Source organism: Pinus tabuliformis, chromosome 4_2, assembly GCF_031772625.1.
Source record: "Pinus tabuliformis cultivar Carrire ecotype Pingquan chromosome 4_2, CPIR1, whole genome shotgun sequence".
NCBI lineage: Eukaryota > Viridiplantae > Streptophyta > Pinopsida > Pinales > Pinaceae > Pinus > Pinus tabuliformis.
In genome coordinates this window covers 977,949,712-978,021,800 of record NC_142304.1, presented here as the reverse complement: position 1 = coordinate 978,021,800, position 72,089 = coordinate 977,949,712, and the positions used below count along the sequence as shown (strand labels likewise).

The window sequence follows — 72,089 nt, the reverse complement described above, 5'->3', positions numbered from 1 at the left end:
GCTATTTATGAGAAGGAAATGTTGGCAATACTCCATGCACTTAAGAAATGGCGACCCTACCTAATGGGAAGACACTTCAAGGTAAAAACGGATCATGATAGCCTTAAATACTTTTTAGAACAAAGATTATCCTCTGAAGAGCAACAAAAGTGGGTCACAAAGATGTTGGGTTATGACTTTGAAATCATCTACAAAAAAGGGAAGCAAAATGTGGTGGCAGATGCACTCTCAAGAAAGGATGAGGATGTGGAAGCATTGTTGTGTGCCATTTCTATTATCCAACCAGATTGGATAAACGAAGCAAGGGAGGAATGGAAGAATGACGAAGAAGTGTGGGCACTTATTCGAAAGTTACAACAAGATTCCAGTACTTCTGATACATTTAGCTGGAAAAATGATTCGTTATGGTACAAAGATCGCTTATACCTCTGTAAGAATTCCCAGCTAAAACAAAAGATTCTTATGGAATTGCACACTTCTCCCTTAGGAGGGCACTCAGGATTTTTAAAAACTTACCACAGGGTTAAGAAGGAATTTTTTTGGGATGGCCTTAAATCAGATATTCAAAAGTTTGTGGCGGAATGTTTGGTTTGCCAGCAAAATAAAGTTGAAACAATTAAGACACCGGGTCTATTACAACCTTTATCCATTCCAAGCCAACGTTGGGAGGAGGTTTCAATGGATTTTATCACAGGTTTACCCAAGTCTGAGGGAAAGAGTGTCATCATGGTGGTAGTTGACAGACTTACCAAGTATGCACACTTTTGTGCATTATCACATCCATTTAAAGCCAGTACAGTTTCTACTGCATTTATGGAAACAGTTCAAAAGCTACATGGAAACCCAAAGATTATTGTAAGTGACAGAGATCCCATTTTCACTGGAAATTTTTGGACAGAATTATTTTCTTGTCTTGGTACTCAGTTAGCTCATAGCTCATCTTATCATCCTCAATCTGATGGGAAAACTGAGATAGTAAACAAATGTTTATAAGCAGACACAATGGGTCAAATGGTTGCCTCTGGCTGAATGGTGGTATAACACTTCCTTCCATACAGCAACAAAAATGACCCCATTTATGGCACTTTATGGGTATCAACCACCATCCATCACATCATATTTAAGAGAAAATTCTAAGGTTCAGGCAGTGGAACATCACATCGAACATCAACAACAAGTCCTCCAACTCTTAAAGGATAACCTCGTGTTGGCACAAAATAGAATGAAACAACAGGCAGATCAACATCGCAGTGAAAGAAGTTTTGATGTAGGTGATTGGGTATTCCTACGGCTACAACCATATAAGCAAATGTCCCTAAAGCAAGCTAAGAAGGATAATAAATTATCACCAAAGTATTATGGTCCGTACAAGGTGTTGCAAAAGATTGGTACTATGGCATACAAATTGGAGCTTCCTGCAGCTTCTCGATTGCACCCAGTTTTCCATGTTTCATGTTTAAAGAAGGTTATAGGTGACAAGCTCCCAATTCAAACAATATTGCCAGAACTTGACGAGGAAGGAAAAATTATATTGGAACCGGAAGCAGTCACAGAAACAAGAACTCGACAGCTACGAAATCGATCAATTTCAGAGTATCTTATCAAGTGGAAGAACTTATCCGCTGAAGATTCCACATGGGAGGATGAGAATTTTATGCAGAAGTATCCAGAACTACTCAAGCGTTGAGGACAACACTTTTTTGAAGGAGAGGGGCATGTTGGGTCCCTATAATACTAGTGATTACCCCATTACTATTGTAGTTATACCCCTTATTTATATTGTTGTGCCCCTATTACCCCCATATTGTTATTTCTGTGCCCCATAGAATCCCTCTATTGTTATTTTTGTGGCTTTATATTATTATTGTTAGGTCGGCTGGATTATATTGTGACTCCTAGACTCCTATATATAGAAAGGAGGTTTTGTCATTTGTATCATCCAAGAATTGTTCATTTATTTAATGTAAACGAGGTTGCCCCCTCGAAGAGGCTGAATTCTAAGGCGTGGATCTCTCTTTTCTATCTTTTTGTGAGCTGGTTTCATAACAGACAACTTGTATCATCAACTAATTTGCACATTTTAAAATCACGGAAATTCACAGAAAATATTGATAGATTATAATTACTAAAATTTCAAGACAAGTTTTCATTCAGACTTCTATATTAATTTCTCAATGTTTTAATAATAATTATTAAAAAAATATTAGTACTCTTTCTTTATAGTATACTTAACATTTTGATCATAGTTCACTGGTCTCCACAGTGTTCACTTAATTTCAAATTTGGTTAATCCCTACTCAATATCTAAAAATGATGCATTGTCCATGATAGTTTTGGATGTTGTCAACCTTCATTCATAATAAAAATGCATGCTTGGGAAAGAAAACTATTTATTAACATTTTCAACAAATTTTTAAGCTTTGGAAAATTGTTTTATTTTAATTATAGTTAATTTAATAAAAAAATAAAACAAAGTAGCAATGACATTTTATATTAAAGAAATATACCTATCTTTTGGAAATCATTTGGTTATGGATTAGTTTGCAAAATATATTTATATTTAAATAAGAATGAGGTTATTAAAGAAATATACTTATCTCTTGGAAATCATTTTGGTTATGGATTATTTTGCAAAATATATTTATATTTAAATAAGAATGAGATTATTAAAGAAATATACTTATCTCTTGGAAGTCATTTTGGTTATGGATTATTTTGCAAAATATATTTATATTTAAATAAGAATGAGATTAATTTTGTTTTATAAAATTATATTCAAAATGTGTTGGATTGATTAACATTATTGGTATGACAACTAATTTATACTAGTTTTTTTTTACTGTATTCAAAAAAATGTTGGATTGATTATGTTTCATTAAAAATAGTGCAAAAATGAAGTTAAAATTTTGACTTCACCCATATGTGTCAAAATTCTAAAATATTCTAAATTCTAGAATAAATATAAAAATGATGGTAGGGAAAAAATCATCTTCCCATTAAAAATTATCGATACACACATTTAAAGAGTAAAATAACTTTCCTTTGAATCTTGAATGATTAAGGCAATCCCTGAATTTGCTTATTTGATAGAACAAATTTTCCAGCATAAGATATTTTAATTTTATAAAGCAAAGAAGCCAATTAAGATGCAAAGAAAAAGAGGACATAAAAAGATTACAGGTATCACGATGTATTAAGCCCCACTAAAGAAAATTTGCATTGCAGTAGATCGAGGTGAGGTGAAGCCACATGTAATGTGTCATAGACTCTGTAAAGTTCAGTGATGTGATGTTACATGGTCGATTTTACCCCAAAATAAACATCAAACCTTTTACATGGACATCAGTTTTCAGGGGACTACACCTTGAATCCCTGTTGATATAAAGATATATGGAATTGATAAAACTATCTCTATGTCATCTATGCTTCTAGAAGCAAATTCACTCATTTTTTTTCTAATTTTGTATGATATGGCCTTCAAAACTAATATTACAAAGGAATATTACCAACATTGATATATTTCCTAACTTCACACCACACATCCATTAGTCTCTTTACTTTATCTCTCTAGGCAGTGAGGCCCCGTACCTGACTTGAAAGCTGGAAGTCATATTGAGCAAGTCATGGTCATGTGGATTTGAAAGAGTGGCATAAGCATTGTGCATCCTCAAAAACAACTTGGTGTTCATTTTTTTCTTGGTAAAAGTCTCCTAATACAGATGAAACTTATGTGCCATCTTTCTCTCACCCCCTCTCTGTATACTTTATAGTCCCAATGAAAGTTGTCTCCAACACATCATACAAATTCTTAAATTCATTATGAATGGTCTCTGAAATTACCACCAATGCACCTACAGAGGCATGTATTGCTCTCACCTTGAAACATTGTAGAGATATAACATTTCTGACGGGAACATGGAAATTTACTGGATGAGAAAAAATATGAGACAGGCAAGCATCATTGATATATAATTTTTGTTCTTCCAAAAATCAAAGTGGATATTGCTTCTATAAGATTGCTATAGGGAATAATGCTTGTTGAATATAATTTTTATACTTCGGAAAATGAAAGTGGGTATTGCTTTTATAAGATTGATATAATGAATAATGCTGACAAACACTAAGGGTAACAGAAGGATGGTCGATATCAAAAATATTAGTAAATATAGAAGATTTTAAAATGAAAATGATAGCAAGAGGAGGAATATAAGTCTTTCAACCAGGGGAAGATTTTAATTAAAAAAGATGTAAAGAAGAAGAAGAGATGAAAAGCTTTCAAGGATCATGTTGTTTTTAGCCCCAAATACAAAATATTTTCTTTATAGTAGATTTTACCGCTAAGGGTTATGTGTAACAACCTTTATATAGTTCATTGATCTTGGTTGATTGTACTGAAAGAAACATAAAACGTTTTAAGCATAGAATAGTTTGGAGGGGATGGCACATTGAATTGTTGTCAAAGAGTGTTCTCTTTGATACTCATGTCCATGAATTAAAGACACTCCTAACCATGAATTATGAATCAGATAACTCACAAATTGAACACAACACACACTTGAACATTTGATTTCCAAATAGGGGTATTTACACATAGTGAAGAAGCTTCTCGAGTTTGTGAAAATGGCTTCTTCAAGAAGCTATCTGAACTCTTGGAACTTCCTCCTGAACTCTCTAGACTTCCTACCTAGCACATTTAATGCAGACGGTGGTTGGAATTAATGTTTTCCAACACTCCCCCTTAATTCCAACCATAAGATAAACACACAAAATACCCTATAGCACTATACATAAGATACATACATCCTCTTAATTGACATGCCTACTAGTCTAAGTCACAGCTAGGCTTACAAGATAATCTGGATTTTCTACAACACATAAATTACTTCTACAAAACTCAAATTTTGTCTTCCCAAGAGGCTTAGTGAATATGTCAGCTACATTCTCATTTGTATTACAATATATTAAGTCAATTTCCTTTGATTGGACCTTTTCTCTTACAAAATGATATTGTGTGTCTATATGCTTTGACCTTAAATGACATACATGATTATTCACCAATTTGATGGTGATTATCACATCTCTTCACTATAGGTTCTTCTTGACCTTCACCAACATCTTCAAGTATTCTTCTAATCCATATTGCTTCGCAGGTGGCACTGCATAATGCTTTATACTCTGCTTCAGTTGATGACAAGGAAATTGTTGGTTGTTTCTTACTGCTCCATGATATAGCTCCTGATCATATATTGAATATGTATCCAGTGGTGGATTTCATGTCATCTAGATTTACAGCCCAATCAGAATCAGAATGACCTATCAATTCAACATTACAATCATTAGTATATTCAATACCAAAATTGATAGTTCCCTTTAAATATCGAAGGACCCTTTTTGCAGCTATCAAATGGATTTCATGAGGCTTAACCATGAATTGACTAAGTATGCTTACTGCGTATGCAATGTCTGGTCTAGTGGTAGTGAGGTAATTCAGACTTCCCACTAATTGTCGATACAATGTTCCATTCACCTCTTTTGTTCCATCATAACTTCTCAATTTGATATTTTGTTCCAATGGATTACTTACCGCTTTACATCCTTTTGTATGAAATCTCTTTAGTAACTCATTTGTATATTTTCTTTGTGTGATTAAAGTCCTTCCATCATCTCTCCATACTTCAAGACCTAGAGAATAGTGCATTTGTCCAAGATCCTTCATCTCAAATTCCTGTGATAATTTCCTTTTTATATCCTTAATCAATTTATCAGCACTCCTTGTTATTATTAGATCATCAACATATATAGAGATTAATACTATATCTCCATTTGTATATGTCTTGACATACAAATTAGGATCATTTTTTCTTTTGTTAAATCCTTGCTGAAAGAAGAATTTATCGATCTTTTCATACAAAGATCTGGGTGCCTGTTTTAGACCATATAAGGCCCTTTTTAACTTGCATACAAGATATTCTTGTCCCTTCTTTACAAATCCTTCTAGTTGAACAAGATAAATCTCCTCTTTCAAGTCACCATTTAGAAACGCTGACTTCACATCTAATTGATGTAGCTTCCAATGCTATCATTATTCTGATTGTGTTCATTTTTGCAACCGAAGCAAAGGTATCATCATAATCTATACCTTCCTATTGTGAATAACCTTTTGCAACCAATCTTGCCTTATATTTTTCTATGCTACCATCAACATTAAATTTTGTCTTGTACAACCATTTTGATCCTATAGGGACTTTATTTTCACGTAATTCTGTTAGTTCCCAAGATTCATTTTTCATTATAGAGTCATATTATTCTTTCATAGCGTCCATCCATTCTTTATCATTTTTAGCTTGTTCATAATTTAAAGGCTCAAAAATAGTCATTACTTGAGACATTAAAGCATAATATTTATACCTGATAGGGGTTTGAATATGTCGTGTTCATTAGACTGTGGAGTACCTTCTCCTCTTCTTCTTCTCTGTGGAGTGCCTTCATCACTTCTTTGTGGACTTTGACTTCTTGACATGCCTTCTGGAATGTCCATGCTTTCTTGAGTTTGAGATGATTCCACAACATCTTCTTCTTCTTTAAAGTTGTCATAAGGAGGCTACCATACATTATGTTCATCTTCTTTTATTTGTTTATCTTCATGCTCATGAAGTATAAAATCTCTACCTGAAAAGACCTTGTGAGTACTTGGATCATACATTTTATATGTTTTTTTATCAGTGAATATCTAATAAAAATGCATTTGATGGTTTTGGCATCTAATTTTCTCCTATACTCTTTAGGAATATGAGCAAAGGCCTTGCATCCAAATATCCTTAAATGCTGAACTTTAGGTTTAAAACCATAAAATGCTTTGAATGGTGTTTTGTGCTCTAGATACTTTGTAGGGATTCTATTTTTGAGGTATACAATTGTATTAATGGCTTCAGCCCAAAAACTATTAGAAATTCCTTTAATTTTTAACATACTATGAGCATATTCAACTGATGTTCTATTCTTTCTCCCAGCTACTCCATTTTGCTAAGGTGTATGTGGTACTGTAACTTGTTGCATAATTTCATTTTGCTTGCAGTATTTGACAAAAGCTCCTGAAGCGTACTCACCACCTTTATCTGATCGAAGAATTTTAATGCTCTTTCATGTTTTCTTTTTAACCATACTCTTGAATTATTTGAAGTATTCAAACACATCACTTTTGTTTCTTATAAAGTACACCCAGGACTTAGTTTGCATTGGACCACATACATCAATATGCACTAGTTCAAGTATTTCATGTTTTCTTCTATTTTCATGCATGTGAAATTCTTCCCTATGTTGTTTTCCTAGTGCACAACCTTCACATTCAAAGTGTCCACCCTTAATATTTGCAAGGCCTTCTACAATAAATTTCTTTTGTTGTAACATTAGGTCATTATGATTTAAGTGTCCATATCTTTGATGCCAAAGCTCTAGATTTGAAATGCTTGTTGATGCCAAATCTTGATGCCCATTCTTCATTACATCCAACTTGTATAATCCTCCAACTCTCATTCCTTTTGCAACAACCTTGTAGTTTTCCTGCACATCCTTTACCAAACAATGTGATTTCACAAATTCAACTTTTAAATGTTGATCTGTAATAGTAGAAACTGAAATTAAGTTATTCTTTAATGTTGGAACATACACCACATTTCGAATTTGTTTTTCTTATCCATTAGACATCGTAACACTTATATCACCATATCCTTTAATTTCATGTGATCTATTATTTCCTAAATATATGTGTGCACCATTATTAACCTCATGATAAGTATCAAACCAATCTCTTTTGCATGACATGTGGATTGATGCACCAAAATCTATAAACCAAGCATTATCATCATCAATTTCTGCTGATAAAACAACATTGGACACAAATAATTTAAGATGGCTAAAATCATGACTGATTGCTTCATCTCTATCAACATAATTTCATGAATTCTTTCTTTGTTTAAATTGATTAGACCTTCATTTCATTCAATTCTTAGCAAAATGACCAGGTTTTCCACAGTAATAACACACGTTATCTCTACTTGATTTGGTATTCGTCCTTGGTAAAGGTGTACCTTGAAATGAATTTACCTGTGGCTTTTTGCCTTTATTTTTGTCCCATTGTTTTCCTTTGAAGCACTGCTTCCCTTTTAGCCATCAATGCTAAATCGAAAATGGGGAGATTCATGTTTAAGACTTCTTCTTTGCTCTTCTTCCTGCATAAGTATATCTGCCAACTCATCAAACATAGGAGCCTTCTCTCTAGCTGAAAGACCAGTGATAAACATTTGATATTCATCAAGCATTCCATTTAATGTCACAGTAACCAAGTCTATACTAGCTATTGTTTCACCAATGTCACCTAATTTATCCTTTAGATCCTTAATACTAGAAATAAAATTATTGACACTTTCATTTTTTTCGATCTTAATTGAAAGAAGCTTACTCTTTAAATACAATATTCAATTTGTAGCCTTCGTCTCATACAAATTTTTGAGAGTGTCCCATGTCTCCTTGGATGTTTTGCACTCTCTAATGTGCGGAATAATGTTGACCTTAACGGACATCCGTAAAAGCACCTTCACTTTGCTTTCCCGTCGCTCCCAATCTTGAATTGCAACATCTGAGGTTTGAGGGGACACTAGCTTGACTTCAGCTTCAGACACAATCATCCATATTCATCTGTGGTTTGAGGGGACACTAGCTCGACTTCAACTTCAGACACAATCATCCATATATTGTAGCCTTCCATCAAAGTCTGCAACTTAAACTTTCAATTGACATAGTTTTCATTGTCTAACTTGTTAGAGTCAGATAAATAAGATTCTACCAATACATTAGCCATTTTCAATAAGCTTATGAATCCTTAAGTACCAACCACCAAGATTCAAATTTTCACAAATAATTCCCTCGCACATATAAACCCTCAAGCATACGTCATAAAATTTTATCCAATATCATTAGATAATATGGTTGCCCTACCTTTTTTTTAAGACGTTTTTTATTGTTTTCTTTTAATTCTCCTTTTTAAATTATATATATAATTTTTTATTCGTCAATCACAAAAAACACAAAGCATGATATAACCATAAGTTACTTCAATCTTTGAAAAAAGTCTTCTAAAAACAATGAATTGTTCCTTCCAAAATTGCCTTAGAGAAGTAGTCCAAAATGAACATGTTTATAACCAAAACGTTGGTTCTCAGAAAATGTTCTCATTTTCTAACCATAGGCTATCCTTTTCTTTTAAAAAATATACAACAATGTTTGCTATCTTTACAAAATATATGCCACAATAAAAAAAATATGCTGCAAAATTTTTCTATCTTCACAAAATATATGCCACGAAATTTGATACCGGCAGAAACAAAGGCCTCATTTTCTTAGTCGAACATAAACTTCGCCCTCCGGCCAACACGTCCTCTCTTACCAGTGCCTCGCAACTCCTTCTTGAAATCCTTAGCTCTTTTTCTTGACAGCAAACGACTTCCTCCAACGAGCCTCATGAACGAGTCCTCCGCACCAACACAGCTCCCTCCAACAAGCCTCATGAAACAGTCCTCTGCACCAACACACTCTTTCTGCAATAATGTGATTTCTCAAACTCACACACATACACTCGGCACATACCCTTAGCGATCTCTCACTCTCACTCTGATCGCTCACACAAAACCTCAAGCTCTCGAGACTTAACCTTGCTCTGATACCAAATCAGAGAACACACAAGCTGAACACAACACACACTTGGACATTTTATTGCCAAATAGGGGTATTTATACACAGTGAAGAAGCTTCTCGAGTTGTTGACAGTGACTTGTTCGGGAAGCTATCTGAACTCTTGAAACTTCCTCCTGAACTCTCTAGACTTCCTACCTAGTGCATTTAATGCAAATGGTGGTTGGAATTAATGTTTTCCAACATTATGTACACTTGGAATTATGCTTTTGCTATATGTGAAATATATGTGAATGGTAGGTGGGATAGGAAAAATATTTGGAAGGTTGCAATGTATTCCCCATTGTATTTTTCCAATGTGTCCATGAAAATTTATAGAGAGTTCTTTAGACATTGCACTTATTCATTAAAATTAAAATAGTTAAAATGCCATGTGGAACTTGTATGGAGTTTGATAGAGCTCAAAGAGCATGGCGCTGACATTAGGAATGGAAGATCTCGTACCTCAGCCTTGGCAGAACACTCCTTGAAGACTAAGCACCACATCTGTCTGGAAAACGCATCTATTATCGCAAGGGAAGAGCAGCATCAGAGGCGAAAGATCAGAGAAGCACTTGAGATTATTAAGCATCCTCATAATCTGAACAGAGACAATGGTATGGAGATTAGCGGGAGCTGGCTTCCCTTGATCAGTGAAATCAAAAAGCGCCAACCCATCCCCAGGTAAGGCCTTCAGCAGGTATGTTATCCCTACCCTATTCTATTATCAGTGGTCAGTAACTTTTTATCATAGAATTATTATCATTAAAATTCTTTAATATATCAATTTCTATATAGCTATTAATTATCATATTAATTAATTATAAATATTAACTATTTATAATTGTTAATATGATTTGGTTAAATATATTAATTTAATTTATATATAGAAATTGATATATTATCCTAGTATTTCTATATGAATTAAAATTTTTTATCCCTTTATATTCTAGTATTAACTATTTATCATATTAATTAACATTTTAATGTTATAATATTTTCTATATAACTATTAATTAATATATTAATTATCATATTAATCAATTATAAATATTTATAATTGTTAATATGAATTAATTTAATATATTAAATTAATTTATATAGAAATTAAATTAATTAAATAAAAAAATTTAGTTCAATCTTTTAAACTAAATCTATTTCTAATACCTGATATTATCTCCTCAAAAATTTTAATTAAAATAAAAGTAATTATAAAAATAATAATAAAAATAAAAAGTAAAAATAAAATTAAAATTAATTTAAGATTCTAGCCGACAGTGTGTTCCTAAAAATTTTCCCTCATAAGTATTTATTCTGTCTTGATTGCTCTTCTTTTATCATCATTCTTAACCCTGATGATGGATCCCATTTGGGATTTGAAACGTTGGTATAAAAATGTTCATACTGTGGATTCTCCGGTCAATAATTCGAAAAATTTAAATCAATCTGTATTCAATTAAGATAATTTATTTTATAATTTAATCAAATACTTATTTAAAAATACCAATTTAATTGTGTTAGTTGATTACTAAAATTTAAGTATTAACTTCAACTAAATTACTTAATTCTAATTTTAGATAGAATAATTTTGAATATTGATATTTTTTATAATATTTATCAAAATATTTCAAAACTAAAAATGATACTAACTTTCAACTAAAACTTTTCTTTCTTACCATAAATATCATGATAAATGATACAACAAATATCAAGATAAATGATAATTAAATGATATCCTATCCTAGATCAAAACTTCTCCTTCTCATATGTAAAGATAGGTTTTAATTTTCTTTCAAATCTTTCAAATACATAGACTCAAGAGTTTCACCTTTCCATATGGCAAGATGGAAATACATAGACTCAAGAGTTTCACCTTTCCATATGGCAAGATGGAGGTAACTTCTCCTTTCCTTATGGCAAGATGGAGTTTAACTTGCTCTAATGCCTTTCAAATACTTAGAGTACCTTCAACCTTTAAATAAATCGAAGTAACAATAATAACCCTACTAACCTTACTCTTTGATAGTACCCATAGTAATATATCGCTTTAATTTGGTAGCTACTATATAGCTCAAAGATTGGTTAATCTGATGGTTCATAAATAGAGAGAAATAAACATAGAACTTTAAATTCTTCAATTTTATTTTTTTCCACCTCTTTTTAAAAATAGTTTTACTAACTAAACATATTCAACCACCCTATGACTAAGAATTTAAAGAGGGCATCAATAATTTGGATAGACATTAAATCTAGTTGTTGTCACTATAACACCAATAGTATATGGAACAACCCATAAACCAGATATACCAGAAATTTATGACTAAAATGAGTTGAGACTCCATTTTGAATAAATGCATATCCTACTTGCACTTTAATCAGAAATAAGGAGATTAAATGGTGTTAACCATTTTCCCACACTATGAAATGGACACATTATAAGAAAACCATTATTTCCTTTAAAAATAACTCATCTAATATGAAGTCAACCATCAATATAAATTTGCATTGTTTAATTATTATAAGTTGGGAAATTTTGCTCAGAGTATAGCTAAATAATTTTAGTTAGATGGTGAGTTTTTGTTATTTAAAATGCATTTTTAATGTAAAAATTGTTTCAAAGCCCTGGAAAATCCCAAAACACTTAGATTGTAGAGAATTCACAGTTCAAGCTCAAGCTAATAATTCCTACCAATCTTTACCAGATTCTCTTAAACATAAAACAAATAAACTACAACATATAAATTAACCCACCAACACTGATTAAAAATAAAAATTAAAAAATAAAATAAAATAAAATAATATAATTGTGAACGAGACTCCCATAATGTTGTTCAATAATAGACTACTTCAACACTAACTATTAAAAATAAAATAAAAAAAACTTTATAGTTGTCAACTGGACTCCCATAATGTTGTAAAAAATTAAAAAAGACCTGGACTCCTATAATGTCGTTCAATAACAGACTACTGCAGTAGTCATATAACATAGTTTTGAAATAATTTATGCATTTTAAAAAATGTATGCACATTGTGGACTGCAGTTTTTTTTCCTTTATACAAAATCGCTTTCAAAAACTCTTATCACAAAGGAAGATTCTGCCTTCAAAACTCATATTACAGAGGGAGATCACCAGCATTGATCTTTCTCCCAGTTTCGCCCCACGTGACCATACGCGGGAGCTCGTCCATTGGTCGCTTTCATCCACGTCGGGCCAGCCAAGGCCCTCTTTTGGCCCAAAAGCTGTCGGTCATATTGAGCACGGTCACGTGGATCCGAAAGAGTCACATACGAAGTGTGTATCTTTAAAAACATCTGGGTGCGCTCATTTTTTCCCTCGGGCGAAGTCGCCTGATCCGGATGATACTCCCGTGCCAGCTTTCTGTAAGCCCTTTTTATATCTTTCGCAGTAGCTGCGGGGCTTACCTCCAGTAGTTCGTACAAATTCTTTGACCCTACGTGACCAGGTTCTGATTACCGCTTCTGCGGGCATTCCTCTCACCAGGAAATGCCGCCGAAATCTAATATTTCTGCTAATGGTGTTCGATCCCACAGGCAGTGTCTGGCGGACCATATGACCAGAGCACGACAATTCACTAGAGGAGAAAGCATTAGAGGAAAATAGAAGGGAAAATGGATTACTGATATCTATTTTTCTTCCTCTAAAAACCAAAGGGTCGGACACTGATACACTGAGTAATCGCTTGCGGAAACTATGGATATTAAGAGAAGGATGCACGACCGATCTTCAAAACTGTCAGTAAAGAGAGGTGATTTACAAAGGGCATGCGATAAGAGGAGGAGAAATACGTAAGTCTTTCAGCAAGGGGAAGGTTTTACTTATATAGCAAACGAAGGCGGGGAAGATGCAATGAAGAGAAAAATTCACTCTCGAAAAGAAAAATATGTGTTACCGTACATCTGGCCACCACGTGTGACGTGTCATAGCCTCCGCATAATTGAGCGATGTCACATGGTCGGTTGTAGCCATAAAAAAAGATAAAACCTTTTATGCAGACAACGGCGTTTGCCCATCGAATTGCTGTAAAAACAAATTGCCAACGTGGTATTGGGAAAGCATCTCCCATGTTGCTGGTTGCTTTTTTGTAAGTAAGAAAAAAACACTGATATTTGTATTAGAAAAGCAAATATCAGTACATATTCTATCATATCAGATGCCTATTGCATTTACGAGATATGTCTTGCAGTCCTAACACATTATAATCCAAAATATATCTCTTGCACTTACAAAGAAACATGAATATGAAGTAATTTTAAAATAAGTAAACATCCATATTTAAACTACACTATGAACAAAAATTGATTTTACCACGAAATAAGCAAAAACAAAATTGGCACGAAAACAGGGGAACAATAATACTAAAGGGTTCGTGAGCCAAATTATCTATATCAGGAAAAGGGAAGAAAGCCAGCGTCCAGTGTAGTGTCCCCCACCAAAATCTCAATATGCGTCCTGTCCCGCTGAGCATGAATGCCCATTTTGGACGTCTTGTCTGCGTTGCAGTTGTACTCCCTCCCCATGCGGTGAATGGAAATGTGCTTGAATGTCCTCCATAAGAGCATAATTTACCTGAGCCAACCTTGTAGATGTGGATGTCGGATGCACGCGATGCCTCGAGCGTGGTTGATGATGGACTGTGAATCCCCATATATGTGAATGGAGGGAATGCTCAGGAAATAAGTAAACCAAAGAAGACCCCACAGTGCCATGGCCTCCGCTTTCATATTTGTTCCATTGCCCACCCCCCAGTGTACCCAATATTGTTGTTCTAAAGAGAGAATGATCCAGAAACCACGTCTGCCTCTGCCCCCTTGTGCAGCGCCATAAAAAAACTCTTCGGATAGTTAATCCCGGCACCAGTATCCGAAAGAGAAAACCGATTAGGCCAGAGTGGAGTAGACAGAATTGGAGTTGTCCATCCCAGAATCTGGTTAACCACTGGTGCCAAGTCCATCTTCGATCCTTCAAATATAATATGATTCTGACATCTCCAGATTTCCCAAAAGAAAGCGAGGGGAATAAATCGCCACTGGGACGGTTTGTGACTCCACCAAGACAAACAAGAAGTGATAGAGTCGAATGGAGCTAAGGGGAATTTTAACCTGCCTGATAGCTCCAGCCAGATCTGATATGCAACCAGATATTTAAGGAATAAATGTAGATTATCTTCTGCCTCCTCCCTGCACAAAACACATATACTAGGTCCCTGCCAATTCCTCTTCTATAAATTGTCCCAAGTTAAATTTTTGTTTTTCCAAACAAGCCAGACAAAAAGTATGATTTTGATGGGAATATTAATTTTCCAGAATGTTATGAACCAACTTACCTCATTTGTATTGTAATAGCTATTGCAGATGGCTTTGTAGGTGTCAGACACCAATATATCCCCACGCTTCATCTCCCCATTCCATCCCATCTGGTCTCCATCCTCCCCCCTACATATACCAGACAGGCGCATGTCTCTTCTGATTTGTTCCCATTCCAAAGCTTCAGTACCCCTTAGGCCCATCTCCCCCACCTCCTTCTAGATTGGGATATTACCATTCCAAGTTTTAATGGCCTGGATCCAAAAAAAGAATCCTGAGTTGTTTATACAATGAATGAGCCTATCTGAAATGTGATATTCCGGTCTCACTCCTAATATGTGATCCGAACCAATGAGAATCTCATTGCCCAGTCCAAAAGACCAACAAGTCCCCCGCAGGAACCAATGTTTGATTTTGTTCAGGTTGAGCCAAATGGCAGATCCCATCTTAACACCAACTAGATCCCTGCGCATTCGCTATGAATTTTTTTTACCCCATAGATATTTTGATTTAATAATGTCTGCCTAGATACATTTATGAAAATGCCACGCAATAGTGCTTTGATCAGCAGAGCTCATCCGAACCGCTGCAAATCCAGAATGCCCATCCTCCCATGCATTTAGGAATAGTGATAGAATCCAGTCTAGTTAAGTGATATTTTTTCCCGGCCCCCGATCCAGACCATATGAAGTTAGCCATGATCCTGTTTAATTTCTTGATGATGGTGCTAGACAGACAATATAAATGAGCCCAGTAAACCGCCAACTAGGTGATGATAGACTATGTGAGAGTGATGCGACCACCAAGAGATAAACATCTATGCTCCCACCCTGTGATCTTGTTGTAGAAACGATCCACCAACCACATTCAATCACTAACCCTGTAGTTGTTGGGTTTGATATGAAAACCCAGATATTTCATTTCCTCCTCTATACTCTTAGATTCCACTTTGAATTGGATTTAATGTATTCAATGTCCTCCGCGTCACCCTGGCCATACATAAGTGTAGATTTATGTTTATTTATTAGAAGTCCTGTAGCATTCCCAAACTTGAAAAATATATGGTAAAGCGCGAGCCACGTGAACCTTGTGATCATGCCCATGATAAGAAAATCATCAACAAAAAAGTTGTGTGAGATCTTGATGCCCCTCCCCAGGTTGAGGGCCTGAAATTCTCCCATCCCAACATTCTATTTAATGCGCAGACTGAGACCATCCATGGCCAGGATAAATAACAATGGAGATAGAGAACATCCTTGTCTTAAACCTCGACCTACTCCAAAATACTATGTGGGATAACCATTTATTAAAACAACGAATCTTACATTGGAAACACAAGCCATTATCTATTTTGTGTTCCTCGAATGGAGCCCAATTTTATGCAAAACCATCTGCAGATAACTCCAGTTGAGACAGTCATAAGCCTTCCTTAAGTCAACCTTCATGACTGCTGCATTTAATTTTTTGGAATGTATGGAGTGGAGGCACTCTTGTGCAGTAGCAACTGCATCATGTATCTGCCTATCTTGCAGAAAACCAAATTGCTCGGGTGATATATGCTTTGACAAAATATGCTTAATTTGAAGAATAATGATTTTGGAAATTAACTAATATATCAAATTGCACAATGATATGGGCCTATAGTCAATAAAAGACCTAGTGAGTTGTCGCTTTGGGATGATAGAGATATAGGTTGAATTGATGTGGGGATGAATGTATCCCTTCAGTTGAGATTCCTCGACCATCTCCAGGAAATCACCATACATGACATCATAGAAATGTATAAATAGCTCCATAGTTCACCCATCAGGGCCAGGCATTTGTCCCTTTTAAAATATTTAAGGACCTCCTGTATTTCCTCCTTCGTGACACACTTGTATAGTGCTTCATTTGAGTCCTCATCAAACATAGTCAGGTATAACTCTGCCCCATAGATATGATCCTCTATGTAATCCGCCTCCTTGCACCTGTATGCCTTTCAAAAAATGTGACCACTTCCTCTTGAATTTCCAGGAGAGTCTGAATCAGGTTACCGCTTGAGTCCTTAATTTCCAAAATGGTATTAATCTTCCTTTTGTGGCTTGCATAACGGTGAAAAAAAATTGTATTCATGTCCCCCTCTATAATCCATAGTGCCCTGCGTTTTAAGCAACACCTGACCTATTGGACGTGAAGCAATTTTTGTTTCTTATCTTCCATCATCCTGATGGAAGACAACAGGTCCCAAGATGGGTTCCCCTTTTGCATTTGTAAGCCCAGGATGTCCTATTCATCCAAAATAACCTAGAGGTCTTTGTGCATTAAATTTTTCTTCTTCCTCTCCATCTTTTCACCACTGATTTTAGAATAGGTAGCTTCTCAATGATCATCCCCATGGGAGATGCCTCCTTAGCCGAATATTGTGACCAAAAATCCCTGACAAGTGAGTTAAATTTCGGGTCCTCCAGCCACACCCTATTGAATTTAAAAGGCATGCTCGTTCTATGGTCATCCCTATTCCATTTTAAATAAATGGGTCGGTGATCAAATATAAAAGAATTTATGATCCTCAAGTGAATCAAATCCAACCTGTCAATTAAATTCTCAGGCAATATAAATCTATCAAGCCTCTTTGTAATATGTTATGCACCTAACCTGCCATTATCCTAGGTACGTGCCAGTTTGGGAGGGCGGATGTCCACTAGATTATAGTCACTGATGATGGCTTTCAGACGATCAGCCATAGGATCCAGCCTGCTAGTCTGCCCCCATATTTCATCCAGCCCAATAGTGGAGTTGAGATCCCCAGCCATCATGAGAGAGTCCAGGCCAAAAATCTAAGTATCCACCAATTTATCCTAGAAAATGGATTTGTCTTGATATGGGCATAAATGTTGAGAATGTGGATACGCCCTAGGAGTCCTCTAATTTTTCCTGCTAATAAAATACTATCAAAAAAGGAGTAAGCCTTAAAATTTTCCCATCTCGGTTTCCATAGTGCAGCCAATCCCTCGAATAGGCCAATTGAGTCCATAGCAGCAATGTGCCATTCGCGAAACATTTTCCTAAAATATGCCACCGTCTGCTGAGCAGGATGCATAGATTCTTGAAGTAGTATAATATAAGGATTAATTGTTAGGAAGAGATCTTTGAGGGCAAGAAATTTGTGAGCAGCCCCTAATCTGCGAATATTTAGAGATGGGATAAGATTCATGTCACCCCAGAAAAGGCTCGTTTGCTCTAAGAGCCCTTAGATTAGAAGAAGACACAATCAAAATGTCAATAAGAAAATGGGTGTCTAAAGGACATTCAATGGTTGCAGTTTCCTTTCCAAAGCCTAACTTTATCTTAGTTTATATTTGAAAAAATACCAAAATTTCCCCTCCAAAACCTTACCTTATCCAATAGTTTATCTGTGAAAATTTAATGAGAGGATAAGCGCTTTGCACACTGTGCTGACAGCTCGTTGAGGATAAAACACATCATTTGGAGTGCTCGAGTAAACATTAATTTGAGTGTGACATTTCAACTAAAACTGTCTTGGCTACGGTTAAGAACTTATGCTTGATGATTTATCCTTATCTTATGTGTGTAATGCTACTATTGATATCCAAATGTATTGATAGCGTGGGTTGTTAATGTTTTTAATGGATATAAATAGGTTTTAATGATGCAAAGTTACATGGTTAAGATGTGTACGGGTATGTCATGTTTTCAAATAGATATAAGGGAGTATTATAAAAATTGGAAATAGATATAAGGCAGTGTTATAAAATTTGGAATAAGTTTTAATAGTGAAAAACTATATTGTTAAGATGTTTTTGGGATTTTATATGTTTTGGGGATTTTATAAGATTATGGGTTAAAATTAAGTGGTTGAGATTTTAGGCTTTTGCATGAACTTAGGGTTTATTTGCTCAAGTGACTGATTTTTAATATTACAAAAAGATTTCAAATTTATTAATGGTATGTTATTTATTTGAGTAATTATTACACTCATCCTATTGGGAATCAATTAAGTGGATTAACAACTCACTTAAGGTAATGGTAAGATTTTGGAAGTTTACTAAACCTGCAGGTTTTGTTGTAGCCAAAAACCTCAATATGCATCAAAGCATTGGCCCATGTTCAATTCTCCAAGTTGTGTTTGAAGAGGGGTGTTGGAGTAATTGTCACACTCACCTAATTTATAATCAATTACAAAGACTAATCACCTACTCAAAAAAAAAAAAGATTTAAAAGTTTACTAATAAATAATAACTAAATACACACCACATACCAAATTATAAAACTATATTTGATCAAATATTCACATTTAAAATACATAATTAACCTATAATTAATAAGAACTTAAAATATATTTTCATCTAAATTTCTTACTAAAATCTCAATATCTTAACAATAGTATCACATAAATAACATAAAATTGATAAAATATTTATCCATAGTAATATATTCCACCAGTGACCATTAATCCCTATTTAATATCTAGAAATGGTGATTTGTTCATGGCAATTTTTGAAGCAATAAGTCCAATTCCAATTTAAAATTTTGAAGCAATAAGTCCAATTCCAATTTAAATTTTTGAAGCAATAAGTCCAATTCCAATTTAAATTTTTGAAGCAATAAGTCCAATTCCAATTTAAATTTTTGAAACAATAAGTCCAATTTATTAACATTCTCTACAGAATTTTAATTCTTGAAAAATAGTTTTATCCTTGATTAGTTTTTAATGTAATAAAAAGTTAAAACAAAGTAGACATACCATTTTATAGTGAAGAAGTATATGTGACACTTCCATTAATTTTGGTTATTGATTATTTTGTAAAATACTTTTATAGTTGAATTATAAGAGGATTAATTTTTTATAAAATTATATTTAAAATATGTTGGATTAGCTAAGTTTTGTAAAAAATAGTACAATATGAACTTGATATTCTAGAAATATTAAATAAATAGTCTACTATAATAATATATTTTAGAGTAAAAGTGGAGTACTAGTACACTACCCATTAAAATTAACCAAATTAAATATTAAATAACTTTAAATTTATAAATATCCCACAGAGAATCAAATGGTATTAACAATTTTCCCACACTCTGATATGGAAGTATTAAAAGAAAACCCTTATTTCTTTAAAAACATGACCACTTTCATTATGAATTCAACTACAAGTATAAATTAGTCCAATTAGCTCATCAATACTAATTGTAAAAAATTGAAGAAAACTTTATAATTGTGAATTGCATTGTTATTATGTTGTTCAATAATAAATTGCATGATTAATATACAAGAGGGAACAAATCTTTTGATGTGCAAATTTCTTTAGAGTTTTTTTAGAGTGCAAAACAAGAAAATAAAATTTATACATCCAAAAATTTGATTTCTTTAAGTGTGTAATAAATCTGTGGTTAAGATGGATATATATATATATATATATATATATATATATATATATATATATATATATAATTTTTTACGCATCCAAAAATTTACATATAAACACATACTATGTGTAAATTTTTATTGTTTAAATTACATTTTAAATACATAAATGGATCAACACGCTAGAAATCTCCATACACTTGTATTGTAGACAATATACAACATGAATAATTCATTGTTCATTTCATATGAAAGTGACCAAAAATTATACCTTAAAAAAATCAAAATATAATATAATGAAATTACTTAAAATATTTTATTATTTCTTTTCAATTTCTTTATATAATAGGTATATAACTATCTTCTACCATTCAATCAAACAGTCAGATCAGATCTTATAGGAGTCTAGAGTATTGTAATCTACAACTTGATACCCGAAGATGAAAATCATCAAAACCCACCCAACATCATTGCTGAGACTATTGATCGTTCAATTCCATTGGCATCAGCAAGGCAGATGTGGAGGTGGTGTGGCCTTTTATCCTAATGAAAACCATCATTTCAAATTAAAAATGGGTTTAGGCTTGGGGATAAATAATTTCGCAGAGCTTAATAGTCTTAAGGCCACTTCTCTTCTTTGCTATATATTCTGAGATTCTATAATAATCATTAATTGGCTCAATCATCTGCCACGTGCACATACTCATAAATCTTTACAATCTGCTGTAAGAAGTTTTTTTTATTTAAATCACAATTTGATTATGTTTTCTGTTAACAGGGAAATCAATACTCTTTCCAATGGTTTATGCAAGGAAGGCACGCAGCAGGTTGGTCCTGGGTTGATTTCAGAACAGAGCGGTATGGACCACTAGCAATATTGTCCTTGGCCTTTCATCAACCACCCTCCATAGGATAGAGACATCTTTATGATCTTATATGATTTTTGGACAATTATTTTTTGTGCACCGTATATATAAGATAGAGAGGTATATAATGCTTCTTCTCAGAGGAATATCCCTGAGAATATCCCCTTATTATGTAATATAATGCTTCATCCCAGGGAATATCCCTTTTCTAAAAAAGATAGAGAGGTATATAGGTAATGGATGTGACTTTTGGAACATCTGTGAATGATTTATGGACATTCTCTATTATATTTATAAAAGGGTATATTTTGGTAGGCGGTCTATTATATTATTATTTTTAAATATGTTTTTAAAATATTTAAAATATGTAATTTTTAATATTTTTTTAGAAAAATTATATATTTTTTTAAAATTTTATATAATATATAGATAGATGACATGTAGTTATTTTATCTATATCTACATTAGAATTTATTATTGTTATTAATATCTTTTAAATGTTACATGTTAATTTTATATTAAAAATTAAATGAATTACACATATCTCTCTTATTATTCTTATTATCACTCTTATTAGGAAGTAAAAGAATTTCTTTAAACCAGTAATCAGTTATATAATTTCAATAATAGCAGTTTGCAGAAAAAATTCAATGATACAATTTGTTGTTTTAAAATGCCCAAGCAGTGAGTTATAACATTTACTCACTCACTTAAAAATTTGGAACTGGTTTGATTTTGATCTTCTCAATGATTAAAGTATTTTGTCTGATGTCAGAGTAGTTCTTTCAATTTGGTTGGCTGTATATTTATTAGTTCTTTCAATTTGGTTGGCTGTATATTTATTATTTTGAAAGATGTACTTCTTTCGGGACTATTATGGGAGGCAACCATTAGCTTATGAAACTAATTCTATATTCAAACTAACCCAAAGCTTAATCCTATGTTCATCCGCCTCTCTTTGCACCTTTTAGAGAAATTATCACAATTTAATACCTTTTGGAAAAATTATTACAATTTAATCTTTACAACTTTTAATACTTTTAGAAAAATTATCACAATTTAATAATCTTATCGACATCTTTTTACACATTTTGAAACCATTGCTCGTATATATTTACATGGTAAAATGCGGTTGTTTTCTTTTGCCTCGTTGAGCCTGTACAAAATCGACTTCAAAACTCATATTACACTGGAAGATCACCAGCATTGATCTGTTTCCCAGTTCCGACCCACGTGACCACAATATCCATACGCGGGAGCTCGTCGATTGCTCGCTTTAATCCACGTCCGGCCAGCCAAGGCTCTCTTTTGGCCCAAAAGCTGTCTGTCATATTGAGCACGCTCACTTGGATCCGAAAGAGTGACATAGGCACCCCGTATCCTCAAAAACATCTGGGTTCTCTCATTTTTTGCCTCAGGAGAAGTCGCCTGATCCGGATGATAATCCCGTGCCAGCTTTCTGTAAGCCCTCTTTATATCTTTTGCAGTAGCTGCAGGGCTTATCTGCAGTACTTCGTACAAATTCTTTGACTCTATGTGACCAGGTTCTGAGATTACCGCCTCTGCTCCCGCAGAAGCTTGCATTCCTCTCACCTGCAAACACCGCCGAAATCTAACATTTCTGCTAATGGTCTTCGATCCCACAGGTAGTGTCTGGCAGCCCATATGACCAGCGCACAGCGATTCACTGGAGGTGAAAACATCAGAGGAACATAAGAGGGAAAATGCCATTACTGATATCTAATTTTTCTTCTTCTAAAAACCAAAGGGACTGACACTGATCTACTGAGTAATCGCTTGCGGAAACTATGGATCAGAGAAGGAAGAGAAATACGTTTAGTCTTTCACAAGGGGAAGGTTTTACTTATACAGCAAACGTAGGCGGGGAAGATGCAATGAAGAGAAAAAGCTTTAAGGTAGCACGCTGTCTTCACACTCCGAAAAGAAAATCTGTGTTGCCGTACATGTGGCCACCGCGTGTGACGTGTCATAGCCCTGCATAATTGAGTGATGTCACATGGTCGGTTGCAGCCCTGACAAAAACACAAAACCTTTTGCTCAGACAACAGTTTTGAGGGGCTTGCCCATCGAATTGTTATCAAAACAAATTGCCAACGTGGTTGCTTGTGCTTCTAGAAGAACATTCGATGGCTGCAATTTCATCTCCAAAAGCTTACCTTGTCCTGGATCCAAAAAAAGATTCCTGAATTGTTTATACAATGAATGAGCCTATCTGAAATGTGATATTCCGGTCTCACTCCTAATATGTGATCCGAACAAATGAGAATCTCATTGCCCAGTCCAAAAGACCAACAAATCCACCGCAGGAACCGATGTTTGATTTTGTTTAGGTTGAGCCAAATGGTAGATCCCATCTTAACACCAACTAGATCCCTGCGCATCCACTATGAATTTTTTTTACCCCATAGATATTTTGATTTAATAATGTCTGCCTAGATACCATTTCTGAAAATGCCACGCAACAGTGCTTTGATCAGCAGAGCTCATCCGAACCGCTGCAAATCTAGAATGCCCATCCTCCCATGCATTTAGGAATAGTGATAGAATTCAGTGTAGTTAAGGGATTTTTTTTCCCGGCCCCCGATCCAGACCATATGAAGTTAGCCATGATCCTGTTTAATTTCTTGATGTTGGTGCTAGACAGAAAATATAAATGAGCCCAGTAAACCGCCAATTAGGTGATGATAGACTATGTGAGAGTGATGCAACCACCAAGAGATAAACATCTATGCTCCCACCCTGTGATCTTGTTGTAGAAACGATCCACCAACCACATTCAATCACTAACCCTGTAGTTGTTGGGTTTGATATGAAAACCTAGATATTTCATTTCCTCCTCAATACTCTTAGATTCCACTCTGAATATGGATTTAATGTATTCAATGTCCTCCGCGTCACCCTGGCCATAAATAAATATAGATTTATGTTGATTTATTAGAAGTCCTGTAGCATTCCCAAACTTGAAAAATATATGGTAAAGCGCGAGCCACGCGAACCTTGTGATCATGCCCATGATGAGAACATCATCAATGAAAAAGTTGTGTGAGATCATGATGCCCCTCCCTAGGTTGAGGGCCTGAAATTCTCCCATCCCAACAGTCTTTTTAATGCGCAGACTGAGGCCATCCATGGCCAGGATAAATAATAGTGGAGATAGAGAACATCCTTGTCTTAAACCTCGACCTACCCCAAAATACTGTGTGGGATAACCATTTATGATAACAACGAATCTTACATTGGAAACACAAGCCATAATCCATTTTGTGTTCCTGGGATGGAGCCCAATTTTATGCAAAACCATCCGCAGATAACCCTAGTTGAGACAGTCATAAGCCTTCCGCAAGTCAACCTTCATGACTGCTGCATTTAATTTTTTGGAATGGATGGAGTGGAGGCACTCTTGTGCAGTAGCAACTGCATCATGTATCTGCCTATCTTGCAGAAAACCAAATTGCTCGGGTGAGATATGCTTTGACAAAATATGCTTAATTTGAAGAATAATGATTTTGGAAATTAACTGATATATCAAATTGCACAATGATATGGGCCTATAGTCAAGAAAAGACCTAGTGAGTTGTCGCTTTGGGATGATAGAGATATAGGTTGAATTGATGTGGGGATGAATGTATCCCTTCAGTTGAGATTCCTCGACCATCTCTAGGAAATCACCATACATGACATCATAGAAATGTATAAATAGCTCCATAGTTCACCCATCAGGGCCAGGCATTTGTCCCTTTTAAAATATTTGAGGACCTCCTGTATTTCCTCCTTCGTGACACACTTGTATAGTGCTTCATTTGAGTCCTCATCAAACATAGTCAGGTATAACTCTGCCCCCTAGATATGATCCTCTATGTAATCCGCCTCCTTGCACCTGTATGCCTTTCAAAAAATGTGACCACTTCCTCTTGAATTTCCGGGAGAGTCTGAATCAGGTTACCACTTGAGTCCTTAATTTCCAAAATGGTATTAATCTTCCTTTTGTGGCTTGCATAACGGTGAAAAAAAATTGTATTCATGTCCCCCTCTATAATCCATAGTGCCTTGTGTTTTAAGCACCACCTGACCTATTGGACGTGAAGCAATTTTTGTTTCTTATCTTCCAGCATCTTGATGGAAGACAACAGGTCCCGAGATGGGTTCCCCTTTTGCATTTGTAAGCCCAGGATGTCCTATTCATCCAAAATAACCTAGAGGTCTTTGTGCATTAAATTTTTCTTCTTCCTCTCCATCTTTTCACCACTGATTTTAGAATAGGTAGCTTCTCAATGATCGTCCCCATGGGAGATGCCTCCTTAGCCGAATATTATGACCAAAAAGCCCTCACAAGTGAGTTAAATTCCGGGTCCTCCAACCACACCGGATTGAATTTAAAAGGCATGCTCGTTCTATGGTCATACCTATTCCATTTTAAATAAATGGGTCGGTGATCAAATATAAAAGAATTTATGATCCTCGAGTGAATCAAATCCAACCTGTCAATTAAATTCTCAGGCAATATAAATCTATCAAGCCTCTTTGTAATATGTTATGCACCTAACCTGCCATTATCCTAGGTAGGTGCCAGTTTGGGAGGGCGGATGTCCACTAGATTATAGTCACTGATGATGGCTTTCAGACGATCAGCCATAGGATCCAGCCTGCTAGTCTGCCCCCATATTTCATCCAGCCCAATAGTGGAGTTGAGATCCCCCGCCATCATGAGAGAGTCCAGGCCAAAAATCTAAGTATCCACCAATTTATCCTAGAAAATGGATTTGTCTTGATATGGGGCATAAATGTTGAGAATGTGGATACGCCCTAGAAGTCCTCTGATCTTTCCTGCTAATAAAATACCAGCAAAACAAGAGTAAGCCTTAAAATTTTCCCATCTCGGGTTCCATAGTGCAGCCAATCCCCGAATAGGCCAATTGAGTCCATAGCAGCAATGTGCCATTCGGGAAACATTTTCCTAAAATATGCCACCACCTGCTGAGCAGGATGCATAGATTCTTGAAGTAGTATAATATAAGGATTAATTGATAGGAAGAGATCTTTGAGGGCAAGAAATTTGTGAGCAGCCCCTAATCTGCGAATATTTAGAGATGGGATAAGATTCATGTCACCCCAGAAAAGGCTCGTTTGCTCTAGGAGCCCTTAGATTAGAAGAAAACACAATCAAAATGTCAATAAGAAAATGGGTGTCTAAAGGACATTCAATGGTTGCAGTTTCCTTTCCAAAGCCTAACTTTATCTTAGTTTATATTTGAAAATATACCAAAATTTCCCCTCCAAAACCTTACCTTATCCAATAGTTTACCTGTGAAAATTTAATGAGAGGATAAGTGCTTTGCACATTGTGCTGACAGCTCGTTGAGGATAAAACACATCATTTGGAGTGCTCGAGTAAACATTAATTTGAGTGTGACATTTCAACTAAAACTGTCTTGGCTACGGTTAAGAACTTATGCTTGATGATTTATCCTTATCTTATGTGTGTAATGCTACTATTGATATCCAAATGTATTGATAGCGTGGGTTGTTAATGTTTTTAATTGATATAAATAGGTTTTAATGATGCAAAGTTACATGGTTAAGATGTGTACAGGTATGTCATGTTTTCAAGGGAGTATTATAAAAATCGGAAATAGATATAAGGTAGTGTTATAAAATTTGGAATAAGTTTTAATAGTGAAAAACTATATTGTTAAGATGTTTTTGGGATTTTATATGTTTTGGGGATTTTATAAGATTATGGGTTAAAATTAAGTGGTTGAGATTTTAGACTTTTGCATGAACTTAGGGTTTATTTGGTCAAGTGACTGATTTTTAATATTAATGGTATGTTATTTATTTGAGTAATTATTACACTTATCCTATTGGGAATCAATTAAGTGGATTAACAACTCACTTAAGGTAATGGTAAGATTTTCGAAGTTTACTAAACCTGCGGGTTTTGTTGTAGCCAAAAACCTCAATATGTATCAAAGCATTGGCCCATGTTCAATTCTCCAAGTTGTGTTTGAAGAGGGGTGTTGGAGTAATTGTCACACTCACTTAATTTAAAATCAATTACAAAGACTAACCACCTACTCAAAAAAAAAAAGATTTAAAAGTTTACTAATAAATAATAACTAAATACACACCACATACCAAATTATAAAACTATATTTGATCAAATATTCACATTTAAAATACATAATTAACCTATAATAAATAAGAACTTAAAATATATTTTCATCTAAATTTCTTACTAAAATCTCAATATCTTAACAATAGTATCACATAAATAACATAAAATTGATAAAATATTTATCCATAGTAATATATTCCACCAGTGACCATTAATCCCTATTTAATATCTAGAAATGGTGATTTGTTCATGGCAATTTTTGAAGCAATAAGTCCAATTTATTAACATTCTCTACAAAATTTTAATTCTTGAAAAATAGTTTTATCCTTGATTAGTTTTTAATGTAATAAAAAGTTAAAACAAATTAGACATACCATTTTATAGTGAAGAAGTATATGTGACACTTCCATTAATTTTGGTTATTGATTATTTTGTAAAATACTTTTATAGTTGAATTATAAGAAGATTAATTTTTTATAAAATTATATTTAAAATATGTTAGATTAGCTGAGTTTTGTAAAAAATAGTACAATATGAACTTGATATTCTAGAAATATTAAATAAATAGTCCACTATATTAATATATTTTAGAGTAAAAGCGGAGTACTAGTACACTACCCATTAAAATTAACCAAATTAAATATTAAATAACTTTAAATTTATAAATATCCCACTTTCACTTTAATAAAAAATAAGAGAATCAAATGGTATTAACAATTTTCCCACACTCTGATATGGAAGTATTAAAAGAAAACCCTTATTTCTTTAAAAACATGACCACTTTCATTATGAATTCAACTACAAGTATAAATTAGTCCAATTAGCTCATCAATACTAATTGTAAAAAATTGAAGAAAACTTTATAATTGCGAATTGCATTGTTATTATGTTGTTCAATAATAAATTGCATGATTAATATACAAGAGGGAACAAATCTTTTGAGGTGCAAATTTCTTTAGAGTTTTTTAGAGTGCAAAACAAGAAAATAAAATTTATACATCCAAAAATTTGATTTCTTTAAGTGTGTGATAAATCTGTGGTTAAAATGAATATATATATATATAATTATAATTTTTTAAGCATCCAAAAATTTACATATAAACACATACTATGTGTAAATTTTTATTGTTTAAATTACATTTTGAATACATAAATGAATCAACACGCTGGAAATCTCCATACACTTGTATTGTATACAATATACAACATGAATAATTCATTGTTCATTTCATATGAAAGTGACCAAAAATTATACCTTAAAAAAAAATCAAAATATAATATAATGAAAATACTTTAAATATTTTATTATTTCTTTTCAATTTCTTTATATAATAGGTATATAACTATCTTCTACCATTCAATCAAACAGTGAGATCAGATCTTGAGTATTGTAATTTACAACTTGATACCCGAAGATGAACATCATCAAAACCCACCCAACATCATTGCTGAGACTATTGATCGTTCAATTCCATTGGCATCAGCAAGGCAGATGTGGAGGTGGTGTGGCCTTTTATCCTAATGAAAACCATCATTTCAAATTAAAAGTGGGTTTAGGCTTGGGGATAAATAATTTCGCAGAGCTTAATAGTCTTAAGGCCACTTCTCTTCTTTGCTATATATTCTGAGATTCTATAATAATCATTAATTGGCTCAATCATCTGCCACGTGCACATACTCATAAATCTTTACAATCTGCTGTAAGAAGTTTTTTTTATTTAAATCACAATTTGATTATGTTTTCTGTTGACAGGGAAAGCAATACTCTTTCCAATGGTTTATGCAAGGAAGGCACGCAGCAGGTTGGTACTTGGTTGATTTCAGAACAGAGCGGTATGGACCACTACCAATATTGTCCTTGGCATTTCATCAACCACCCTCCATAGGATAGTGACATCTTTATGATCTTATATGATTTTTGGACAATTATTTTTTGTGCACCGTATATATAAGATAGAGAGATATATAATGCTTCTTCTCAGGGGAATATCCCCTTATTATGTAATATAATGCTTCTTCCCAGGGGAATATCCCCTTTCTAAAAACGATAGAGAGGTATATAGGTAATGGATGTGACTTTTGGAACATCTATGAATGATTTATGTACATTTTCTATTATATTTATAAAAGGGTATATTTCGGTAGGTGGTTTATTATATTATTATTTTTAAAAATGTTTTTAAAATATTTATAAAATGTAATTTTCAATTTTTTTGGAGAAAAAATATATATAATTTTTTAAAATTTTATATAATATATACATAGTTGACATGTAGTTATTTTATCTATATCTACATTAGAATTTGTTATTATTATTAATATCTTTTAGATGTTACATGTTAATTTTATGTTAAAAATTAAATGAATTACACACGTCTCTCTTTTTACTCTTATTATCACTCTTATTAGGAAGTAAAGGAATTTCTTTAAGCCAGTAATCAGTTATATAATTTCAATAATAGCAGTTTGCAGAAAAAATTCAATGATACAATTTGTTGTTTTAAAATGCCCAAGCAGTGAGTTATAACATTTACTCACGCACTTAAAAATTTGGAACTGGTTTGATCTTGATCTTCTCAATGATTAAAGTATTTTGTCTGATCTCAGAGTAGTTCTTTCAATTTGGTTGGTTGTATATTTATTATTTTGAAAGATGTACTTCTTTCGGGACTATTCCTTATAGCAGGCAACAATTAGCTTATGAAACTAATCTTATATTCAAACTAACCCAACGCCTAATCCTATATTCATCTGGGACTGTACATGTCTTTGAAATTATCACAATTTAATAATCTTATCGGCCTCTCTTTGCACTCTTTGAGATTATCACAATTTAATAATCTTATCAGCCTCTCCTGGCACCTTTTGAGGCCATTGCTAGTATATATTTACATTGCTGGTATATATTTACATGGTAAAATGCGGTTGTTTTCTTTTGCCTCGTTGAGCCTGTACAAAATCGACCTCAAAACTCATATTACAGTGGAAGATCACCAGCATTGATCTGTTTCCCAGTTCCGACCCACGTGACCACAATATCCATACGCGGGAGCTCGTCGATTGCTCGCTTTAATCCACGTCCGGCCAGCCAAGGCCCTCTTTTGGCCCAAAAGCTGTCGGTCATATTGAGCACGCTCACATGGATCCGAAAGAGTCACATAGGCACCCCGTATCCTCAAAAACATCTGGGTTTTCTCATTTTTTGCCTCAGGAGAAGTCGCCTGATCCGGATGATAATCCCGTGCCAGCTTTCTGTAAGCCCTCTTTATATCTTTTGCAGTAGCTGCGGGGCTTATCTGCAGTACTTCGTACAAATTCTTTGACTCTATGTGACCAGGTTCTGAGATTACCGTCTCTGCTCCCGCAGAAGCTTGCATTCCTCTCACCTGCAAACACCGCCGAAATCTAACATTTCTGCTAATGGTCTTCGATCCCACAGGTAGTGTCTGGCAGCCCATATGACCAGCGCACAGCGATTCACTGGAGGTGAAAACATCAGAGGAAGATAAAAGGGAAAATGCCATTTCTGATATCTAATTTTTCTTCTTCTAAAAACCAAAGGGACTGACACTGATCTACTGAGTAATCGCTTGCGGAAACTATGGATCAGAGAAGGAAGAGAAATACGTAAGTCTTTCACAAGGGGAAGGTTTTACTTATACAGCAAACGAAGGCGGGGAAGATGCAATGACGCTGTCTTCACACTCCGAAAAGAAAATTCGTGTTGCCGTACATGTGGCCACCGCGTGTGACGTGTCATAGCCTCTGCATAATTGAGTGATGTCACATGGTCGGTTGCAGCCATGACAAAAACACAAAACCTTTTGCTCAGACAACAGTTTTGAGGGGCTTGCCCATCGAATTGTTATCAAAACAAATTGCCAACGTGGTTGCTTGTGCTTCTAGAAGAAAATTCGATGGCTGCAATTTCATCTCCAAAAGCTTACCTTGTCCTAGTTTATATGTGAAAATTTACTGAGATTTCCCCTCCAAAACCTTCCCTTTTCCTATAGTTTATCTGTGAAAAATTACTGAGAGGATAAGCGCTTTGCACACTGTGCTGACATGGGACATGGGCTCTTTGATGTTAAAACACGTAATTTGGATCGGTAGAGTAAACATCAATTTGAGTGCGACGTTTCAACTAAAACCGTCTTCTTGGCTACGGTTAAGAACTTGATGCATGATTATTCATTCTTTTATTATGTGTGCGTGTAATGCTAGAAGATCATGTTTGGTTATTATTGATATCCAAATCTATTTGTAAGGTTGGAGTGTGGGTTGGTAATGTTTTTAATAGATATAAATAGGTTTTATGACTCAAAGTTATATGGTTAAGATGTGTAAGGGTGGGTCCTGTTCCCCTAAATAGATATGGGGAATATTTTGAAATTGGTAATGAGTTTTAATGGTGAAAAAGTATATGGAATTTTATGAGATTATGAGTTAAAATAATGTTATTGGGATTCTAGACTTTTGTATAAGTTTTGGTTTTATTTGTTTAGTGGAAGAATTTATAATGTTATAAGAAGATCTCAAATTAACTAACGAGTATGCTATTTATTGGAGTAGTTGTCATACTCACTTTATTGGGAATCTGTTATATGGACTAATCACTCACTCAAAGTAATGGTAAGGTTTTGGAAATTTACTAAATCTTTTTGGATTTTGGTTTCAGAGCCTTAACCGGTGTTCAATTCCCAAGGGTGTTAGAATAATTGTCACACTCACCTCAATAAAAATCAATTACATAACTTACTCACCCACTTATAATAAAAGTTTAAAAGTTTACTAATAAATAATAACTAGAACACAATACATGTACCTTATTCTGATCCTAAAAAATTATATTTTATTAAACGTTCACATAAGAAATTGATAACATGTAACTCATAAAAACTTAAAACAAATTTCCATTTAAACTTCTACACAATTTACAGGTAACATGCTGTTTTAAGCTTCCCAGTTCTCACCCCTAATAAAAGAAAATCTGCGTTTAATTAGATCTGATTGCGATGAAGCCGCATGTGCCGCATGTGCTGTGTCATAGACTCTGCGGCGTTGAGTGATATAATGTCACATGGCCTATTTTACCTTAAAATAAACATAAAAGCTTTTACTGGACATTAGTTTTCAAGGGACCGCACATTGAATTCCTGTCAATATAATGGTGGGTGGGTGGGTGATATTGGGAAAGTATCTCTCATATTACTTGTGCTTCTAGAAGCCAATTCACTAGATTCGTCATTCTGCACTTTCCCCTTCAAAAACTTACTACTGGTGCTTCTAGAAGCCAATTCACTAGATTCGTCATTCTGCACTTTCCTCTTCAAAACTTTACGTTATCCAAAGTTCTTCTCATGTTACTTGATTTTGTCATCCGCGCTTTCCTCTTCGAAACCTTACGTAAGTCTTTTGCATTCGTTGAGGGTTAAACACAACATAATGAATGAGAATTTGAGTGTGACGTTTCAACTAAAAATTGTTTTTGTCCTTGGAGTAAAGCCTTTCTTCTTTTTTAATGATATGATTTTAGGCACCGAAGAGGATGTGACTCATTTTAGCTGAGGGCCTGGTCTCATAATTATTATTTGGTTGAATCAGATGAGTGACAAAATCTTAAGTTTCATTATTATGTATCACTTTGTTTTATTATTATGTATTATTTTTTCTTTAGGTTCAAAAGGGCATGGATAAGTTAGGAGAATGTTTCTATTAAAGTTGGTTTTAGACATTGATTGAAATATGTATTTTGATTATATGATTTTTAGGTAATGAAAAGTATGTAATTTATTTTACGGTAGGGGTAGGGGTCACCTAAATGCATGATCCCAACTATCATGTGGTTGAATTTAATTTATGATGACAAGAGCCTAACTTTCATTATTTTGTATAATTTGCTTGAGTTTCTCTATCTTAAATCTAGTACGAACAAGTTGTGAGAATGTTTCAACTAAAGTTGTCTTTGGGCCTAGATTAAAACTTGTTCCTTGATGATATGATTCTTAGGTAATGAATAGGATGTAAACCACTTTAGGTGTGGGGTCACCTTATTCTTATTATGCATGGCCCCCCAATTGTCACTTGGTTGAATTTATATTTACAGTGACAAGACTCGAACCTTCAACATCATGTACAATTTTCTCAAGGGGTTTCTCTATCTTAGAAATGGTAAGGACAAGTCATGGGAACTTGTCATTTTCATGTTGTAGTGAAGGGAACTTGTTGTGGTGATGCTTCGTCTTCTCTTGAACAATTTAATTAACAATATGTTGTAGGCTAGGTGTGCCACATCCAACTTGAGTTTCTAAACTTGCATAGTAATATGCACATATATATTTTTGCATATGAGAGAGTTGTCATACCATAAACCAATTTTAGTAAGTCTTGCCTCATTTAAACGTGACATGATTTTTGCTTAATGTAAATGAGAAGAAAATTACTTTACTTCTAATCAAGTGCCACACTCAAAAAACTAGATGATGTCATGGTAGCTTATCTCCTAGTGCAGCAACTTCCCTAATACGGAGGCAAGAACGAGTTGGTAATAGAAGTTAGTGACATGGTTTCAAACATACTTAGCATATATATAACTCTAGAAAAGGTGTTTTAAAATTTTGTATTTACCATGTTGTAATGGACACTTAGGTTGAGCAATTGTAAGGTGAATCACCTTGTCTTAAAGACATAGTCCCCTCACAAGGAGGGGCCAAGCATAAAAGGTCATTTGGGCCTCAACCAAAAGTTTCCAAACATCATACATATGGAAGGGATGGGGTGTTTGTTTAGATATAAGTTTCCAAAGCTTATTACACCAATAATCTAAGATAATTTTATGAGAGACACACTTGCATCCATCAACTAATTTGCACTTTTTAAAATCACGAAAATTCACAGAAAATATTGATAGATTATAATTAGTAAAATTTCAAGACAAGTTTGCATTCAAACTTCTATATTAATTTCTCAATGTTTTAATAATAATTATTAAAAAAATATTAATATTCTTTCTTTATTGTATATTTAACATTTTGATCATAGTTCACTAGTCTCCACAATGTTCACTTAATTTCAAATTTGGTTAATCCTTACTTAATATTTAAAAATGATGCATTGTCCATGATAATTTTGGAAGCAATTAACCTCCATAAATAATAAAAATGCATGCTTGGGAAAAAAACTATTTATTAACATTTTCAACAAATTTTTAAGCTTTTGAAAATTGTTTTATTTTAATTATAGTTAATTTAATAAAAAATTAAACAAAGTAGACATAACATTTTATATTAAAGAAATATACTTACCTTTTGGAAATCATTTTGGTTATGGATTATTTTACAAAATATATTTATATTTAAATAATAATGGGAGTATTTAAGAAATATACTTATCTCTTGGAAATCATTTTGGTTATGGATTATTTTGCAAAATATATTTATATTTGGATAAGAATGAGATTAATTTTGATTTATAAAATTATATTTAAAGTATATTGGATTCATTAACATTATTGGTCTCACAACTAATTTATACTAGGTTTTTTATGTTTTTTTATAGTATTTAAAAAATGTTGGATTGATTATGTTTCATTAAAAATAGTGCAAAAATGAAGTTAAAATTTTGACTTCACCCATATCTGTCAAAATTCTAAAATATTGTAAATTCTAGAATAAATATAAAATGATGGTAGGGAAAAAATCATCTTCCCATTAAGAATTATCGATACCCACATTTAAAGATTAAAATAACTTTCTTTTGAATCTCGATTGATTAAGGCAGTCTCTGAATTTTCTTATTTGATAGAACAAACTTCCCAGCATAAGGTATTTTAATTATATAAAGCAAAGAAGCCAACTAAGACGCAAAGAAAAAGAGGGCATAAAAAGATTACAGGTATCACAATGTATTAAGCCCCCCTGAAGAAAATCTGCATTGTAGTAGATCTGGGTGAGGTGAAGCCACATGTAATGTGTCATAGACTCTGTAGAGTTGAGTGATGTGATGTTACATGGCCGATTTTACCCCAAAATAAACATAAAACCTTTTACGTGGACATCAGTTTTTAGGGGACTACACATTGAATTCCTGTTGATATAAAGATATATGGAATTGATAAAACTATCTCTATGTCATATGTGCTTCTAGAAGCAAATTCACTCAATTTTTTCTAATTTTGTATGATATGGCCTTCAAAACTAATATTACAGAGGAATGTTACCAACATTGATATGTTTCCTAACTTCACACCACACATCCATTAGTCTCTTTACTCTATCTCTCTAGGCAATGAAGCCCCGTACCTGACTTGAAAGCTGGCAGTCATATTGATCAGGTCACAATCATGTGGATTCGAAAGAGTGGCATAAGCATTGTGCATCCTCAAAAACAAATTAGTGCTCATTTTTTTCTTGGGAAAAGTCTTTGATCCAAATGAAACTTATGTGCCATCTTTCTCTCATCCCTCTCTATACACTTTAGAGTCCCAATGGAGGTTGTCTCCAACACATCATACAAATTCTTCAATTCATTATGAAGGGTCTCTGAAATTACCACCTATGCATGTACAGAGGCATGTATTGATCTCACCTTGAAACATTGTAGAGATATAACATTTCTGGCTGGAACTTGGCAATTTATTGGATGAGAAAAAATATCAGAGAGGCAAGCATCAATGATATATAATTTTTGTTCTTCCAAAAATCAAAGTGGATATTACTTATATAATATTGATATAGGGAATGATGCTTGTTGAATACAATTTTTATACTTCGGAAAATGAAAGTGGGTATTGCTTTTATAAGATTGATATAGTCAATAATGTTGGCAAACACTAAGGATAACATAAGGATGGGCGATATAAAAAATATTAGCAAATATAGATGATTTTAAAACGAAAACGATAGCAAGAGGAGGAATATAAGTCTTTCAACCAGGGGAAGATTTTAATTAAGAAAGATGTAAAGAAGAAGAAGAGATGAAAAGCTTTCAAGAATCATGTTGTCTTCAGCCCCAAATACAAAATATTTTCTTTATAGTAGATCTAACCGCTAAGGGTTATGTGTAACAACCTTTATATAGTTAATTTATCTTACTTGGTCGATCGTACCGAAAGAAACATAAAACCTTTTAAGCAGAGAATAGTTTGGAGGGGATGACACATTGAATTGTTGTCAAAGAGTGTTCTCTTTGATACTCTTGTCCATGAATTAAAGGCACTCCTAACCATGAATTATGAATTAGAGAACTCAGAAATTGAACACAACACACACTTGAACATTTGATTTCCAAATAGGGGTATTTATACATAGTGAAGAAGCTTCTTGAGTTGGTGAAAATGGCTTCTTCGAGAAGCTATTTGAACTCTCGAAACTTCCTCCTGAACTCTCTATACTTCCTACCTAGCGCATTTAATGTAGATGGTGCTTGGAAGTAATGTTTTCCAACACTCCCCTTTAATTCCAAACATAAGATAAATACACAAAATACCCTATAGCACTATACATAAGATACATACATCCTCTTAATTAACATGCCTGCTAGTCTAAGTCACAGCTAGGCTTACAAGATAATCTGAATTTTCTACAACACATAACTTACTTCTACAAAACTCAAATTTTTTCTTCCAAAGAGGTTTAGTGAATATGTCAGCTACATTCTCATTTGTATTACAATATATTAAGTCAATTTCCTTTTATTGGACCTTTTCTCTTACAAAATGATATTGCGTGTCTATATGCTTTGACCTTGCATGACATACATGATTATTCGCCAATTTTATGGTGATAATCACATCTCATCACTGTAGGTTCTTGTTGACCTTCATCAACATATTCAAGTTTCCTTCGCAGGTGGCACTACATAATGCTTTATACTCTGCTTCATTTGATGACAAGGAAACTATTGGTTGTATCTTACTACTCCATGATATAGCTCCCGATCCTATATTGAACACGTATCTAGTGGTGGATTTCATGTCATCTAGATTTATGGCCGAATCAGAATCAAAATGACCTGTAAATTCAACTTTACAATCATTAGTATATTCAATACCAAAATTGATAGTTCCCTTTAAATATCGAAGGACCCCTTTTGCAACTATCCAATGGCTTTCATGAGGCTTAACCATTAATTGACTAAGTATGCTTACTACATAAGCAATGTCTGGTCTAGTGGTAGTGAGATAATTCAAACTTCCCACTAATTGTCGATACAATGTTCTATTCACCTCTTTTGTTCCATCATCACTTCTCAATTTGATATTTTGTTCTGATGGAGTACTTACTGCTTTACATCCTTTCATATGAAATCTATTTAGTACCTCATTTGTATATTTTCTTTGTGTGATTAAAGTCCTTTCATCATCTCTCCATACTTCAAGACATAGAGAATAGTGCATATGTGCAAGATCCTTCGTCTCAAATTCCTGTGATAATTTCCTTTTTGTATCCTTCATCAATTTATCAGCACTCCCTGTTATTATTAGATCATCAACACATATAGAGATTAATACTATATCTCCATTTCTATATGTCTTGACATACAAATTAGGATCATTTTTTCTTTTGTTAAATCCTTGCTAAAAGAAGAATTTGTCGATTTTTTCATACCAAGATCTGGGTGCCTGTTTTAGTCCATATAAGGCCCTTTTTAACTTGCATACAAGATTTTCTTGTCCCTTATTTACAAATCCTTCTAGTTGAACAAGATAAATCTCCTCTTTTAAGTCACCATTTAGAAGATTTGACTTCACATCTAATTGATGTAGCTTCCAATCATATTTAATTGCCAATGCTATCATTATTCTGATTGTGTTCATTTTTGCAACCGGAGCAAAGGTATATTCATAATCTATACCTTCCTATTGTGAATAACCTTTTGCAACCAATCTTGCCCTATATTTGCCTATGTTACCATCAGCATTAAATTTTGTCTTGTACAACCATTTTGATCCTATAGGGACTTTATTTTCAGGCAATTCTGCTAATTCCCAAGATTCATTTTTCATTATAGAGTCATATTCTTCTTTCATAGCTTCCATCCATTCTTTATCATTTTTAGCTTGTTCATAATTTAAAGGCTAAAAAATAGTCATTACTTGAGACATTAAAGCATAATATTTATACCTGATAGGGTTTTGAATATGTCGTGTTAACCTTCTTAGAGGTTCATTAGACTGTGGAGTACCTTCTCCTCTTCTTCTTCTCTATGGAGTGCCTTCATCACTTCTTTGTGGACTTTGACTTCTTGACATGTATTCTGGAATGTCCATGTTTTCTTGAGTTTGAGATTATTCCACAACCTCTTCTTCTTCTTTAAAGTTGTCATAAGGAGGTTGCCATAAATTATGTTCATCTTCTTTTATTTGTTTATCTCCATGCTCATGAAATATAACATCTCTACTTGAAAAGACCTTATGAGTACTTGGATCATACATTTTATATACTTTTTGACAAGTAAGATATCCAATAAAAATGAATTTGATGGTTTTGGTATCTAATTTTCTCCTATACTCTTTAGGAATATGAGAAAAGGCCTTACATCCAAATATCTTTAAATTGCGAACTTTAGGTTTAAAACCATAAAATTCTTCAAATGGTGTTTTGTGCTCTAGATACTTTGTAGGGATTCTATTTTTGAGGTATACCGTTGTATTAATGGCTTCAACCCATTCAACTATGAGCACATTCAACTAATGTCCTATTCTTTCTCCCAACTACTCCATTTTTCTAAGGTGTATGTGGTACTATAAATTATTGCATAATTCCATTTTGCTTGCAGTATTTGATAAAAGCTCCTAAAGCGTACTCACCACCTTTATCTAATCGAAGAATTTTAATGCTCTTTCATGTTTGCTTTTCAACCATACTCTTGAATTCTTTAAAGTGTTCAAACACGTCACTTTTGTTTCTTATAAAGTATACCCAGGTGTGTCTACTGCTACCATCAATAAGTATAAGAAAGTAATATGCTCCACCAAGTGACTTAGTTTGAATTGGACCACATACATCAATATGCACTAGTTCAAGTATTTCACGTTTTCTTGTATTTTCAGGCACGGGAAATTCTTCCCTATGTTGTTTTCCTAGTGCATAACCTTCACATTCAAAGTGTTCACCCTTAATATTTGGAAGGCCTTCTACCATCAATTTATTTTGTTGTAACATTAGGTAATTGTGATTTAAGTGTCCATACCTTTGATGCAAAAGCTCTATATTTGAAATGCTTGTTGATGCCAAAGCTTGATGCCCATTCTTCATTACATCCAAATTGTATAATCCTCCAACTCTCATTCCTTTTGCAACAACCTTATAGTTTTCCTGCACATCCTTTACCAAACAATGTGATTTCACAAATTCAACTTTTAAATGTTGATCTATAATAGTAGAAACTGAAATTAAGTTCTTCTTTAATCTTGGAATATGCACAACATTTCGAATTTATTTTTCTTATCCATTAAACATCGTAACACTTATATCACCATACCCTTTAATTTCATGTGATCTATTATTTCCTAAATAGATGTGTGCGCCATTATTAATCTCATGATAAGCATCAAACCAATCTCTTTTGCATGACATGTGGATTGATGCACCAGAATCTATAAACCAAGCATTAGCATCATCAGTTTCTACTGATAAAACAACATTGGACACAAATAATTTAAGATGGCTAAAATCATGACTGATTGCTTCATCTCTATTAACATAATTTCTTGAATGCTTTCTTTGTTTAAATTGATTATACCTTATTTTCATTCAATTCTTAGCAAACTGACTAGGTTTTCCACAGTAATAACACATGTCATCTCTACTTGATTTGGCATTTGTCCTTGGTAAAGGTGTACCTCGAAATGAATTTACCTGTGGATTTTTGCCTTTATTTTTATCCCATTGTTTGCCTTTGAAGGACTGCTTCCCTCAATGCTAAATATAAAATGGGGAGATTTATGTTTAAGACTTCTTCTCCGCTCTTCTTCCTACATAAGTATATTTGCCAACTCATCAAATGTAGGATCCTTCTCTCTAGTTGAAAGACCAGTGATAAACACTTGATATTCATCAAGCATTCCGTTTAATGTCAGAGTAACCAAGTCTGTACTAGCTATTGTTTCACCAATGTCACCTAATTTATCCTTTAGATCCTTAATTCTAGAAATAAAATTATTGAAACTTTCATTTGCTTCCATCTTAATTGAAAGAAGCTTACTCTTTAAATACAAATATTCGATTTATAGCCTTCATCTCATACAAAATTTTTAGAGTGTCCCATGTCTCCTTGGATGTTTTGCACTCTCTTGTGTGTGAAATAATGTTGACCTTAACGGACATCCGTAAAAAAACCTTCACTTTGTTTTCCCATCACTCCCAATCTTGAATTGCAGCATCTGTTGCTTGAGGGGACACTAGCTTGACTTCATCTTCAGACACAATCATCCATATATTGTAGCCTTCCATCAAAGTCTGCAACTTAAACTTTCAATTTGCATAGTTTTCACTGTCTAACTTGTTAGAGTCAGATAAATAAGATTCTACCAATACATTAACCATCATCAATAAGCTTATGAATCCTTAAGTACCAACCACCAAGATACAAATTTTCACAAATAATTTCCTCACAGATATAAACCCTCAAGCATATGTCATAAAATTTTATCCAATATCATCAATAATATGGCTACCCTACCTTTTTTTTTAAACATTTTTTATTGTTTATTTTAATTCTCCTTTTTTAAATTATATATATAATTTTTTATTCCTTAATCATAAAAAAAACAAAGCATGATATAACCATAATTTATTTCAATCTTTGGAAAAAGTCTTCTAAAAACAATGAATTGTTCCTTCCAAAACCGTCTTAGAGAAGTAGTCCAAAATTTACATGTTTATAGCCAAAACGTTGGTTCTCAGAAAATGTTCTCATTCTCTAACCGTAGGCTATGCTTTTCCTTTAAAAAATATACAACACTTTTTGCTATCTTCACAAATTATATGCCAAAATAAAAAAATATACTGCAAATTTTTTATATTTTCACAAAATATATGCCATGAAATTTGATACCAGCAGAAACACAGGCCTCCTTTTCTTAGTCGAACATAAACTTCGCCCTCCGTCTAATGCATCCTCACTTGCCAGTGCCTTGCAACTCCTTCTTGGAAATCCTTAGCTCTTTTTCTTGACAGCAAATGACTACCTCCAACGAGCCTCACGAACGAGTCCTCCGCACCACCACGGCTCCCTCCAACGAGCCTCACGAACTAGTCCTCCACATCAGCACACTCTTTCTACAATAATGTGATTTCTCAAACTCAGACATAGCCAACTCTCCCAGCCTTTGTCTACAGTCTCTACGCAATAGCTCTTCACCGACACACCCTTCGGACTTCATGCATACTGTACTTCTTAGCAGCTTCTCTTGCAACAACTCTCTCAGAGTGATGTACGAATCTCTTCCTTCACACAAGCTAAAAAAACTGACCAATTCGCCCTTCACATGTGCTGCAAACATGCACTTTGCACATACCCTTAGTGATCTCTCACTCTCACTCTGATTGCTCACACAAAACCTCAAGCTCTCGAGACCTAACCTTGCTCTGACACCAAATCAAAGAACACACAAAGTGAACACAACACACATTTGGACATTTTATTGCCAAACATGGGTATTTATACAAAGTGAAGAAGCTTCTCGAGTTGGTGATAGTGGCTTCTTCAGGAAGCTATCTGAACTCTCGAAACTTCCTCCTGAACTCTCTAGACTTCCTACCTAGCGCATTTAATGCAGATAGTGGTTGGAATTAATGTTTTCCAACATTATGTACACTTGGAGCTATGGTTTTGCTATATGTGAATTATATGTGAATGATAGGTGGGATAGGGAAAATATTTGGAAGGTTGCAATGTATTCCCCATTGTATTTTTCCAATGTGTCCATGAAAATTTATAGAGAGTTCTTTAGACATTGCACTTACTCATTAAAATTAAAATAGTTAAAATTCCATGTGAAACTAGTATGGAATTTGATAGAAAATTTAAATCAATCTGTATTCAATTAAGATAATTTATTTTATAATTTAATCAAATACTTATTTAAAAATACCAATTTAATTGTGTTAGTTGATTACTAAAATTTAAGTATTAACTTCAACTAAATTACTTAATTCTAATTTTAGATAGAATAATTTTGAATATTGATATTTTTGATAATATTTATCAAAATATTTCAAATCTAAAAATGATACTAACTTTCAACTAAAACTTTTCTTTCTTACAATAAATATCATGATAAATGATACAACAAATACCACGATAAATGATAATTAAATGATATCATATCCTAGATCAAAACTTCTTCTTCTCATATGTCAAGATAAGGTTTCATTTTCTTTCAAACCTTTTAAATACATAGACTCAAGAGCTTCACCTTCCCCTATGGCAAGATGGAGGTAACTTCTCCTTTCCTTATAGCAAGATGTAGTTTAATTGTCTCTGACGCCTTTCAAATACTTAGAGTACCTTCAACCTTTAAATAAATAGAAGTAATAATTACGCCATAAAGCGTTTCTCTTTTAAAGAACTTTTCTTTTTGCCTTTCTATCATAAATTGTCTCTAACGCCTTTCAAATACTTAGAGTACCTTCAACCTTTAAATAAATCAAAAGTAATAATTACGGCGTTTCCCTCTCAGAAGAACTTTCTATCATAACCTGTCGTTGGATTAGATGTTAGATGATGAAAACATATTCAGCCATTAGATGATCAAAAGTATTTAGGAAGATTTCATTACCAATTCAGTTATAAAAACGCGGTATTAACTGGATGAGTAGTTAGAAAGATTTAGTTACCAATTCAATTATAAAAAATTTAGTTACCAATTCAGTTATCAAAACGCCGTATTATGGCGATCGTAAAGCTTGTCCAGGAAAGTTTTTCCCACGGAGTCCCTGGGCCTGGTCTTTTGTCAAAACACCGAGATCTTTAAACAATGGGTGGCCGCTGCAGGTAAAAAGCTTCAAGGCTTCAAGTTCAAAGGCCCAGACAACTCTGAAGAGACTGAAAATAGGAGATGCGGGGTTGTTGGAAACAAATACGCATTTTATATAAAATAATTTCTAATAGTTTAGATTCTCCAATCCTTCTCACGACGGCATAAAAATCCAAAGTGGAAATTTGCAGGCGCCGACGATCCATCATGGCTAATAACTGAACTAGAAATGGGTAATTTTGCAGGCAGTGAACTTTGTTATGCGAGGGGCGGAGCAGGGGCTGATGTCCGACTGCACAGATAATCAAAAGACTGTGGGAATGGGTCCGTCAAGGCTATGTTGATTGCATGACGAGACTACATTTTCAGCGCCCATCATGACCAGAAAATCTGCATATACATTAAGCTCGAAAATTATACAGGTAGACTCGAAACTGTGACATTCTGGTGTATTGCCCACAATGCAGTCAATGCTTTTTAAGTGGTTTTTCAGTCACCCTATGTAAGATTTTTGAGATACACAGATCTAGATCTGCAAAACAATAAACAAGCTTGCAAGAGAAGGAAGGAAGCGAGCAAGAATTGAGAAAAAAAATTGATTCTACAATATTAGTTTTAGAATAAATACATAAAAGCAACTAAGTTAAGCTTAGTTGTACATGCAATAACTAAAGCTAACTAAAGCTAAGTGTGCTTTATCTTATGTTAATGTGTACATGTGCCACATGCAAGCAATAAGTTAACTGGAGCTAATCTAGGTGCATGTACACCAACACAGCTAGTCTAAGTGCATGTACACCAACACCCCGCCTTAAGCATAACTTAGGTGAGTGTGATGCAAAATGAATGAGTCCCGGCAACACGACCATTTTAGGTACCCATATACAATGCATAAAAAGGAGGAAAGAGGGAAAACCCAGTGGGAAGAAAACCCCCCCTCAAAATATAATGAAAAAGTAGAGAAAAGACAACTGCTAGGCAGTCGTGTCCTTCACCCCGAGACGATCTCGCAAGAATCGAAACTTCTGCTCAGTGAAAGTCTTGGTGAAGATGTCAACAATCTGCTCGGAACTAGGACAGTACTGAAGATCGATGATCCCATCATGAATGAGTTCTCTAATAAAGTGCATGTGGATCTCGATGTGTTTGGTACGCTGCCGCTGCACTGGATCTCTGCAAAACTTTAGCGTACTTTGATTATCGCACCAGATGACAGTTGGATGATGGACACTAATCCCAAGCTCAGATAGGAAATGCTGTAGCCAAATTGCCTGAATAGTGGCATTGACTGCTCCTCTATACTCGACCTCTGCTGATGATAAAGCAATGGCAGCCTGCTTCTTACTTGACCAAAAAATTGGGCCGGATCCCAAACTAAGTACATAACCGGAAGTAAACTTGCGATCAATGGTGTCACCAGTCCAGTCTGAATCTGTGAACCCGATGAGATTCAAAGAACAATTGGCTGCATAATGAATCCCATAGGTGATTGTCCCCTGGACATATCGAAGGATGCACTTTGCAGCATTCCAGTGTAACTCATGTGGCTCTTGCATGTATCTGGAAACTGCTCTGACAGCATAGGAGAGATCAGGACGGGAGTGAGTGAGATAAAGAAGACTTCCCACAAGCTGGCGATACAATGTGCAATCAACCAATGGTGTGTCTTTGCCATTCTCAAGATTTATCCCTGATAAGAAAGGTGTGGCTGCTGGCTTGCAGTCACTCATGTGAAATCGTGCCAAAAGATCTCTGGCATATTTTGGTTGAGAAATGGTAATGCCAGAATCACGCTGATGGATCTCTAGTCCAAGGAAGAAATTTAGCAAGCCCATGTCTGTCATAGAAAACCGCTTATGCAATGCAGTTTTGATGTTAGTAATGACAGAAGCTGAACTACCCGTTATCAAAAGATCATCTACGTAGAGTACTATGATCAACAAGGAGTCAATTTTCTTCAGAAATTAAACATTGGAATCAGATTTGCAGCGTACAAAATTTTGAGATAACAAATAAGAATCCATCTTTGCATACCATGCTCTAGGTGCCTGCTTGAGGCCACAGAGAGACTTCTTTAGTTTGCATACCTGAGATGAATTCTGCATGTATCCCAGTGGTTGCTCCATGTAGATTTCCTCCTCGAGATCACCATGAAGAAAGGCATTCTTCACATCCATATGATGCACCTCCCATCCTCTTGCTGCTGCAATGGAGAGAGCTAGCCGAATGGAATCCATTTTTTCCACTGGAGCAAAAGTCTCATCATAGTCAACACCATGTACTTGCTGAAAACCTTTTGCTACCAATCGTGCCTTATATCGACTAACTTGGCCATTTGATGCTTTCTTGGTCCGGTAAACCCACTTGCATCTCACAAGTTTGCGATTTGAAGGTAGCGGAACCAAATCCCAAGTTTGGTTCTCAATGAGAGAGTTATATTCCTCATCCATGGTGGCTTCCCATTCAGGATGCCCATTTGCTTCTGCATAAGTTTGTGGATCAGATCCATGCATCATATAAGCATGCATGGGCATGGATGGCTCCATAGCTAAGAGTGCTTGCGGATCTTCCTCAAACAGAGGGATAGAGGCAAGATCATCAAGGATATCACTCATGCTGCGCCATTTTTGTGTTGAAGGTGGTCAAGAATCTTCCGAACTACATGCAGAAGTATGATCTCGATGTTCAACAACTGGTGGTCTAACAGGGGTCACAGGAAAAGACTCATCTTCATCAGAATGCTGGTCTGAAGTTTCATCTGCATACTCATCAATGAGTGGTGATGAAAATTTGGTAACAAGTTCATCTACTGGTGCATGCGAAATATCTTCGTCAAACTTTACACTCCATTCAATAAAGAGCTCTTCAGTGTGGATATCAAGCAATCTATACCCTTTGACTTCATCAGAATATCCAACAAACATGCATGCTTTGCTTTGAGGCTCCAAAGCCTTTCTCTTCTCTGGAGGAATGCGGGCCCATGCTCGAGATCCAAAAATGCGGAAATGACTAACTTCAGGTTGCATGCCAGTCCAAGCCTCAAAAGGTGTTTTTCCAGTAACAGATTTATGAGGAGATCTGTTCTAGATGTATGAGGCACAATTAATAGCTTCGGCCCACAATTTCGACGGAAGAGATCTTGCATGCAACATGCAATTAGCCATCTCTTTCAAAGATCGATTTTTCCTTTCAGCCACACCATTTTGCTGTGGAGTGTAAGGAACTGTATGCTGCAACTGTATGCCTGCTTCATCATAAAGATTCTTGATATCTTTGTTGACATATTCCGTCCCATTATCTGTGCGGAGTATTTTGATGCGTTTTCTAGACTGATTTTCCGCATGCGCTTTGAAAATCTTTAGATGTTGAAAAACTTCAGACTTGAGTTTCAAGAAGTAAACCCAAGTGAATCTCGTGTAATCATCTATAAATGACAACACATATCTTGCTTTGCTCATTGAAAGCACCGGAAATGGACCCATGAGATCACTGTGTACAAGTTCCAAAGGTGAAGAGGCTCTCCATGCATGCCCCTTCTCGAATTTTTCTTGTGGATGCTTTCCAAGAGCACATCCATTACAAACACCATCTGAAAATTCAATGGTTGGCAATCCTTTGACCATCCCTTGCTTACTAAGCTGTTGCATATATCTGAAATTCAAGTGCCCAAATCTCTCGTGCCAAATCCTACTTTCTTCATTTGCATGCGTAAGTAGCAAAATAGAATCTGATTGAGGAACAAAATCAGAAAATGTATGACGAGATTGATCATTTACCTTGCCAGATGCAATCTTCAAATTGGTTTGCATGTCATAAATGCTCACGGAATCTGGGGTAAATTCCACTTTCCTTCTGCTGCCTGTGTGTGTCATCTGATACACTGAGAGAAGATTCACAGAAAGCCTTGGAATATGCAAGACATTTTCAAAACTTCCATCTTCGAATTGCACTCTTCCTTGTCCAGTTGCTGGAACTGCAGAATTATCCCCCATGAGAATGGGAGGACCTGAGTATGCATGTAGAGAAGAAAAGGATTCCTTTGAAGAAGCCATATGATGTGAAGCTCCTGAATCGATGATCCATTCTTGTGGTGCAGAATGAAGAGCAATCAAAGCATGTCCGTTACCTCTTGGATCTGGTGCTTTTTCTCCAGACTTCTTCTTAGCATTCTCAGGAATGTGGTCTCCAAGATTGTGTTGCTGGAGTGTCTGCGCCATAAGATCTATAGTCTTCTTCATGCATGCAGATTTAGGATGAAAACCACGGTGGCAATAATTGCACATTGATTGCCCTTTCGTTCCTTTCCTTTCCTTTGAGCCAGATGATCCATCAGGGGGTTTGGGATGTCCTCCCTTTCTTGGATCAGGATCCTTCTTCCCTTTTCCTTTCTGATGGTCTTTGGAATTTGCCTTTCCTTTTGCATGCACAGTAAGTGCATGCGCTTTGGAATTTTTAAGTGTGCCCATTTTGATGAGCTTATCTTGCTCATGCATCAAAGACTGAATAAAAGAATCCAGTGAAGGCATCTTCCAAGCTGCACCAGTTGGAGATCTGACTGTGTGGAATGTAGAGACGAACACTGCATACTCTGGACCAAGTTTTGATAAAATGGAAAGAATCAACTGATTTTCTTGCTTGGATTTTTCGATCCCACATCCTTTCAGCTGAACCAACAAGGCTTTATACCTTGTGAAAAAATCTTAAATGTTCTCAAAGTTTCTCAGATCTAGTGAGTTTAACTCATTTTCGAGAATGTGACCTTGCATTTCATCCCGTTTTCCAAACAATCCTTCCAAAATTTTCCATACTTCATTTGGAGTTGAACATGATTCAACATGAAATAGCAGTTCCGGAGAAATAGATAAACATAGGATGTCGAAGGCCTCGTCCATGCGATTGAAATATCTTGTTTTCTCCATTGCCGATGTTGGTTCAACTTCCGTTTCCATGGTTATTCGAAATAAGCCTCTACTTCTGAAATGAAGTTGAATCTTTGGCTTCCATTCGAAATAATTATATGGAGTGAGAATTGTCGATTGTGGAAACTCCAATTTAGACTCCATTCTTTGTTGTTGCTTCAATCTTCTGAACCTGCAAATAAAATTGCTTGTGCACTAATTACAAATCCCTGTGCTCTGATACCATGTAAGATTTTTGAGATACACAGATCTAGATCTGCAAAACAATAAACAAGCTTGCAAGAGAAGGAAGGAAGCGAGCAAGAATTGAGAAAAAAAATTGATTCTACAATATTAGTTTTAGAATAAATACATAAAAGCAACTAAGTTAAGCTTAGTTGTACATGCAATAACTAAAGCTAACTAAAGCTAAGTGTGCTTTATCTTATGTTAATGTGTACATGTGCCACATGCAAGCAATAAGTTAACTGGAGCTAATCTAGGTGCATGTACACCAACACAGCTAGTCTAAGTGCATGTACACCAACACAGCTAGTCTAAGTGCATGTACACCAACACCCTAGGGTTTCAAATTTTCATTATCTGTCTTAAAGTGACTTGTGTGGGTTTTTATGGATTTCTTTACAGTTGGATTTTTTTTTCTGTTTGTAGAACTTGAGATCAAATCATAAGAAGAAAACATATAATGTTTCTCTTTGTTTTAAGAAATTCTACATTATACTTGTTTAGCGGTTTATTTAATTTTGTTATGAGTTGAGTTTCCTTGAAGTGATTATTTTTAAAATTAAAAATATTTTGTTCTTGTCATAAAAATATAATAAAATATAATAAAGTTATTTAAATAAAAAGATACGACATCTACAACAAATGCCACAAATTTCTCTTCGATTGACGGATAGATGATTTGCGCAACGATTTAATTGCTACGATTAAGAAACACATTAATAAAGCATTAGAAATTGTGAAAATGGTAAATCCATCAAAACATTCAACCACTGAATGTGCTAAGCAAAATTTCATAATTGGTGCTGATAGAAGGAAGTTACAACATCAAAGCAAACTACTTTCATAATTGGTGCTGATAGAAGGAAAGTGAAATATCAAAGAAAACTACTTGTCTGAAACTCCACTGCCATGTAACAAAAAGCACGATCGTAGAGAATACACACGGAGATTAGTTTCACAATCTCAGCTTCATCACCAGATGAGTTGCATGATGTCGTTAATGAATTCTGAATATTTAATACAAACCCAATAAACCATGGTGTCCAAAAGTCAAATTTTTCTTCTAATGCAGTGTTGATTTTAATTCAGAACCACCCAGAAGAAGATGATGAGAATGAAATGGATCGTGATTAATGGAATATTTTTCACTCTAATCATGTCTTATTTATTCATACTAAATTTGAATGAATGTTATTTTTAGAAAATAAAAATTAATCATGTCTTATTTATTCATACTAAATTTGAATGTATGTTATTTTCAAAAAATAAAAATTAATCATGTCTTATTTATTCATACTAAATTTAAATGAATGTTATTTTCAGACAATAAAAATCAACAATGGCATCATATGACAAGGTCAATTTGCCATTTTGAATCCAGAGAATGTTAGCACAAGAAGGATTTCACCAAACTTTTTGTACGTACGCTATATGTAGCCTGAACCGATGTGATATTATTGCCCGATGTGATATTGTTGTCTATCGTATCCTTAGAAATATGATATAAGATTGGAGTTGTAGTCAAGGTTGTAAGTTTGCGGATATTTTAGATTGGGTAAGATGCACCAGTTAAAAATAATGGAGAAATGGTTATATGGTTGTAACGTATCTCCTTAGTTTAGGATTAGTTCCTAGAGTTTAGGAGGTTGTTTACAACTACATATTTTTCAGTGATGTATTTAATATTGTAATATCCATTTGATGTAATGTAGAGTGAACGAGAGTGAGAGTCTCCTCTTTGTTTGAGTGCATGGAGAAATGGTTATATGGTTGTAACGTATCTCCTTAGTTTAGGATTAGTTCCTAGAGTTTAGGAGGTTGTTTACAACTACCTATTTTTCAGTGATGTATTTAATATTGTAATATTCATTTGATGTAATGTAGAGTGAACAAGAGTGAGAGTCTCCTCTTTGTTTGAGTGCAGTCTCCCAGGTGCCGTACACACCTGTGAGCTGCAACTCCTTCATTTAATTCAAAGTATGATTTTTATCTTGGTATCAGAGCTTAGGATAGAGATAGCCTCATTTTTTTTAGGGATGTATCATTAGTTACATTTCTGTAGTGGTAGGAGTACATGTAAATGTGTCTGTGTGATCAGGTGGAACTGCAGTAACACCTGGAGCGAAGGGTCTCAGATGACTGATCATCTCTGAGTTGGAGAAAAGGTTGAGCAATTGGCGCGGATTTGTAGCTGTTCAGAGCGCCACAGAGCCAACCTATTTCTCTCTAGAAATCTGCAATTTTTCGTTGCAGATCGGAGTTGCCCGGTGGTGGCACGTGGAGATTTCTGCTCGGTGGTAGCAGATTTGATTTGCCCGGTGGTGGCGAATTGAGGTTCCTTGATCTGCTCGGATCAGACCTGCCCGGTGGTGGCGAATTGGGGTTCCGTGATCCGCTCGGAGGTAGCAGATCGGACCTGCCCGGTGGTGGCGAATCAGAGCTCTGTGATCTGCTCGGTGGAAGCAGATCGGTGTTTTTCCCGGTGGTGGCGCAGTGCAGCTCCTTGATTTGTTCGGTGGAAGCAGATCGTCTTTTCCTGGTGGTGGCGTGTTGGAGCTTGCTTGTTGATCTGTTCGGTGGTAGCAGATCGGTTTTGCCCGGTGGTGGCACAGTGAAGTCCCTAATCTGTTCGGTGGCAGCAGATCGGACTTGCCCGGTGGTGGCACAGTGAAGTCCCTAATCTGTTCGGTGGCAGCAGATCGGACTTGCCCGGTGGTGGCACAGTGAAGTTCCTGATCTGTTCGGTGGTAGCAGATCGGACTTGCCCGGTGGTGGCCGATTGGAGTGTTCAGTTGGGCGAAAATGAACAACAGTATAGAATCATACCTCCACGAGTCTGGCAAACTCGATGGAACGAATTTCTCCAACTGGAAATTCAAAATGCAAACTTTGCTGGAGAGCGTAAATGCATGGGCGATCGTTGAAAGAAATGAGCTGAGATTTGGAACAGCGACCCAAGAACAAGACTGGGATAAAAGATAAACAAAAGCAAAATTTATACTGAAGATGTCCGTTAAGGACAATATTATCCCACATATCAGAGATTCCAAGTCAGTTGCTGATCTATGGACAACGATCAAGAACTTGTACAAGACTCAGAATACAAATCGTGTTCTGGCACTCAAGGGAAAATTGTTTGCATTGAAGATGGACGAGAATGAGTCGATTGGTGGATTCATGGCCAAAGTCAAGGATCTGAGAGCCAAACTGGGAGCTATTGGAGAAAAAGTGTCTGACTCAGATCTAGTTACACTCACATTGAACAGAATGACTGATGAATACCAGACATTCATCACAGGACTGTCAGCGAGGGAGAAAGCCCCTTCATTTGATGAGCTGACAGCGATTCTACTCTAGGAGGAGGAGCGAAGACAGAATATGAAAACTCAGAGCAATGACCTAGCTCTAATGGCGAAGAGGCGACAGTACAGAGGAAAGCAGCACCAGCACCAACATCAGCACCAGTAACCGCAGCAGCAGCAGCAGAAGGGCCAACTCTTTTCAAAAGAGACCATTCAGAGGTATGTCTGATAATTATGTTAAGAGATGTTTTTATTGTGGGAAACCTGGTCATCAGATTAAAGAATGCTATAAGAGGCAGGCAGATGAAAGAAAAGGCAAACAGAGGAAACATCAAGGTTGTTTTGTTGGAGAAGAGGAGGACCACAGCCATGATCTTCGACTATTCACAGTCGATTGTGCTCTATCAGCATCAAAGGGAGATGATGATGACATATGGTATGTCGACTCTGGCGCATCCTCTCATATGACCGGTAAGAAGGATTGTTTTGAATTTCTTAAATAATCTGCATGTGGATCAAAAATTTATCTAGGAGATGACAGTGGGTATGAGATCAAATGGTATGGAGACATTCCTGTGAAGCTACCTAGTGGTGACATTAAACATCTTAAAAATGTATTATATGTTCCAGGATTTAAGAAAAATTTGATCTCTGTCTCATATGACCGGTAAGAAGGATTTTTTTGAATTTCTTAAATAATCTGCATGTGGATCAAAAATTTATCTAGGAGATGACAGTGGGTATGAGATCAAATGGTATGGAGACATTCCTGTGAAGCTACCTAGTGGTGACATTAAACATCTTAAAAATGTATTATATGTTCCAGGAATTAAGAAAAATTTGATCTCTATCTCAATGATTACAGACCAGGACATGCAGGTGTAATTCTTTAAGAATGGTTGTGTCATTAAGGATATCCAGATGGAAACAGTTGCAACAGGAGTGCGCGTGGGGAATTTGTACAGATTGGATGCAAAGAGTATGCCACGAAAAGCAATGGTTGCAGCTGGATCAACAGTCGAAAATCTCTGGCATCAGAGATTTGGACATCTCAATTTGCAAGACCTCATCTTACTTCAGAAGAAATGTATGGTCGATGGACTCCCTGTTTTTCATAATGTCAAGCTGGAATGTGATGGATGTGCATTAGGCAAAATGCATAGAGAAGAGTTCCCTTTGCATGTCAATAGAAAGGAAAGAGACATCCTAGAACTAGTGCATACAGATATTTGTGGGCCTATGCAAACTAGGTCCTTAGGAGGTGCATATTATTTTCTGTTGTTTACAGATGACTGCACTAGGTTTTCATGGGTGTATTTTTTAAGTAAAAAGAGTCAAGCCTTTCGGTACTTTAAAGAGTTCAAATCTATGATAGAGAACCAAACAGGAAAGAGGATAAAGATTCTCCGCTCAGACCAAGGGGGATAATACAAGTTAGGAGAGTTCATGAACTTCTGCAAGCAGCATGGGATTATGCAGCAATTCATAGTGCCACACACTCCACAACAGAATGGAGTAGCAGAACGCAAGAACAGAACTCTTGTGGAGTGCGCCAGAAGTATGCTTCAAGGTAAAGGTATATCAAATGGTCTTTGGGCAGAAGCCATTAATACTGTTGTTTATTTAAAGAATAGGAGTCCTACTAAATGTCTAGGCTTCAAAACCCCCTTTGAAGCATTGTTTGGACTCAAACCAGCAGTTAGTCATCTAAGAATATTTGGATCTAAAGCTTATGCTCATATACCAAAAGCAGATAGAAAGAAGTTAGACCCCAAAGCCTTGAAATGTATATTTGTAGGATATGGCACATAGTATAAGGCATACAAGTTATATAATCCTGTGACTCATAAAGTTTTTGCAAGCAGAGATGTTGTTTTTCATGAACAGACTAAAGATGGAAAGGAAGACTCTAGCAATGATAGCCACATTCCATTGCTAATAGAGATGAACAGTGACGAAGATGAAGAGCAGGAGCAGGAGCAGAAACAGGAAGAAGTAGCAGCAGATAGTGTAATAAATGATGATGCAGGCCCGGAAAGTGCTGAAACAGATAGAGTTGAGGTAAGTCCTCTACCTAGAAGATCAGGTAGGAAGACTAGACTACCTGAAAGATTGAAAGGCTATGCTTTAATGTCCAAAATTTTAAACATTGTAGAACCTTCAAACTATGAAGAAGCAAGTAAATCAAATGAATGGAGGGCTGCAATGCATGAGGAAATTGAATCAATATATAGAAATCATACTTGGGATTTAGTTGAGTTGCCTGAAGAAAAAACCCCTATAGGCTGTAAGTGGTTGTATAAACCTAAGATAAATGCAGATGGGAGTGTAGAAAAATACAAAGCTAGACTGGTAGCAAAGGGTTATTCACAGCAAGAAGGCATAGATTTCGATGACAGCTTTTCCCCTGTAGCTAAACTAAATACAATTAGAATGCTAATCTCTTTAGCAACAAAATATAAATGGAAGCTACACTAGCTAGATGTTAAGTCTGCATTTCTGAATGGAGAATTAAAGGAAGAAATTTATTTAGTACAACCTCCTGGTTTTGTGAAAAAGGGGTAGGAGCATTTAGTGTGTAAATTGCATAAGGCACTTTATGGTTTGAAACAAGCACCCAGGTCATGGTATGAGAAAATTGATTCATTTTTTATACAGCATGGTTTTCATAGGAGCCTCAACGACCCAAACCTGTATACCAAGATAAATAAACAGAGGCAAATCATTTTGATTTCTTTGTATGTGGATGACATGATTATAACAGGAAATGCAAATAATTTGATCAAAGAAATCAAGCAGCAAATGTCATAGGTATTTGAAATGAAAGACCTTGGAGATCTTCATTATTGCCTAGGTTTGGAGGTGTGGAAAGATTCTGGTCAAACTTTTCTAACTCAAGGAAAGTATGCGAGAACCCTGTTGGAAAGATTCAGAATGGAACAGTGTAAAACAGCAGCAACACCATTGCAGCAGAATCTCAAGTTAAGCAGTGATGATGGCACAAAACAGGTGGATGCCACTTTGTATAGACAACTAGTGGGAAGTTTGATATATCTCACGACAACTAGACCTGATCTGGCATATTCTGTTAGTGTGTTGAGCCAGTTTATGTCCAGACCACTTGAAAGTCACTGGATTGCAGCAAAATGTGTGTTGAGGTACCTTAGTGGTACTTGTAATTATGGTATTTTATACACTGACATTTCTGATGTTACTTTAGCAGGTTATTCAGATTCTGATTGGGCAGGTGACCTGGATGATCGTAGATCCATCACAAGTTATGCATTTAGTATTGGATCCAGGGTTATTTCGTGTAGTAGCAAAAAGCAAAGTACTGTAGCATTATCATCATGTGAAGCTGAGTACCAGGAGTTGTGTGCAGCAACATGCGAAGCCATCTGGTTGAGGAGATTGCTTAGCGATGCAGGCGAAAGTCAGAAAGAAGCAACCGGCATCAAAACTGACAACCAGAGCACAATAAAGCTTGCATACAATCCAGTTTTCCATAAAAATACTAAACATATTGACACTCAGTTTCATTTTTTTCGAGAAAAGATACAGTCAAAAGAAATATGTGTGGAGTATTGTAACACTTGTGATAATTTAGCTGATATTTTTACTAAGCCTCTAGGGAAAGTAAAGTTTGAGTTATTTAGAGGGATGTTAGGAGTGCAGAATAACCCTTTCTCCATTAAGGGGGGGAGTTAAAAATAATGGAGAAATGGTTATATGGTTGTAACGTATCTCCTTAGTTTAGGATTAGTTCTTAGAGTTTAGGAGGTTGTTTACAACTACCTATTTTTTAGTGATGTATTTAAAATTGTAATATTCATTTGACGTAATGTAGAGTGAACGAGAGTGAGAGTCTCCTCTTTGTTTGAGCGCAGTCTCCCAGGTGCCGTACACACCTGTGAGCTGCAACTCCTTCATTTAATTCAAAGTGTGATTTTTATCTGCACCCTGTTAAGGGTTGATTTCTCAATCACAGTAGAGTACATTAAAAATCAGTTGAGCATCATAGTGCTGGATAAATTACACCACATATTTCATAGATTTGTGTGCTAATATAGTATTGTTTCCCTACAGTTGGGCATCCTTCGTTTAGTCATTTCTTGTGGTGATCAGAGATGCAGGATGTTCCACTCGAAGATGCAACACAAAATACTTCGATTTTCATTTAAGATACATATATGTGTATTGCTATATCATCATTGTCTTTCCTTTTCTTTCTCATGTGAAAATTTCATAGATGTTTTTCCGGGTTTTTTTTTTTTTATTAGGTGGGTGTGTATATAATTTTATTGTTTTTTAAATGATATGTTTTAATTTTTTTTAATAATTTTTAGTAATATTAAGTATTTTATTAAAAAAATTTAATCAAAATCCCAAAAATTGTGCATTTCTCTTTATGATATATATAATTGATTTAAAAATATTTCTTTAATTCAAATGCCGGACAAAACTTATATTAATAATTAATTAAATTATTTGTCATTTTCTAACCATATATATCTGAATTTTTAGTAATATAAAGTATTTCATTAAAAGAATTTAATCAAAATCCCAAAAAATTGTCCATTTCTCTTTATGATATATATATATATATATATATATATATATATATATATATATATTTTGATTTAAAATCCTTCTTTAAATTAATGTGGAGGTTCGATCAATTCAGGATATTAAACTGTTCAATCAATTCAGGATATTTGAAACAATTGCGATTGACTCGAGTTCCTACTCTAGGGTTTCGAGCACCATCTGAACACCAAAGGTTCTCGTAGTAAGCGTTGGCATGCCATGACAAGAGTGGGAGCTCTATTCAACATTCTCTCGCTAGGTAAGAATAAATATTTCATTGTAATCCATTCATTGTGTATATGGAATCCATTATTGGTTAATTTGTTATCCATTAGGTGCTTCTAAGGTTCTAGTTTTTAATGGATTGGTACCACCCAGTTGATCCAAGAAATAGGCGCAAAATAGGTATTTTCAGTACCAATTTGAAATCTTCCATGCTTAGTTCATCCCAACTTTGGTCTCTATGAAAACCTTGAATTTCTAAGAACAGTACAAAAACTTAAAATGGTATGCCTGAATATTGATGGTCCTCTAACACGAACTAATTTTTAAGATCGTTTTGAGGCTATGAGAAGGTGAGTTTACTTTTATTTTGATATAAGGAATCAGAGAATATTGATGGTCCTCTAACACAAACTAATTTTTAAGATCATTTTGAGGCTATGAGAAGGCGAGTTTACTTTTATTTAGATATAAGGAATCAGAGAACTTTGCAAAATTGCGGGTTTCTAAGTATTGAAACAATACAATGAACACAAGTTCTTAATTATTGAATAAATAATTGGAGCTTTTTTGCGTAGATATGGAGTTGATGAAAGAAAGCTTTGCCAAGTTGCTTCTCGAAGAAGATATGTTTGGTGGAGGCAACGGTGTCTCTTTGGCCTTAGCTTTGTCCAATGCTAGGTAGATGTACTAAGGAATAATGAAAATTTTCCTTTTGATGCAATTTCTTCCAAATTCTTTCAATTTTGGTTGTTTCACTGAATCAATGAAATGCAGTTGCCATTTTCGGAGATTTATGGAGGTTGGAGCCCCTAGCTCCAGAGTGCAAGACAATGTGGCAGAAGGAAACTGACCGGTTACTCTTTATGACTGATTAATTTTCCTTTTGATCGAATTACTTTCCAATTCTTTCAATTTTGGCTGTTAGTAAAATGCAGGTACCATTTTTGAAGATCTATGGAGGTTGTAACTGTTGGAAATTGACAACTAATTATGTAAATTTGGGTTAATGTATTAGTTATTAACAAGTTAGTTTTATACCAAAACATCGGTTATGTAACTGAGGAGGCTCATGTAAAACTGATGAATGCCCGAACTATTGTGACGGAGAATCATTTATTGATTGAATAGAGAGTCTAATCCCTTGCCCCATGGATGTTTCCTTGACACTCTTTCAGGGTTTTACCACGTAAATCCTGAGTTTTTTTTTTTTTTTTTTTTTTTCTAGGTTAAGACTAAACTAAGTACCCACGGGGAATTGAACCAATGACCTATCACAAGGAGTGCCTTAACAGCGCACCCATTCACCATCAATCCAAAGCCCCATGGGCCTAAATCCTGAGTTATTACTTGTGTGGTTGTATTCAGTTTCATTTCTTTCTTGTTTTGTAACCTCCATTAACTACAAATGGTATCAGAGCCAAATGAATTGAGTTGAGTCCTATATTTGTTTTCGGTGGAATAGTTGCTAGTGAAGTCTCTGTAATCAGAGCCAAAGGGATGGACTTTTTGTTACCTGAAGCTGCCGCCATTGTTAATGAACGAGGAGCCGTTTGTTGCTTGAAGTGAACGATTTGTTGCCTAAAGCTATTGGAGCTTGTATGCAAGAAGGAGGAGTGAAGGAAACCTTCTTAGGCCCAGCTCTACGCTGCCAGACCACCATTGCTGCCCGTGTGGCCTGCACGAAGACCACCTATGTGAAGATCAAAGCTCGTGTCTCAATGTGGGAGCCGTCGAGGAGTGCTAAAAGACAATGAATGTCGTCAGCCCTCTACGCTGCCAGACCGCTGCCACTGTCTGCTCATGAAGCCCTCTGCGTGTAAAATCCAGACCGTGCTGCGTCATTGCTGACTTGTGAAGAGAATGATGCCAGCCCTGCCACCTCTGATTGCCTTTTCATGGCTGGTGTGTTGATCACCTGCGGAAATGAATGGTTCAGTATTGAAAACCTCTGACCGTGAACCTAAGTCTCTGCGTGGATTGTGCCAGAGCCTACAAGGAAGTGTGCTGCCTCTACCTCTTGCCAGAGCAGTCAAGGAGGGGCTCCAGATCTTGGCTTGCTTGTCAGTAGAGGAATTCGATCAGTAGAAATAGATCCGGGTAATTTTTTAAAATAATTTGAAAGAATTTTTTTCTAGGAAATTTGTTCAAATTTGGAGGAAAGAAAAACAAAGGGTTTTTCATTAAAATTTGAAGGAAAGAAATACAATATATATATATATATATATATATATATATATATATATATATATATATTTACATATTTATATTTAATTTGTTTTGTTGAAGGGTTCTTTGTTTGAAAAAAGGGGAATTTTTTAATCCAAAACGTTTTTTGAAGAAAGGGAAACCAAAAATAAACCCTAGTTGAAATATTGAAACCCTAGGAGGAAAGAAATGGCCAAGATATCAAATGCAAAATTCGATGTGGAGAAATTCACCGGCAAGAGCAATTTTGCTCTTTGGAAACTGAAAGTTAGGGATTTGTTGGTGCAACAAGGGTTGCACAAGGCATTAGACGGGACAAATAAGAAACCTGCAAGTATGACTGATTCAGACGGAGAGGACTTGGATGCTCGAGCTCTCAGTACCATCAGATTATGCCTGGTAGATGAAGTTCTATTCAACATCGTTGAAGAGAGTACAGCTTCAAGTTTATGCGAAAAACTAGAAAAACTATATATGACAAAGTTGTTGACCAATAGAATTTATTTGAAAAGACAATTGTATAGTCTTTGAATGAAGGAGGGTTCAAAAGTTGCAGAACATTTGAATGTTTTTAATACACTTATATGCCAATTAACAGATATGGAAGTTCAAATTCAGGAAGGAGACAAAGCTATAACCTTGTTGTGTTCTCTGCCCGAATCATGGGATCACTTCGTAACTTCAATCAGTTTGAGCATCGTTAATTCTTTTAAATTTGAATCAGTTGTGGGAGCTCTTTTGTCTGAAGAAGAATGAAGGAAATCCAGTAATGAAACAGCTGCATCAGAAGCCATGATAGCTAGAGGACGGTCAAAGAATAGAGGAGAAAAAACAAGGGGGTCTTCCAGATCTAAATCAAAGGGAAAGAAGTGTAAGGAAAAATGTTGGCACTGCAATAAAATTGGAAACCTGAAGAAAGACTGTTGGAAACAACAAGAGTCTGATAACCCGAAGAAGGAAACAAATCAAGTTGATTCAGGTAGGATAGACGAAGTTTTATCTGCTGAAGAATTATGTATGATAGATGAAACTTCATGTAATGTCTCTCTGGGTGTTGAAAGCTGGCTGTTAGACTCTGGTGCTTCTCATCACATGTGTCCACACAGAAATTGGTTTACTTCATATGAAAATGTAAATAGTAGTTCTGTGTTTATGGGTAATAATGTATCATGTCAAACTGTTGGGATGGGAAATATCAGGATTAAAATGTATGATAACATAGTTAGAACATTAACTAGTGTTAGACATGTACTTGATTTGAAGAAAAAATTGATTTCTTTAGGACTGTTAGATTCAAATGGTTATAAGTTTATAGGTTAGAATGGAGCGCTGAAAGTCTTTAAAGGCGCCCTAGTTGTTATGAAAGCAAAAAAGGTCGGAAATCTTTACAGACTCAAAGGAAGACTCAGGTCAATGAAGCAACGATTTTGTCAGAAAAAGAAGAAGAATGTACTCGCCTATGGCATCAACGATTGGGTCACATGAGCGAGAAAGGTCTTCAGGTACTGATGAAACGTAAATAACTTCCTAATTTGAAATCCTTGAAGTTGGATTTCTGTAAACATTGTGTGTATGGAAAATAGTGTAAATAGAGATTTAAAACTGGGAATCATAATAGTAAATATATTTTAGACTATATTCATTATGATCTGTGGGGACCATCTCCTGTTGTATCATATGGAGGTGCTCTATATTTTTTAAGGTTTATTGATGATTTCTCCCGTAAAGTTTGGGTCTTTATGCTAAAAAAGAAAGCTGATTTATTCAATGTCTTTAAACAATTTAAAGCAATGGTAGAGAAAAGAACAGGCAAATCAATTAAATGTTTAAGAACAAATAATGGTGGTGAATTCACTTCAATAGAATTTGAACAATACTGTAAGGATGAAGGAATTGTTAGACACAAAATTGTTGTTTATACTCCTTAGCAACATGGTATTGTTGAACGTATGAATCATACTCTTATGGAAAGAGCTAGAAGCATGATCAACAAAGCTAACTTGCAAAAGGAGTTGTGGGCAGAAGCAGTATCCACTGCTTGTTATTTAGTTAACAAATCACCTTCAATAGCAATTAATTGTAAAATTCCTGAAGAAATTTGGTCAGGTTAGTCTTGTGATTATTCACATTTAAGGATATTTCGTTGTGATGCTTATTCTCTTATTCCTAAAAATCAGCGTTCAAAATTAGATCCAAAATCGAAATGTTATGTCTTTGTTGGGTATGACTATGCAGTGAAAGGATACAGGTTGTGGGATCCTACATCGCGGAAGATAGTCATTAGTAGAGATGTAACATTTGATGAATCTTCTTTTTTAAAATAAAATGTTGAAAGAATTGAACAGGAACAGGTGTCGCCAAATCAACAAGTTCAGTTGGATACTAGAGTTTTTGGTGACAGTCAAAAGGAAGAAGAGGCTTCTGGAGAAAAAGGTTTTGAAGATACAAAGGAAGTTGTTGAAGTTTCTCAACCAATTTAAGTTTCTGAACCAATCCAGCAACCAGTCACTCTAAGAAGGTCTACAAGGGAAAGAAAAACTCCCAAAAGGTATGAAGATTCTACTTCATCTTTTGCTTTGATTACTGAATATGGGGAACCTTCTTGTTATCGGGAAGCGGTAGATGATACATATAGCGAAAAGTGGAAAACGACTATGGAAGAAGAAATGGATTCCTTAGCGAAGAACAATACCTGGGATCTTATAGAACTTCCTGAAGGGAGAAGTGTTGTTGGATGCAAATGGGTCTTCAAACTGAAATGGAAAGTTGATGGAAGTATCGAAAGCTATAAGGCGAGACTGGTAGCAAAAGGGTATTCTCAGGTTGAAGGTATCGACTTTCATGAGATTTTTTCACCAATTGTAAAACTTGTTTCTATTCGTACTGTGTTGGCACTAACTACATTACTTAACCTTGAGTTAGAATAGTTAGATGTTATAACAACTTTTCTACATGGTGATTTGAATGAAGAGTTATATATGGAACAACTAGAAGGTTTTGTATAAGGTCACAGTAGAAGATTAATTTGCAAGCTCAAGAAATCTTTGTATGGTCTGAGGCAGTTTCCCAGACAATGGTACAAGAAGTTTGACTCCTTCATGGTGAGCCAAAAATTTATTAGAAGTGATTATGATCATTGTGTATACTTCAAAAGTTTAAATGGCATATTCATTATCTTAGCTTTGTATGTTGACGATATGCTTATTGCAAGCAAAAGAATGGAAGAGATCAACAGGTTAAAGGCTCAGCTTTCTAGGACGTTTGATATGAAGGATCTTGGAGTAGCAAAACATATCTTGGGCATGGAGATACACAGAGACAAGAAAAATGGTAAGCTTTGGTTATCATAGCAGAAGTATGTGGAGAAATTACTTGAAAAGTTTTGTATGAACAATGTGAAACCCGTTAATGTTCCATTAACTTCCCATTTTAAGCTTTCTTCAATTTTGAGTCCTAGAATTGATGAAGAAACGCAGTATATGTCTCATGTACCATATGAAAATGCTATAGGCAACTTAATGTATGTGATGGTATCTACAAGACCTGACATTTCACATGCAGTTGGAGTTGTCAGCAGGTTCATGGCAAATCCAGGTGAAGAACATTGACGAGTAGTGAAATGGGTGCTTCGATATCTAAGAGGCACAAGTGACCATTGCATCATATTTAATGGTAGTGAAGGATCAGTCTGTGGATATGTAGATGCTGATTATGCAGGTGATTTGGACAAAAGAAGATCTACTACAAGTTATGTCTTTATTCTTGCACGTGGATCAATTAGTTGGATGTCAAAGCTTCAAGAAACAGTTGCGTTGTCCACTACCGAAGCAGAATATATAGCTGCTTTAGATGCCAGTAAAGAAGCAATATGGTTAAAGGGTCTACTTGATGAGATTGGAAGGACACAGGAGAAAGTGAATGTACTTTGTGACAGTCAAAGTGCTATTCACTTGGCTACAAATCCTGCTTATCATAGTAGAACCAAGCACATTGATGTAAGGTATCATTTTCTGAGACATGTGATTGATGGTGGAAAAGTAGCTCTTCAAAAGGTCCATATGCGAGAGAATTGTGCAGACATATTCACAAAGCCAGTTACAGTAGAGAAGTTGCGATGGTGTTTAGCTTCTCTTGGCTTGCAAAAAAGATGATGAATGGGCATGGGCAAGGGATTAGGAAAATTGTTGTCAAGGTGGAGTTTGTTGGAAATTGACAACTAATTATGTAAATTTGGGTAAAATGTATTAGTTATTAACAAGTTAGTTTTATATCGAAACATCGGTTATGTAACTGAGGAGGCTCATATAAAACTGATGAATGCCCGAACTATTGTATGGAGAATCATTTATTGATTGAATAGAGATTCCAATCCCTTGCCCCGTGGATGTTTCCTTGACACTCTGTTAGGGTTTTACCATGTAAATCTTGAGTTATTACTTGTGTGGTTGTATTCATTTTCCTGTTGGTTTCATTTCTTTCTTGTTTTGTAACCTCCATTAACTACAATAACCCCTAGCTTGAGATCCCAAGACAATGTGGTGGAAGGAAACTGACTGGTTACTCTTTGTGACTAACTATATAGTAGAAATGATGCCTCTGGGCCTGTGACTTGTGAAAAGTTTTCATAGCATAATGTCTATACATAATCGCTACTGGACATAACAAGACATGGAGAGAGAAGGTAGAATTCTATTCCGCAATCTTTCACGATCTAATAGCGCAGGGGCTCTTGTGTTTCGGCTTCAACGCCCTCTGCATCAGTGCCTCCTAGGGTGTCTCCGTAGAGGCACTGCAGGAAAATGACCTACTGGACACTGCTGCAGTGGACGAAAGGCACTCGTTAGCGCCGATGGAGGTGGGAAAACGACGCCTATTGTAAGGATATACACATTTCAAAATCTATCAAATATTTGCTATTGGAACTTGAAACACCATCTTTGAATATTAAGAGGCAATCTATGTTGGAAAGGTAAGTGATTTTATCTTCTAGTTTTGAATGACATTTTGTTTACTAATTTTTATTTTCAATGATGTTTTATATGGTAGGATTCTTCTTGAAATTATGACTTATGGTGTTTCTTTTGCAACATTTGGTGCAATTGCTAGTAATAACCCTATTAACCTTACTCTTTGATAGTACCCATAGTAATATATCGCTCAAAACTGGTTGCTACTACATAGCTCAAAGATTGGTTAATCTGATGGTTCATAAATAGTGAACTAAAATAGAAGGAAATAAATATATTACTTTAAATTCTTGAATTTTTTTTATATTATTTCATCTCTTTTTTAAAATAGTTTTACTAATTGAACATATTCAACCACCTTATGAATAAGAATTTAAAGAGGGTATTAATAATTTGGGTAGGCATTTAATCTAGTTGTTGTCACTATAACACCAATAGTATATGGAACAACCCATAAACTAGATATACCAGAAATTTATGACTAAAATGAGCTAAGACTCCATTTTGAATAAATGCCTAAAATGAGCTAAGACTCCATTTTGAATAAATGCATATCTTTCTTGCACTTTAATGAGAAATAAGGAGATTAAATGGTGTTAACCATTTTCCCACACTATGAACTGAACATATTATAAGAAAACCATTATTTCTTTTAAAAATAACTCATCTAATATGAAGTCAACCATCAATATAAATTTGCATTGTTTAATTATTATAAGATGAGAAATTTTGCTTAGAGTATAGCTAAACAATTTTAGTTAGATGATGAGTTTTTGTTGTTTAAAATGCATTTTTAATATAAAAATTGTTTCAAAGCCTTGGAAATCCCAAAACACTCAAATTGTAGAGAGTTCACAGCTCAAACCCAAACTAATGATTCCTACAATTCTTTGTTAGATTCTCTAAAACATAAAACAAATAAACTACAACATATAAATTAACCCACCAACACTCATTATCAAAAAAAATAAAAATAAAAACGAATATAGTTATGAACTAGACTCACATATAATGTTGTTCAATAATAAACTACCGCAACACTAACTATTAAAAATGAAATAAAAAAGACTTTATAGTTGTCAACTGGACTCCCATAATGTTGTAAAAAATAAAAAAAGACCTGGACTCCTATAATGTTGTTCAATAACAGGCTACTGCAGTACTAATATAACATAGTTTTGAAATAATTTATGTATTTAAAAAAATTTATGCACATTGTGGAATGCAGATTTTTTTATATAACATAGTTTTGAAATAATTTATGTGTTTAGAAAAATGTATGTACATTGTGGAATGCAGATTTTTTCCCTTTATATACAAAATCACTTTCAAAACTCTTATCACAAACGAAGATTCTGCCTTCAAAACTCATTACAGAGGGAGATCACCAGCATTGATCTTTCTCCCAGTTTTGTCATCCATACGCGGGAGCTCGTCCATTGGTCGCTTTAATCCACGTCCGGCCAGCCAAGGCCCTCTTTTGACCCAAAAGTTGTCGGTCATATTTTTTTTTTTTTTAACACTAGGACAATCGGTAACTGGTGAGAGTTATCCTGGGCAGGCCCAGGATCAAATCCAACTGGCTGCCACTATAAACCTAGGCTAGGTGCAGCAACCTGCAAGCCACACATAGCAAGATCTTACGCCTCAACAAGAGCCGAGACGTCCACTCTGGGGTCGCCTACTCTTCTAGCCAAGACACAACAGGCCATGTACTCAACGAGATTTGAACCTCCGTCTCGTGGGTTTCACCCAACGAAACTTACCGTTAAACCCCATATCACTGTACAAAAGTTGTCGGTCATATTGAGCACGGTCACGTGGATCCAAAAGAGTCACATACGCATTGTGTATCCTTACAAACGTATGGGTGTCCTCATTTTTTCCCTCGGGAGAAGTTGCGTGATCCGGATGATAATTCCGTGCCAGCATTCTGTAAGCCCTCTTTAGATCTTTTGCAGTAGCTGCCGGGCTTATCTGCAGTACTTCGTACAAATTCTTTGACTCTATGTGACCAGGTTCTGAGATTACCGCCTCTGCGCCCGCAGAAGCTTGCATTCCTCTCATCTGCAAACACCGCCGAAATCTAACATTTCTGCTAATGGTGCTCCATCCCACGGGCAGTGTTTGGCGGCCCGTATGACCAGCGCACGGTGATTCGGTGGAGGAGAAAACAGAAAACATTAGAGGAAGATAGAAGGGAAAATGGCATTACTGATATCTAATTTCTCTTCTTCTAAAACCCAAAGGGACTGACACTGATCTACTGAGTAATCGCTTGCGGAAACTATAGATAAGAGAAGGATGGACGCTGAGTAAAGAGAGGGGGTTTACAAAAGAAAAATCGAAAAGAGGAAGCGAAATACGAGGAAGAGAAATACGTTAAGTCTTTCACAAGGGGAAGGTTTTACTTATACAGCTAACGAAGGCGGGGAAGATGCAATGAAGAGAAAAAGCTTTAAGGTAGCAAGCTGTCTTCACGGTCCGAAAAGAAAATCCGTGTTGCCGTACATCTAGCCACGCGTGTGACGTGCCATAGCCTCTGCATAATTGAGTGATGTCACATGTCGGATGTAGCCATGAAAAACCCATAAAACCTTTTGAGCAGACGACAGTTTTGAGGGTTTGCCTCGAATTGTTGTCAAAACAAATTGTCAACGTGATTTTAGACTTTTGTATAAGTTTTGGTTTTATTTGGTTGGGATTAATTTTTGATGGTGTAAGAAGATCTCAAATTAACTAACAAGTATGTTATTTATTGGAGAAGTTGTTACACTCATTTTATTGGGAATTAGTTATGTGGACTAACCACTTACTCAAGATAATGGTAAGGTTTTGGAAATTTACTAAAGCCTTTTGGATTTTGGTATCAAAGCTTTGGTCTAAGTTGAATTCCTCAAGGGTTATTCGAGTAATCGTCACACTCACCTCATTGGAAATCAATTACATGGGCTAGTTACCCATTCAAAAAAATGATAAGGATTTAGAAGTTTACTAATAAATAATAACTAAAACATAATACATGTGTCTAATATCATAAAAAAACTATATTTTATCAAGCATTCACATAAGACATTGATACCCTGTAACTAATAAGAACTTAAAACAAATTTCCATTTAAACTTCTATCTAAATCTCAACATCTTAACAATAATATCAGGTAAATAACAAAAATTTGTTACAGTGTTTATCCACAATAATATATTTCACCTCTAGCCATATTTCAATTTCAAATTTAATTAATCCCTATTCAATATTGAAATATGATGCCTTGTCCATGACAATTTTGGAAAAAATAAGTATGATCACAATAAAATAAAATAAAAAATTAATATTTATTAATTTTTTCAACCCTTCTTAATTTTTAGAAAATATTTTTTTTTTATTGAATTGAGGCTTCTGTGATCCATAATAGTTGTAAGAAGAACTTCGGCGTAAATCACATGAGGAAAGACCTTTGTCGACGTGTTTCGTACCAACTAGTGTGGTTCATCCTCAGGACAAGATGAAGAAACAGATCTAGCTATGCAAGTTAAATAGTATGAGCAGAGCCTCCCAACTTCGATGACCATTCTTTTAAAATAAATAAAAATTTTATATAAATAAAATAATTTAATAGGTGTTAATGTTACTAGTTAGTTAAAAGGTTTGATAATAAAAATATAAGTTATAAGAAATATTATAATACAATATACGTAGGGTATAGGATAATAGTTAGTTAGAATGAGAAACGAGAAAAATAAATAAAAGAAGGAAAAAATAATAATAATAATAATAAATGAACAAAGCTAGTAAGGGTAAAAGTTAGTTGAAAAGACAAAATCAATAATAAATCAAAATAAAAGAGGCAAAACAAATAAATAAAAATAAAATAAAAATATATAAAACTAAAATAAAGCTAATAAAGGTACAAGTTAGTTTAAAAATTAAAAAATAAATAAAACTAAAACTTAGGAAAAAACTAAGAAGGTGGTTAGTAAAGTTCAGTTTAAAAACAAAAATAAAAATAACAATAAATAAATAAATAGAAATAATAAAATAATAATAATAAAAAAATAAAATACAAATACAAATAAAATAATAAAAATCAAAATATATAAAAGAGAACAAAGCTAAGGTAAAAGATAGTTGGAAAAGGAATAAAAATAATAAATAGATCATTATATTGCAAAAACAAATTAAAAAAAATAAAAATAATAATAATAAATATATGTATATATAAGGTATATAAATAAATAAATAAATAAAAATAAAATAGAGAGAACGACAAAAAATAAAAAGGGGAGGGACAGGAAAAAGACCAATAAAAACCACAGAGCAAAACGGATCAACCCTAGGAGGAAGGAAGGCTCCAGGGGGAACACAGAAAGCTAGCACAAAGATAAAAAAGGGGGGGGGAAGGAGAAAGACTAAGACGACAGGGCAGGGATCCAACAGCTACTGATTTTCCAGCCGTCATCTCTATTGAGATTGTTAGGCCTTCTTTCAATCTCAATAGCTTCCCTGAATTTACGATGATGGAATTGAGCAACCTTAGCAACAACCTTGGCCTCCTCAATACAAACCTGATGCTTGGTCTTTTCCACATGCTCTGCTAACGCTGAAGACTTGGTTCTCCCATGTCTTAGGTCAGCTGCATGTTCATTGATCCTCTGATGGATGGAGCGTCCTGTTTCCCCGATATAGGGGGTTCCACAAGAACAAGGGATCAAGTAGACACCCTTCATGTCCATAGGGTCAACAGGATCTTTCACCGATCGGAGGGATTTACGAATGGTGTTGAGGGGCCTAAAGGTAGAGGGGATATCATACCTCTTAAGGATCCGAGCAATTTTGTCTGTGGTTCCTTGAACATAGGGAAGATGGACCCCTAGTCGGCGCTCCTTCGGTTCTTTATTAATTAACGCATTTTTAGAGGCTTTAAGGAAAGCCTTCTGACCTAGGCGCCTACTGTAGCCATTCTCCACAAAGACATTAAGGAGATGGGATCTCTCCTTATCAAAGCTCTTATTATCAGAAATCCTCAGGGCACGAGTAGCAAGGGTGTTAAGAACACCCATCTTTTGAGCAGGGAAATGATGGGAATCGGCATGAAGATATTGCTCAGTATGCGTTTTCTTCCGGAATACTGAGTGGGAGAGTGAGCCATCCATATTCTTAGAAATAAGAATATCCAGGAAAGGGAGGCAACCATTGACCTCTTTTTCCATGGTGAACTTAATGGCAGAGGACTGACAGTTGAGGTGATTGAAGAAGCGATCCAGCTCCTCTTGGCCATGGGACCAGATGACATTAGTGTCATCTACATACCTTCTCCAAAGCTTAGGAAGGAGACGAGCCGAGGCTAGAGCTTTGGCTTCGAAATCTTCCATAAAGAGATTGGCGACAATAGGGGAAAGGGGGGAACCCATGGCAACACCACAAGTCTATTCAAAGAACTCACCCTCGAAATAGAAGAAAGTGGAAGTGAGACAGATCTCAACCAGATGCGCGGTATCGGGATCCATTAGGCGATAGATCACTTCCAAGGCCTCCTTTATAGGGATGCAGGTATAAAGGGAGACCACATCAAAGCTGACAAGGATGTCATCAGGGTCAAGTTTAATATCTTTAAGCTCCTTAATGAAGGATGCAGAGTCTTTCACGAAGGACTCAGTGCGGCCAACCAGGGGCTTAAGTTTCAGGGCGAGGAACTTAGCTAGAAGGTAGGTCGGACCACCAATGGTATTGACGATAGGCCTCAGAGGGACCCCTTCTTTGTGAATCTTAGGTAACCCATAGATCCTAGGAGTAAGGGGACTGCTCTCAATGAGTTTGTGGCCTAGAGAGCCCACAGAACTACTGGACTTGATGGCGAGAGCCACAGTCCTAGAAACTTTCTTAAGAGGGTTCTTGGGCAGTTTTTTATAACTGCCACTATTGTGAAGATGATCTAACATCTTCTTACGGTAATCATCCTTGTTAAGGATGACCGTAGCCCCTCCTTTGTCAGCCTTCAGAACGACAATGTCTTGGTTCTTATTTAATGATTTAAGGGCAGAGAATTCCTCTTTGCTAAGGTTCTTCCGAGGGGGCTTAGCCTTTGTAAGGACGACAACACATTCTCGCCTAATAGTGTCCTTGATATTTTCTGGAAGATCGCTAATCCCGTATTCCACGTCGCAAATAATGTCATCCACCGAGATTCTTCTAGGGGCAAGGGAAAAGTTTAAACCTTTGCCTAAAAGACTAAAAACAGAAGGGGAAAAAGAAAAGCTAGAGAGGTTAACCACTCTCTTATTCAGGGAAGAAGGGGGAAAATAAACCTGATTCAAATTCAAATTCTCATTGTTATGGTTATTAATATTAATACCAACATCAATGTTATTATTAAAAGAATCTTTGTCCTTAGGGTATAAAGTATTATTATTAATGTCACATAAATTAACATTAATATTATCCGAAATTTTTTTATCCAAAATATTGTTATTATTCTTATGCTTAATACTATGCTTAAATAAATTCTTATTACTAATCTTATTATTATTAATATTATAATTATTAATCTTACAAATATTCATATTATTCCTATACATCATATTAATATTATTATTATAATAGTTATTCTTGCGAATATTATTAAAATTATAAAAATCCTTATTATTAATAATGGTATCATTATTCTTATTAGGATAATTATTAATATTATGAATATAATTCAACTCATCCCTACTATTATTATCGATAATATTGTTATTAATATTATGTAAACAATTCAACTCATACCTACTCTTATTATCGATAATATTAAAATTGAAACCATTAAAACGCGCGCTATGAAAGTCAACGAGAGACTCAGGAATGACACCCGCTGGTTTTCTGCACGTGGAGAACCGACCATGATCGTTTGAGGGAGAAACCGCAGCGCTACTCCTCATTGTAACAGCGCAACTGCTCTCCAGCTGAATAGGAATACCGAGAGCACTGTTCAGCAGCGAGCTCTGATCAACAGACGATTCAGAAACGATACCAGCCGGCCTCATACACGCTGAACTCAAACCCTGAGCGTTTGATGGAGAAACCACACCTTCTCCCTGGTCAGCCACGCTATTCCTCTTGGCAATCAAGCAATTGTCCCCCGACTGAATCGGAGAACCGTGAGCGAGGCTATGCAGCGAATTCTGATCATGGGAAGGAGAGACCAAACGCAGGTCAGTAGCATCGCTCTGGCTCCTACGCTACAACGGGGAACAAGAGGGAGCCGAAGCGCAGACCTCCCTGCTTGCTGACAACGAAACCTCGTCAGTCATACGGAGAGGCTCGAATGAGGCAGATCGTTGGGTTATGGGTGGACCAGGAGAAACCGGGGGCACGCTGGAATCAACTGAAGCATCTGCAACATAATCCGACGCTGGGGCAGGCCTACCTTTGCAATAGGGGGCAGGCTACCTGAAAGATGGCGTGGGTGCAGCAGAGCGATCCCCAGAGATCTCTCGACAAGCAGGGGGGAGGAGGACGATCCAATCGACTGGATGGAAGAAACACAAGAATGGCGGGCCGATTTCTAAGAAGCAGAAATGCGGCTACGGGAAACCTCATCCACTGATCCACCTCCCACCGATTTCTGAGCTAAAATCTGAAACTTGGCAGCTTGCTTTTGTCCCCTAATCTCCTCTAAACGTAACGATTTTAGTGCAGATCATGCATCTATTCTGGCCCACAGGGAGGGGGAGATCAAGTTCGAAAGTACCAAGTGCACATTTAGAAGCTCCTGAGAGAATCGACAGAGGTCTCTTCTGACCCGATTAATCTCAGATCTCAAAAGCGACTGGATTTTAAGAACGTCTCATAATTTTTTTTTTAATTATGATTAATTTAATACAAAATTAAAACAAAATCAACATAATATTTCATATTAAAGAAACACAATTTAATATTTACTTATTGATTATTTTGTAAAATATTTTTACAGTTGAATTACAGATACACAATCCATTCTTTTTGGCTAATGATTATTTTTTGGAATATTTTTATAGTTGAATGACAATTTTTTATTTTTTTAAGTAGTTATATTGATTAAATTTTGAATTTTTAAACATTTCAAAATCTGCAATCTATATATTTTGATAAACTATACATTAAAAGTTAATACAAATAATGGAATTTAACCAGTAGCCGTAACAGGGTGATTTGGCAAACAAATACAAGTAAAATTTTTATTCATCAACATTTTTTTGTTAAAATAATCAAAATGCATGTTATAATTAAAAAAACATGTT

General features: G+C 35.2%; 2 protein-coding genes and 1 pseudogene across 2 annotated transcripts; all 3 read right to left on the bottom strand.

Moving 5' to 3' along the window:
• Window positions 1-12,633: 12,633 nt before the first annotated feature.
• LOC149172931 (uncharacterized) lies at window positions 12,634-13,472 on the bottom strand (annotated as a pseudogene).
• An 8,848-nt stretch (window positions 13,473-22,320) lies between these two features.
• LOC149172930 (chaperone protein dnaJ 11, chloroplastic-like) lies at window positions 22,321-23,145 on the bottom strand. The gene has a single exon (XM_089427836.1). It carries the CDS (start codon window positions 23,012-23,014, stop codon window positions 22,481-22,483), a length of 534 nt encoding a protein of 177 aa, XP_089283962.1. The 5' UTR covers window positions 23,015-23,145; the 3' UTR covers window positions 22,321-22,480.
• Window positions 23,146-30,242: 7,097 nt separating this feature from the next.
• Window positions 30,243-31,042, bottom strand: LOC149172929 (chaperone protein dnaJ 11, chloroplastic-like). The gene has a single exon (XM_089427835.1). It carries the CDS (start codon window positions 30,941-30,943, stop codon window positions 30,410-30,412), a length of 534 nt encoding a protein of 177 aa, XP_089283961.1. The 5' UTR covers window positions 30,944-31,042; the 3' UTR covers window positions 30,243-30,409.
• Between the last annotated feature and the right edge of the window lie 41,047 nt (window positions 31,043-72,089).

Bases quoted from the DNA above. Each gene is read 5' to 3' on its own strand.
- LOC149172929 (XM_089427835.1), bottom strand. From the start codon at position 30,943: ATGGCATTTTCCCTTTTATCTTCCTCTGATGTTTTCACCTCCAGTGAA.
- LOC149172930 (XM_089427836.1), bottom strand. From the start codon at position 23,014: ATGGCATTTTCCCTCTTATGTTCCTCTGATGTTTTCACCTCCAGTGAA.